The following is a 72,089-nucleotide window of genomic DNA, read 5'->3' as shown; positions in this document are numbered from 1 at the left end:
AATAAATTACATAATTTTAAATAAAGTATATAATTAAATGTGACTGATGGCTACTATTGGACAATTCAGTTCTGGAGTATGAACCTCAAGTCAGAATTGAGAAGAGGGAGTGAGCTTCTTGTGGTCTAATTGACGGTGGGCTGCCCTGGCTTTGGTGGGAGGGCAGGTAGGGCACGATTTTCCAGGCAAAACTGTTAGCAGCGCTTTTCTCTCTATCTTTCTCCTCTTAATCAACAGATGCTCTTCTGTGTCAGTGAATCTATTTATGTTTTTATAAATAAGTTACAGAAAACAAACTTATGGTTACCAAGGGGGAAGAGGAGGAGGGATATATTTGTAGTTTGGGATTAAAATATACACATTACTGTGTATAAGATAGGTAACTAACAAGGACCTGTGGTATAGCATAGGGAACTATACTCAATATCGTGTAATAATCTACAATGGAAGAGAATGTTAATATATATATATATATATATATATGCATGTAAATACTTTGGCTACCTGATGTGAAGTGCCAACTCATTGAAAAAGACCCTGACGCTAGGAAACATTGAGGGCAGGAGGAGGAGAGGGTGACAGAGAATGAGATGGTTGGATTGCATCACTGAATCAATGTACATGAGTTTGAGCAAACTCCAGGAAATAGTGAAGGACAGGGAAGTCTGACGTGCAGTCCATGGGGTGGCAAAGAGTCGGACTTGACTAAGCAACTGAACAACAATAATAGAATCACTTTGCTGTACATGTGAAACTAATACAACATTGTGAATCAACTATATTTGTATAAAAATTTAAAAAAACTTTTAGCAGTGGACATTCAGACAGTTGGGGGCTTCCCTGGTGGCTCAGACGTAAAGCATCTGTCTGCAATGAAGGAGACCCAGGTTTGATCCCTAGGTCGGGAAGATCCCCGGAGAAGGAAATGGCAACCCATTCCAGTATTCTTGCCTGGAAAATTCCATGAATGGAGGAGGCTGGTAGGCTATGGTCCATGGGGTCACAAAGAGTTGGACATGACTGAGTAACTTCACTTTATTCAGACAGTTGAAAGGGTGTGTGAGTGTGGATACTGGCCAAGTAGAGAGGATTAGACACTCTCACGCCCCCTACAGATCACAGAATGATCAGCTGTGTCACCCTGACACCCTATTTTCTTTCCATCTCACAGATTCTTCGAGAACTGAATTATAGCCATAGAATAACCTGAAGACAAACCTGGCCACTGGCTTCGTGGAGCAGAACAAGTTTCCTGGTCCCCAGAGCTGCTGGTTCCTCTCCCACCTCATTCTCAAATTGCCCCTGGCAATTCTACTGGTTTACTGGTCCCAAGAGGAGCGTCATGATGTATTGCACAAGTACACAGAAGGAATTTTTCTGTGGGTTTCTGATTATTAGCTGTTTCAGCCATAGAAAGGAAATATATTTAATTTTACACTGTCTACTGCAACCTTTGAGATGGCTAGCCCAACAGCTCTAAAAAAAGAAAAAAATAATAACTCTGCCCTTTCTACACTGAAGTATCATAGATATGAAGTTATAAATGAGGAAACCTAGGTTCATGTTTTATTTATACCTATTACCTTTGATTTATGGTGTTGAAAAACATATTCAACCTAATTTATGCAGGAATTAACTTTGGTAGAGATTAATTTTGGATCTATGGCCCCTTTCTAAAATATATCATCTCTATTCATAATCTTGGCTTGCAGACAGAGATGGTAGTGAGGAAAAGGAAAAAAAAACCAAAACCTTCCAGAAGGGAAATACTTTTAAGTCCTTAAATGAGGATAACAGAATGTTTTTAAAATTAGGATCCCTTGCAGTTCACAGCCAGAATTTAGAATGAACCAAACAGTGTTTTCCACTGAGTTTGGACATTTGGTAGAGCATTTTACATGAACATACATAAAATAGAAGGAAATAAAAAACAGGACTGTGGCATACATTAATGCTTAATAATAAGTCATTAATAACTCTGAACTATTTAACCGGAATTACTCTTCTATTATCTGTGTCGTATCTTATAGACTCCTGAGCGCATGTGTGTCTGAGTGTGTGTCTTGGAAGAGAAAAAGGATAGGAAGGAGAGGGAAAGAAATCAAAGGGAAAATTTTTAAATCAAAGAGAAGTACAAAATATAGCTCCGAGCCTCGGGACAGTCAAGGGGAAAAGGCTACGATGAATGCCATGCCTGACACTAGAAGCATGTTAGTTTGCCAAGAGGAATTAATTTTCAGCAAGTCGCCTTTGTTTTAGAAAACAAACAACATAGCAGACAGTGTCTCTTTTGCTTTACTTTTCTTAGACCCCAGCTCTCTCTACCGTTTCACACCTCACTGGCTGAGGTGAGTCACTCACCGACATTACCTGCCTGGCCCCAGTCCGCACTTGTGCTTGTGACCCCTCGTCCTGAGGCTGCTGTTCGAAGCTCATCACGCCTCTTCCTGTGGAAGCCGCGGGCCAGAGAGCCACCCGGTGAGTAGAGGGGGAGACAAAGGGAGTCGCCCCCCACCCTTCCTACGCCAGGGGGCACCTTGTCTCCGCAGCTGCTGGTGCTTCTCTCCTGAGTCCCCTGTGCAGTCGTCCCCGCCTCCAGCCAGCACCCACACATCCAGGCCCTCGCCGCTTACGGGATGGTGTCCCACGGGAGAGTGTCCCACGGGAGAGTGTCCCACGGGAGAGTGTCTGGGGAGAGGGCCCCCAGAGAGCCTCCCTCATCGGGGGGGCTGTGTCTATTAGTTTTCACTTATACGGGAATGCAGGGGCATTCCCCTTGACTATGTGTCTTATTGGACCAAAACAGAGAGTATATAATATTAAGCCATTGTCCTGGAGATTATCTGACCGAGGGAGTGATTCCGGTTGGCTTCAAGACTGTGTCCTTGGCAGTGACATGCTTTAGTTCTGAAAGGGAAAACAAATCTCTCTCCTCTACCAGCCTGCCACAAAAAGCACTGTGCAAAGCTTAGTCAAGTGCGCAAATCTCTACTGTGAACTTTCCTACCATATCTGGGGGAATTACTGGGCCTTGAAAGCTCCCACCAACAGATAAGAAGAAAGGTTGTAAGATGATTTGACACACAGTTTTGAAGGCCCCGCTCGGAAAAGTGGAGAGGGCGGCTTTCAAGGCACCATTTCAGGAGATTAAGATTAGAAATTGTGTCGGTTTATCTTACTGTTTTCTTTCACAGGCTTTTCCTTAGGTCTTGCTGGGGAGTCTTTTTTTTTCCTTCATTTTTTCTTTCCCTGGTGTACATATGAGGTTTGTAACGCTTCACGCTTGAAGACTAAAGGAAAACTGAGTAAACTGAATATGACTGACTTCAGAGTCACTGGTTTCACATGCATTTACTTGCTGTGAAGAGAAAAGCATGTGAGGAAAATATATTGCCACTGCAGGAAGGGATCTGTCCCGCGTGTAATAGCTCATTTTTATCCACCCCTCGTGTCTTACCAAATAGGTTACTAAAGAGGCTGGCCCTGCAGCACGGAGGCCTCTCAGCCTCAGTACTGTGGGATGGGCCTCATCCCCAGGCCTCCCTGCCTCCCCTGGGCAGACCTCACTTCCCTGGCATTCTGGAGCTTCTTTCAGATCCCTTTTTGGTTTTGGTTGTGCAGGGTCTTAGCTGCGGCACTCAGCATCTTTGTTGCGACACTCAGGATCTAGTCGTGACCAGGAATCCAGTCCAGGCCTCCTGCATTGGGACTGCAGAGTCTTAACCACTGGGGCATCAGGGAAGTCCCTTCTCATAGGTCTTGAGCCCCCATGCTGTTGGCAGCTGAAACAAAAGCTGAAAGAAACCCACTCAGGTCTGCGATCAGTGTACTGGAGCCCCATCCACAGCAAGGGGCCATATCCTTTCATTTTTTTCATCCTGCAGAGGCTGGAGCTGCTGGGCTCAGATCCCCGGGTTAATGGGCTTGTAGAAGTGGAGACCAAACTCCAGATCCAGAAGGAAAGAGAAGATTCAGCCCCAACACAAATCTGCCTCTATTTCCTGAGAAGAAAGAGGAAGCAACCACTCACCTCAGATTTTCTGGAGCAACCATGTCTTGAGGATCCTTATTTTGTGATCGATAAATTCTGTCTGATGAGAATACATGTTCTACCTGTGGCAGGGGTAAAGGATGGAGAGGTTGGGGAAAATATACGTCTAGGAGCAAACAGAAATTGATGTTGGAAAACTTTGTTAGTGTAGGGACTCTCTGCAACCATTAACGTACTGCGTTACTAAGACAGGCCATGGACCAGTGAGGCAGCGGAGGCTGGTTTATCTTTTCGGCCCATTCTCAGTTTCATCCTAAGCAGAAACTGGGGCTCTGATGAATGGTGGGGGCAGAAGAATGGCAGAGTATGAAGCTGGAAACACAAGCGAGGGCCTGAAGCCCCTTGTTTACCATTTGGTGTCCTGCACAGGTAGAGGCTTCCAGACGGCCCTGGAGACCCTGGTTGCGGGGGAGGGGAGACTCAACAAAATGAAGGGCTGGGAAAAGCTTTGCCTGTTCCCTTGTTTCACTTAAGCCAACATTAATTCCTGGGGGTTGTGGTCGAAAAATGCCACTTGCCATACCAGTAAACAAAGGATGATGTGGCCCTCAAGCCGTCAGCCACTGCAGCTGCCCCTGACTGTGAACCTTGAGGGGATTCAGGATGGAGAAAAAAGGATACTGGCCCCACATAGTGGAGGAGCATATCAAAGGAACGATTTTACTGAGCCCAGACTCTTGCATAGAAAACACTAAGTTCATTACCTTGAAAGGCTGCTTTTTCCTTTAACAGCTATCTGTTGATGTTTTGACTAGCTGGCTTTTTAAAAACCTCCTGTATATGCTCGCTCCTCCCTCCTCCTTGGAACAGCCCCTCTGAGCTATCTATGAGTCTGTATCCCAAGTTTAAGTCCCTGACAAGTTTGCTGAATAAAATAAAATTCTTAACTTTTAGGTTGTGCTTTTTTTTTTTTTCAGTTGACTGATTGAACATCTGAATAATGAATTAAAAATTTTGCCATAGTGACCTATGATAGTAGTATCAGTGATGAGACACATTGCTGGGGCTATTGATCAATTCTTAGCAGTCTTGCTGGCATGTATGTTAGCAGAGGAAGAGACACCAGTCTGGTGTGACCCTAGGATTTTGATCATCCAGCTCCAGTTTCTCTTTCCCAGTTCATCTTCTCCACCTTCCCACCAGTTCCTTGCTGAACTCTTCCCCATTCCCAGGCACAACCTGCACTTACACGGCTGTGCTGAGAGGCTTCTGTCCGGTAGAAGTCCTTCCCTTTCTGTTCTCTGGAAAAGTCTTACCAACTGTTCTTCATGTTCCCAGTCAAGTTGCTCCTATAATGGTTTTTCTAGCTCCTCAGATGAAATTAATTCTATGCACTGAAAATTTTTTTGATGTGGACCATTTTAAAAAGTCTTTATTGAATTTGTTACAATATTGCCTCTATCTTATGTTTTGTGGTTTTTTTTTTTGGCATTGAGTCACGTGGAATCTTATCTCCCTAACCAGGGATTGAACCCGCAGGCCCCTGCATTGCAAGGCGAAGTCTCACACTGGCCTGCCTGAGAAATCCCTGAACTTTCACTATGGTCCTAGAGCATATGTGAATTATAATTATTCCTTCATTGGTGGTGCTCTGCTAGATCATGTATGCTTTCTGGGGAGACCAAAGTTAAACTGAATTGCCTTGTCCTGTATTAAACTAAATGAAAAGTCTGAAATAGGCAAGTATCTGGTGAAGTGAAAGTCGCTCAGTCATGTCCAACTCTTTGTGAACCCATGGACTAGACACTCCATGGAATTCTCCAGGCCAGAATACTGGAGGGGGTAGCCTTTCCCTCCTCCAGGGGCTCTTCCCAACCTAGGGATCGAACCCAGGTCTCCTGCATTGCAGGCGGATTCTTTATCAGCTGAGTCACAAGGGAAGCCCCAAGTATCTGGTAGGGGTTCATAAAAGGGGAAAGGGAATGGAAGTGGAGAAACTCTGTTTCTCTCATCACTGTTGGATGCTGGAACGCACACACACAATGTGTATATATTCACATACACACATATAGATGTATTGAGCTATTTACTATGTACCATATACTGTACTAGGTGATTTTACATGGACATTTTAATTCAATCCTCACAAGGACTTGTTTCGGAAGCAAGGAAAGAGACATGATTAAGGGTTTAAGTCATATGCCCAAGGTCCCATAGCTAGTAATAGAGCATAAATTCAAATTCAGTTTTAGTCTGACTCCAAAGCCCAAGGCTTCATTTATTAGTAACAACCTCCCTTCATCACAGCTCTAATGGACAGCTGTCATTCCCATGGCTGCCTGCCTCCACTTTAGAAGCTGAAAAGCCTAGACATTGTCCCAGCCTCCCTTGCAGCTAAAACACAGGCAGATGACCTGGGGTTGCCTAAATGGATGCCTCTGCTACAGACTTTGAATTGAGAGCTGGTGACATAAGGAAGCAGAGACAGCAGAGAATCCAGAGGCACTGGGGGAGTGGTAGCTGGAGCAGCACTGTCTGCAGTTCAGGTGTCTGTGGTTGCTGGGCAAACCATGGCATCCATTTTTCAGAGATGGTCAGTGCAGTGGTTCCTACTAGGTGGATTAGGTGACGTGTTGTGTCTGGAGTCCACCTGTGGCACAGCTTCTCTCATCTGGTCTCCTTTTCTAGTCTGGTTTCAATTATTTTGGAAAGTCCTGGAACTATTTCACAACTCAGCAACAAATGCTTTTTTTTCTGCTTAGTCAACCAGAATGGGTTTCTGTTGCTTGCAGCCAACACTGACTGATATAACATATACACTCATAATCTTGAATGCAGGTTGACTTTGCCATACATCGTTTCTACCTGGAATTAAAAACACACATGGACACAGAATTTTATGAAAGTTTGACAGAGCGGAGGGTGACTGTGGGAGGTCATTGGGAACAATTTCTAGCTCACTGATCTATTTATGATTCATGTTATAGTTTGCATGGATGATTATGGAACTTTTCAGTGTGGTTTTACAAAACTGGGATGCAGAAGTGGACTTTTACCTTTCAAGTGTAATTTGACTTCCAAGTCTAACTCTGAGCTTTAAAAATTCTGTAATGAATTTGGCCTTTGAATAATAAGAAAGAAAATTACTTAAATACATATTTTTCCTGTTATTATAAGCAAAATGGCTTCCTCAAATTGTACTACTTACAAAACTAAGATCACAGAGGAAGTTGAATTGCTGAATTATTTAAAGTAATCTGATTCACTGGAGGCTTAGCTTCTGAGATGGAAGAAGATACGATAGTTTACAAAAAAGTTACTGATAAATTCCAAGATGGAATTCACTTTGAAGAGAGTGAAATGTGGTTGGTGGGTAATGGATCTCTCTGACCTTGTGCAATGAAAGAGTTGAATTTGCAGTTTGACAAAATGGTTACAATTACAAGGCATCTCTGAACTTCTGGAAGAAGCTACTGCTGCAGATGGCCAAGTGATCTACTGAGATGTCAGATATAAGACAAGAATAAACCGTACAGAGGCCAGGGGTTTGACCTTGGTAAGTCTAGACATGCTAATATGATTATCATCACTCTAATCAAGTTAGAATGTAAACATACATTCTACAAAGCAAAGACTCTCTTGGGGTGATTATTTAGAGGATGATGAAAAGCTGCTTTCTGTCTCTGCTGAGAACAAAATGTGAAGAAATGAGGTGACTTTGATTAGGTCAGTGGCTTTCAACCAGGGATGATTTGGCAATGCTGGTAAGGAGAGGGGAAAGGCAGAGTGTTACTAGCATCTAGCTAGGGGAGGCCTGGGATGCTGCTAAATATCCTACAAGGCACAGGGCAAACTCCCACAAAAATAACTATCTGGGCCAGAAATGTCAATAGTGCTGAGGTTGAGAAACCCTGGGCAAGATGAAAGAAAGAAATTTCTGAACCTGAGCTTGTATAAATCTCAGAATGGGGTTTATAGCTCCAGGACTACTGTGGGGTGAATGAAACACTGGCCTCAGGGTGCATAATTTGAGAATGTCAAAAGCCCCAGTAATCAAGATAAATGCTACTTTAAAAAAATCAGTGCAAAAAAATCCATGATGATCAGGGTATCAAAATTTTAAATAAAGACAGGATCCAACAGAGATGGGATTTGAATAGAGGAAGTTAATATAATATTTATCTTGATTACTGAGGAAGGCAAGGACCTCAGTTTCATTCTAGTCCTGGCCTGTTGATTATCAAGGGTGTGGAATTGTTTCAGCTTAAAGGTGACCTGATTTGATTGTAATTAAGCTGGAGGTAGCTAAACCTGAGTGAAAATGTTAGTCACTCAGTTGCGTTCGACTCTTTGTGACCCTGTGGATTGTAGCCCACCAGCCTTGTCTGTCCAAGGAATTCTCCAGGCAAGAATACTGTGCTGCTTCTGCTAAGTCACTTCAGTCATGTCAGACTCTGTATGACCCCATAGATGGCAGCCCACCAGGCTCCCCTGTCCCTGGGATTCTCCAGGCAAGAACACTGGAGTGGGTTGCCATTTCCTTCTCCAATGTATGAAAGTGAAAAGTGAAAGGGAAGTTGCTCAGCCGTGTCCGACTCTTAGTGACCCCACGGATTGCAGCCTACCAGGCTCCTCCATCCATGGGATTTTCCAGGCAAGAGTACTGGAGTGGGGTGCCATTGCCTTCTCCAAAGAATACTGTAGTGGGTAGCTATTCCCTTCTCCTGGGAATCTTCCCGGCCCAGGGATTTGACAAGGGTTTCTGGCATAGCGGGCTTCCCAGGTGGCTCAGTGGGTAAAGAATCTGCCTGCAATACAGGAGACACGGGAGGCGCAGGTTTGATCCCAGGGTTGGGAAGATCCTCTGGAGGAGGGCATGGCAACCCATGCCAGTATCCTTGCCTGGAGAATACTCTGGACAGGGGAGCCTGGAGGGCTATAGTCCACAGGGTCACAAAGAGTTAGATATGACTGAAGCAGCTGAGCACTCATGCTCACATGCTCCTGCATTGCAGGCAGATTTTTTACTGTTTGAGCCACCAGTTACCTTGAAGGAGGTAAATGAGAAGGTCTTTTCTGGTTCTAGAATTTTAGATTTCGGTAATTAAGTTAAATGAGGAAGCAACCCTCATGTTAAGCTGCATAGAATTTGTAACATGGCTTTTTAATTTCTCTGATTTATAGCATGGCCTCAGTTAGCCAAGATCATCTTTGTTATGAAATGTAATGTGTGATGGCATCTCAAAGAAATCTGTGGCATTAACTGTAGTCTTTAGCAACACCTTTCTATTGCAACTTTTCCTGCCAGGAAAAACTGTTGTGTGACTTTCCCATTTTACTATTTCTCATCCTCTCCTCTTCCCAGTCCCCAAACCTACATACTATTATTTTCTGGGACACACAGATATTGCCATTCTTCTACATTTCTTGCTCCTTTTGTTCCCCCAAATGCCATGGATGGAATCTTTGTGTTTTGTATTTGTGTGTGTTTGTGTGTGGGGGGAGGGCAGATTTTAAATATTTTTCCTTCTAATAGCCTCGGGGGGATAGTCTGTCTATATTTAATGACTAAGTTTATGTATGTGGGCTATAGTGTACTTAAAACATAATGCTGATCTCCCAGAAATGCTAGATGAAAGCTTCAAAAATAATTTACTACCCTCGGCAGGGCAAGATAGGCAGTTATAAAAAATTACAGTAATATTACTAATTAGGAGAAATGTGGTCTTGGAGCCGTATTAGAACAAACACTCTAATCTTTATAGATTGCCTTCCATTAATTTCCCTGGTTTCCTTCTATGAGCAGCTCCCGTTAAGAGTACCTGCATTCAGCAAATGTACTCTTGCATGAAGTAACTGGATATAGGACCTACCACTTTCCCACATCCTGTCACTTAATCTAACTGACATATGTACCATTCCTTTTGATCTATGCTAACCATCATTATCTCAGTGCAGATCTCAACTTCCTATCTGTTATTTTAAAAAATGCTTTAATCAGAGGGTAGCAGCAAGTTGGGTTGAATTATAGGGTTTGTTTTGGGTTTACAATTTTTTTCATTCTATTAGAAACAAAGTAACATCAAACTTGGGCTCCTTCTTCCCAACCCTTTAGTGGTTGCTATTTTGATGAGCTATTTTGTGTTTATTTCTTGAAAAATGAACAAAAGGAAAAGAAAAGAAAAAGGAACTAAGTGGTAGATGGGGAGATGAAGGATAATTCTAATTTAATTGGAATTACCAAAGCTGCTGCTGCTGCTAAGTCACTTCAGTCGTGTCCGATTCTGTGCGACCCCATAGACAGCAGCCTAACAGGGTAGGGATTCTCCAGGCAAGAACACTGGAGTGGGTTGCCATTTCCTTCTCCAATGCATGAAAGTGAAAAGTGAAAGTGAAGAAGCCGCTCAGTCGTGTCCGACTCTTAGCGACCTCATGGACTGCAGCCTACCAAGCTCCTCCATCCATGGGATTTTCCAGGCAAGAGTAGTGGAGTGGGGTGCCATTGCCTTCTCCAATTACCAAAGCTAGACATCTCCAAGTGCTTTCTTCTCTTTCTTCTTTATACTTTTCATTTTCATTTTTCATCCTGGTCCAGGGTGAACAGAAGTTCAAGTAGACTGACCACTACTTAAGCAAAGGATGCATTTCATTGTTTAGGATTTGGGACTATGAGCTGTCTGGGTGTGTACTTTGCTGCAGAAAATCCACCAGGAGATGACAAGATCTAAATGATCCATGTGTGCCTAGGTTCGTCAGTTTTCAAGATGGTGATGAAAATGTTCAAAGTTTCCTTTATAATAAACAGGCTACCTGAACATTAGGTTTGTCGGCTTCCTATGGCAGAAAAGAAATTATGTCCCCTGGATAATTTTAGTTACATCCTCAGAAAGAAGATTAAGTGAGACAAATGGAGTGTTTCTTCTCTTTTCTATATTCCTGTTCTTTAAACAGGTGTTACTCCACCTATTTTATATAACCTTACAAACATACACTGAACAAACGGAGAAATAAGTAAATAAATCAGAGTTCATTGCAAATGGTAAGGATCCTTTTAGAAAACTTTGATCTTGGTCATACATTAAGTATGAGTCACAAGGTAAAATGTATTTCTTTTTACAGTGGTTTGCACTAATGATTGCTTAAAAGAGAGTATTATACAAACAACACCACCGCACCCCGCCCCCACAAAAGAGAGAGAGAGAGAGTACCATACGACTTTTAAACAGAATCTCACAACTGCTAAATAAACTGCTACTTCTTTATTGAAGGCATAAATTTAGGGTTCGAACATTTTCCTTTAATCACCCTGCTCCCTATGTTAACAATATAATTTCACCTATGTTAAAAACAACTCCCTCCATTGTACTATTGTGCTTTTGTGTGCGTTTAAATTTTTTCATAGAAAAAAAAATTAAAAGCTTTCCATCCACTGCACCAATTTATTGTTCATAGTAAATAAATCAGGAGTATCTCTCATGTCTAATACTTTGCAGCAAACCCTTTAAATGCCATCTGGGTCATCCCAGGTTCTGTGCCCTAAGTTGCAGCTTCTGTTCAGGTCTGTTTCAGATTACGTCTGTAGGATGGAAAACAATCTGTTACCATAGTAAGTCAGTTCCTTCTCAATATACAAGTTGAGTTATGATATTCTCACAGAAAGCTTCCATTGAAAGAAACTGACAAAAATAAATACTAGGCTCTTAGGGAATGATCATTTAGAGGTTGTCTCTTCTAGAAGAGTTGTTTGCTTCTCCGTTATAGATTTAATGGAAACTCAAAGGAGGGTGAACCTCACGTTTGTAGGATACTTGTACACCAGGCATGCTGCTAGGTATGTTCATTCAGCACTCCTTACTCTCCACTGCAAACGTAGGGTGACTGGTAGCCTCACCTTCCAAGCGAGAACAGAGGCAGCTTAAGTTCCGACACCATTGCTTCTGGTGGGGAGGACCAATGGTGGACTGAAATGTGGCTAAAAACTTTGTAAGGAAGGAGCTGTGTATCTACAAGGGGTGACAGGATGACAGGAGTCAGTCACCTCCTCTGGAGGACTCCTCCTCAGGTTAGCCCCTCAGGAGGTAGAAGCCACCTTCCTTATTCGAGTGCTCTGGGTTTCACACAAAGGCCATCTCCTTTGGTGGGGTCTCAGAGTGCTGTGGAAGAGGATACTGACCTTCAGAAACGATGCCTCAGCACCCACATGTGCTAAATTTATTAGGATGATCGATTTGTCCCAGTTCACCTGTGACCGTCCATTTTAAAAGTCAAAGTCCTGCATCCAGAGAACCCCATCAGTCTTTAGCAAACTGAGTTGGTTGGGTTCCGACACGGCTTTGTAAAAGTTATTTCCAACAATCACACTGATGTGAGTCTCATGAAACACACCAAGGCATTGTAAAGACATCAAATTCATAAAGGAAGGCTCAGTGGTAAAGAACCCACCTGCCAAAGCAGGAAAAATTTGGTTTTGATCCCTGGGTCAGGAAGATCCCCTGGAGAAGGAAATGGCAACCCACTCCAGTATTCTTGCCTGGGAAATCCCATGGACAGAGGAGACTGGCAGACTGTAGTCCATGGGGTCCCAAAACAGTTGGACACAATTTAGTGATTAAACAACAACATGAAGGAAATAAAGTATTGCATTTTCAATGACTCCTCTGCCACAGGAGAGACTAAGCTTCTGTGAGTTGGCTTTGATAGTGGTAAAATGTAGTCACCAGAGCTCATGCTGGCAAATCAACATAATTTCTGGGTTCCTCTAAGCCTGAGGAATTGATATTTCTTTCACAGGTCAGTCTTGCCCCACTGACTTCACTATTCCTATTTGAATGAGTGGGTAGGCTAAACACATAAAACTTAACTTCGTGTTATACCCACTAATAAATAAGGACAGAGGGTGTAATTTCATAAGACGGAGTGGGGTCCAGGGAGCCATTTCCATTTGACATCATTACAGCATTAGCTTGGAAAATTATCTGGAGCCACACAGAGAATACACTGGGTTTAGTTCAAACCCACCAAGTCCAGCTGTTTATAATAGATTCCTTTATGCAGTCTCTGGACACTTGACATGAACTATGAAGTATACTTAGCAGATCTGCAAAAAGGGGAAAAGTATTTGGTGGTATTTAGTAAAGTGAACTCGTTGAAAAAAGAAAAAACAGAAAGGGTGAAAAATAAATCCATCAGGATGAGAAAGGAAAAAAATAGGAATGGAAAGTATAGGGAAATACAACAAGTTTTAGTTTAGATCTGTTAATCTATCTTTTAAAAACATATTTTGGGTCTGAATTCTGTTGTAGCCTAGAAATATTTAATCCAGACAAGGCTAAATGGTAAAGACAGACTGATTTTTATAGTAATTCATTTAGCATTAGATGTCTGTGTCATTTTCTTCCTGACTGTTTTTTATAACTGTGCTCTGGGAGTCCCTAAACAGCAGTTTGGTCTTCAAGTCTTTCAACTGGTTTCAAATAATTTTTCAGATAGGCAAAAAGATTTGTCTTTCAAAAAACCTCTATTATTTTTGAATAATAATCAATATCAGGGAGAGAAATCATCTATATCCTGAAGACAAAAAGAACTTAGCATTTATTAAAATACGATCAGCATGGGACTTCCCTGGTAGTCTAGTGATTAAGACTTCAAGCTCCCAGTTCAGGGGGCCTGGGTTCAATCCCTGGTCAGGGAATTAGATCCCATACACTGCAACTAGCATAGATGCTGCTGCTGCTGCTGCTGCTAAGTCACATCAGTCGTGTCCGACTCTGTGCAACCCCATAGACGGCAGCCCACCAGGCTCCCCCGTCCCTGGGATTCTCCAGGCAAGAACACTGGAGTGGGTTGTCATTTCCTTCTCCAATGCATGAAAGTAAAAAGTGAAAGTGAAGTCGCTCAGTCATATCCAACTCCTAGCGACCCCATGGACTGCAGCCTACCAGGCCCCTCCATCCACGGGACTTTCCAGGCAAGAGCACTGGATTGTCAGAATTTACTTAAATACTGGGAGTTCTGTGAGTCTCAAACTGTGGTCTGGAACCAGCAGTATGAGTGTCCCCTGGGAACCTGCCAGAAATAAAAATGCTTTGCTCCCCACCCCAGACATACTGAATAATTAACTCCGGGTGGAGGGGGCGGGGGAGCAGAGAAGGGACAGCGATCTGTATCACAGCCAGTCTTCTGGGTGATTCTGATGCACAGGCAACTTTGAAAATCACCAAATTCATATATCGACAGTGGTGGATTTATTTCCTAACTATTCTGTTTTATCACAAGGACAGGCTTTACCAACCAGGCAACTAAACTAAAAACTTCACTCAATCTTCAAAGATTGATCACGTCTTGCCTGATGCTGCCTCTGGTGGCAGCAGAGTCTGCAGTCTACAGAATAGCTCTAGCATATGGGTCTATTGTCAATCATTATTAAAATCCTTACTAAGGATTCCTTTCTAATTTCAAAATTTGTTGAGATATAAATGACATATAACATTGCCTATATCCTGCACACATTTTCTTTCTTGCATTTTAAATCATCTCTGAATTAGTTATAATACATCATACAATGTAAATGCTGCATAAACAGTTATAAATACAATGTAAATGCTATGTAAATGGGCTTCCCAGGTGGTAAAGAACCTGCCTGACAATGCAGGAGACCTAAGAGACACAAGTTTGATCCCTGGTTCTGGTTTGATCCCTGGGTTTGGAAGATCCCTTGGAGGAGGGCATGGCAACCCACTCCAGTATTCTTGCCTGGACAATCCCATGGATAGAGGAGCCTGGTGGGCTACAGTCCATAGAGTTGCAAAGAGTAGGACATGGCTGAAGTGACCTAGCACTCAGCATGCTATGTAAACACGTGCCAGGAGGGAGCGGATTCAACTTTCTGTTTTTGAAACTTTCTGGAATTAAAAAAACTTTTTTTCCCCTTTGATTTGTGGTTGGTTGAATCCTCAGATGTGGAACCTGCAGATTCGAAGGGCTAAATCCTTATCTATGTTTGTATCATGCAGGGCTTCTGCTTTTCTGGTTGAACCTTGACTGATACAAATTGGCAGTAGTGTCAAGTCCAACTCAAGGCATGCTTTTGTATGATTCCTGAGCCAAGAATGTCTTTTATGTTTTTAAGTTCAGTTCAGTTCAGTCGCTCAGTCATGTCTGACTCTTTGCGACCCCATGAATCGCAGCACACCAGGCCTCTCTGTCTATCACCAACTCCCGGAGTTCACTCAGACTCACATCCATTGAGTCAGTGATGCCATCCAGCCATTTCATCCTCTGTCGTCCCTTTCTTCTCCTGCCCCTAATCCCTCCCAGCAGCAAAGTCTTTTCCAATGAGTCAACTCTTTGCATCAGGTGGCCAAAGTACTGGAGTTTCAGCTTTAGCATCATTCCTTCCAAAGAAATCCCAGGGCTGATCTCCTTCAGAATGGACTGGTTGGATCTCCTTGCTAGTCCAAGGGACTCTCAAGAGTCTTCTCCAACACCACAGTTCAAAAGCATCAATTCTTCGGCACTCATCCTTCTTCACAGTCCAACTCTCACATCCATACATGACTGCTGGAAAAACCATAGCCTTGACTAGACGGACCTTGGTTGGCAAAGTAATGTCTCTGCTTTTGAATACGCTATCTAGGTTGGTCATAACTTTTCTTCCAAGGAGTAAGCGTCTTTTAATTTCATGGCTGCAATCAAGGAGGGTGTAAAATAAAAGAATATGTGACAGAGACCATATATGTCCTACAAGGCTGAAAATATCTACTCTCTGGCCCATTACAAAAAGTTTGCTGACCCTTGTAGGAAAAGTAGGAGTGTAAAATGCTATGGCTACTTTTTAAACAGTTAGACAGTCTCTTAAAAACATAAGCACAAATTTGTCATATGGCCCAGAAGTCCTGCTCCTATGTATTTACTGAAAAGAAATGAAAATTTGTGCCTGTACAAAGACTTGTACCTAACTGTTCATAGCTATTTAATTCATAATAACCAAAAAATTAGACATCATAAAGACCCATTAACAACTATATAGATAGACAAACTGTGATTAACCACTGATACCCAACACAGAAAAACATAAAAAAAAATTATGCTAAGTGAAAGAAGGCAGAGACAGAAGAACACATATTGTATGATTTCCACTCCTTTTATATGAAGTCCCTAAATTGACAATATCAATCTCTAGTGACAGAAAAAGTGCTGGTTGCCTGGGAGGCCAGTGGGGTGTTGACTTGAAAAGATCTTGAGTGAACAGCCCAAGGAACAGCTTGATTGAAAAGGTCTCACGTTTGCCAAAAACCCATTAAACTGAACAATTAAAGTGCATAAATTACACATCCATGAAAGCGTTATTCACTCAGTTGTGTCCAACTCTTTGTGACCCCATGGACTATAGCCCTCCTGGCTCTTCTGTCCATAGAATTATCCAAACAAGAATACTGGAGTGGGTAGCCATTCCCATCTCCAAGTGTTCTTTCCAACCCAGGGACTGAACTTGGATCTCCTACTTTGCAGGCAGATAGATTCTTTACCATCTGAGCCACCAGGAAAGCCCTATACCTCCAAGAAACTGACTTAGAAAAAAAAAGTCACAGATACACATTGGTTTAAAACCTAAACTTCCTATTTAGGCCACCAGTGTAACGTACATGGCAATGATTGCTGTATTAGTCTCCTAGAGTTGTTCTAACAAAGTACCACAAACTGGGTAGGGTTAAATGGCAGAAATCTGTCTCATAACTTTGGAGGCCAGAAATCCAAGATCAAGGTCTTGGCAGCATTGGTTCTTTTTGAGAGAACCCGTTCTGCGCCTCCCTCCTAACTTATTGGCTTGCTGTCAATCTCTGGTGTTCTTTGCCTTCAGATATATCACTCTGATTGCTGCTTTCTCCCTATGTATGTTTCTGTCTCAATTTCCCAATTGCCCCCTTTTCACAAGGACCCTGGTCAAACTGGCTTAGGACTCACCCTAATGTCTTAGTTTGATGATCTGCAAAAATCGTATTATCAGATAAGGTCCCACTCACAGGTACTGGGGGTTAGGATTGTAACATCTTTTGGTGGTGGTGGGGAAATAATTCAATCACAAATTGACAGTTGTTTACAAATTAATGTAGAGGTATAGGACTTGCCCTCCTGAATTCGGTCATCTCAACAAATTCCTCTTTTCCTTAAGCCATAAGTCTTCAGAATTTTGCCCGTCTTTCCTGTCTATCATGTTTTCTTGATCTAGGCCAAGTTCTACAGGATAAGCATAATTGAATTCATTTGGGAGGAGGCAAACATTTACACAGAAAAAGACAAACATATGTATTCAATATGCAGCTAACCCATTCATTGATTTACATCAAGGCTTTAAAGTAAATACTACCTATTTAGAAAGGTTGCTTTACCTAAAATAGTATGGTTGCAGCTGCAGCTGCCTTTACAAAGTCTATTTTTGAGACTTCTGAATCTGCCATAGCCACACATGTGACCAATAAACCAATAGTAAAAATAATTTCTATTAATAATATTTTGCTTCCCTTTTCAGAGTGGAAAGTTTCTAAGGCTGACTTCTTCCTTGTCCATTTATTTTTAAATAAAATGCTCTAGAATACTTACTCTAAAATTCTCTAGTGAAAGAGTTAAGATGTTTTTAATGGACAAAGCTATTTCTGCCTTGCTGTTTCTTTGCTTCTCTTAATTTCAACATAATATAAAATTTTCACAGAATAGAATAATTCTATCGGAAAATAGAAGAAAAAGTTCATCCAAATGTAACTGTATTTTTTCTGAAATTCTGTACACACTCCATTTAGATGTACTGTCCTGAGTGAACATTTTTTTTTTCCTTCATAATATAGATGTTCTTCCTGCTAGCTACTTTGATAGTATAACATTTCCACTGCAGTTTTGTTCACTGAGAGGAAACCAGTGTCAGAGCCTTTTCTTTAGATGAACCTGGTTCACACATTTCCTAGCCTTTTCTTTATATAAAAGCTGAAAAGGTGAATCTAATCATCAACTATCCAATCAATGACTAGATGGGATTATAGTAATGTTCCAGGCACTGAAAAGAAATTAGAGAGGAAGAAAAGAGGTCGCTGTCCTTAAGAACGGGAAATCTAGCTGAGGAGTTTACCAAAGAAGGGTCAGATCTGCACACAGCTCAGACTTCCTGCTGTGTTTATCTGCACAGTATACTTCGATGCCGCCTCCTCTGAACTGCTATTAGATGACGGCAGCTAAAGGTCAAAGACACTGATGAAAGTGAGCATGGAAAGGAAGCAACAGAGGTGTCAGCCTGGGGAAGGTCCCCCAGGGCCTCTGTGTGTTGGCTGCCAAGGGAAAAGATTTAGTGTGACTTGATCTCCATAAGGTATTTGCTCATGAAGCTAAACAGGTGCTTGAGGGAATGTCTGTGAAAATAATACTAATAAGCTAGTGAGATGTCATTTATAATTTAATATGAAAGGAAAAATATGTTATTGACATACTATATGAAAACAGAGATTCCTCTCCATCTGAAATGAAAGAAACTCACATTGACAGCTGCTAATGAAATGGAAATTTCTACTACCTTCCCTGTGAGACAAAGCAAAAACAGCAAATAGAATCACATACCATCTACCTTTCTTACACATTAAATACTTAATTTCTGGATGTGGAAAATTAATTATGCTGTTGATGAGATGGAGTCAATATTTTTTTAATTTGGATTTTTAAGCTCATGATCTCTTCTATCCAGATGCTAATATTTCATTGGAGGGACAGAGGTTTTATAGATTTACCCCCAAATGGGGCCCTCTCCATAAAGAATTGTTTTTTTTTTTTTTTTTTTTTTCTGATTAGTGGAAGTCAGGGCATAGAGCAAGTCCAAAATAGTGAAAATTACTAGAAATGCCTCTACTCAAACATTTCCAGTCTAGTTTGAGTCTGGGATAATTGTTTCCACATCCTAGCTTAATTTGTTAGCATAAACAGGTTTTATGCTAATAGAGTTTATCTGAATAATTTTTTTTAACCTTCCAAGTTCCTTTTGCTTACAGGGTCCCAGCCTTTCTTTCTTTTCAATATTATTCATCTGTTTGGTTGCACAGGTCTTAGTTGCGACGTGCAGGATCTGTGATCTTTCTTGTGGCATGCGGGATCTTTAGGTGGGGCATGGGGATCTAGTTTCCCAACCAGGGATCGAACCTGGGCACCCTGCATTGGGAATGAGGAGTCTCTAGACCATCAGGGAAGTCCCCTAGCCTTTCTTTGGGAAAGGGCAGGACTCACACCTTTTCAGATATTCACTGTGATTTATAATCCTATAAAACAATCTGCTTGATTAGGGTGACTGGGACAAAATTCCCCAATAAATGATTAAACACCTTGATGGGACACACTCCCCATCAAGCTATGTTTAATGGAGCTATTAAGTCTTAGTGAGAAGCAGCCGGAAACACTTGCATTTCACTCTCATGATTGGCTCACTCACTGGGCATATGAGGTTATCATAATGGCCTCATAGAACACAACTGATTGTCTCATTCCTCAATTAACATCTTGTAAAGTTGGTAATATGATTATGATAGAATCGAATCATAAGTGCATTTGCATTTTTGTCTGCACACACTATGCTGCTGCTGCTGCTAAGTCGCTTCCTCAAAAGAATTTAAGGAATAGTGTGGGTAGGAAAGGGGCTGTCAAGCTCCTTTAAACCTTTAAGGAAAATAGCAAAGTTTAGTGAGTGCAAACGGGTGCTGTCAATCAGAAGGAATCTTAGCCCTCTGACTCTTCAGTCAGTTTCATTTCTTTAGCATATACTGTTTACAATAGCGAAGACCTGGAAACAACCCAAAGGCCCATTGACGGATGAATGGATAAAGAAGATGCATACAGTGGAATATTACCCAGCCATAAAAAAGAATGAAATGATGCCATTTGCAGCAATGTGATGGACCTGTTACTTACTTCAACTTACTTATCATACTTACTTCAACTAAGTGAAGTGAGACAGAGAAAGACAAAAATCATATGATATTGCTTATACATGGAATCAAAAAAAAAAAAAGACAGAAATGAACTTATTTACAAAATGGAAACAGACTCACGGACATAAAAAACAAACTTAGGGTTACCAAAGAGGAAAGAGTAGGGGAGGAATAAATCGGGAGTTTGGAATTAACAGATACACACTACTATATACAAAAAATAGATAAATAACAAGCACCTACTGTATAGCTTCCCTGCTGGCTCAGATGGTAAAGAATCTGCCTGCAATGCAGCAGACCTGGGTTCAATCCCTAGGTTGGGAAGATCTCCTGGAGAAGGGACAGGCTACCCACAGTATTGTTGCCTGGAGAATTCCATGGACAGGGGATCCTGATGGGCTACAGTCCATGGGGTTGCAAAGAAGTCAGATATGACTGAGCGACCAACACTTTCTTTACTTTTCTTTCACTGTATAGCACTTCAGTATCTTGTAATAATCCATAATGGAAAAGAATATGAAAATGAATATATATATCTGGGGGCTTGGTAGCTCAGTGGTAAAGAATCTGCCTGCCAATGCAGGAGACACAGGTTTGATCCCTAATCTGGGAAGATTTCACATGCTGTGGAGCAACCAAACTCGTGTGCCACAACTATTGAGCCTGTGCTCTAGAGCCTGGGAGTTATAACTACTGAGCCCACGTGTTGAAACTACTGAAGCCCTCACCCCAGAGTCTGCGCTCTGCACCAAAAGAAGCCTCTGGAATGAGAAGCATGGGCACCACAACTGGAGAAAAGCCCAAGCAGCAACAAAGACCCAGAACAGCCAAAAATAAATATATATTAAAATTTAAAAAATTAAAGCCTTTTAAAAAAAGAATATATAAACCTGAATCTTTGATCATAAATCAAGAAAACTCAGGTTATTCTTCACGTGGGAATGGCAGAAGATAGCTTTGAAATCAGAGAACAGAACTACATGCAATTCACAGGGATGCAATTCACAGGAAGGGTTCATTCTGAGTAATAAATATATATATATATATATATTTTCCAGTATGTCTATAAACATTGACTTTTTTTGAAGAATGCCATTAAACAACTAGGTTTAAAGGAATATGATAAGAAAAAATTTTTTAAAATAAGCATTGCCTTAGCACAATTATTTTTTCAAGTGGCTAATTCTAGGAAAGTTTCCAAATCCTGTCTTATCCCATTTTTAGTGTGTAAATCTTTTCGGATAATAAAGCTCAGAGAGATACAGATGAATGCTATGTTCTGGATGTTTACAGATTCCCCAAATTCATACATTGAAAATCTAATGCTCAAGGTGAAGGTATTAGGAGCTGGGTGAGGCCTTTGGGAGATGATTAGGTCCTAAGGGTGGAGCCCTCATGATGAAGTTAGCTCCCTCATAAATAAGGCCTGAGAGAGCTCCTTTCCTCCTTCCCCAAGTGATGATATTAATACAAGGAGTTGGAAGTCCTTGACTGGAAAATGATCCTCATCTGACCATACTGACACCCTGATCTTGGACCTCCAGCCTCCATAACGGTGAGAAACAGATGTCTGTTATTTATAAGCCCTTCAGTCTATAACATTTTGATGCCAGCATAAAGAGGCTAAGACAGTAATGGAACAACTATCATTCTTCTGTTTTTGGAATGCCTTATGAGTGACAACCTATTTAGATATTCCGATCTCACCAGAATGTTTCTGATCAATGAAATACTGTAACACAGGGCATTGGGGTGGGGAGAAGGAAGGAAAGAAGGACCAGGCAATAGAAAGAAAAAGAGGAAGTGGCTTATATACTGAGGTCATTTAGGCAAACAGTAGAGATGGTGAGGCAGCAATTCTTCATCCTCTAAAAACTCCTTTTGTTGGTTTCAAGACAGACAGTCCCACCATCTGGGCGTTCTCTGGTAGCAATACTCAGGCATGACTCTGGAAGTTTTAAATGTTGAAATCAGGAATTATAGGAGAAAAAAAGTGTGGTGAGGAAAAGAAGAGGGAAGAAAAGTGGATGAAAAGGGAGGCAGAGAAGACGGGGAGGTATTCCCAGCTGTAAATTTGAATCTGAGCGCCATACAGAGGAGAGTCTTTTCTTCACTGCTCTACTTATAAGACGTAGAATAGAGTCTGTCATTTAATAGAGATTCAGTAAATATTTGTTGAACAAATCATGGGATTGTGTTGCTACCGTGATGTGGATGGTTGGTGTACAGCAAGCAGTTCAGGAGGTGCACCCCTCGGATCTCCCTTTAAGAAAGAATTTATCATTCAGTTGTACAAGCTCACAACTTGTACAGCTTGATTGAGAGTCACCAATTGGCCGAATCTTTAGGCTTTGCTTCAGCTTCCCTGGTGGTTCAGGTGGTAAAGTGTCTGCCTACAATGCAGGAGACCCAGGTTTGATCCCTGGGTTGGGAAGATCCTCTGGAGAAGGAAATGGCAGCCCACTCCAGTACTCTTGCCTGGAAAATCCCATGGACAGAGGAGCGTGGTAGGCTATAGTCCATGGGGTCACAAAGAGTCAGACACGACTGAGCTATGTCACTTTCAGTTTTTAAGTTGAAGGCACTTAAAAATGACAATGACAGACCAGAGAAGTGGGTGCCAGTTCCTGGTCATCTCTGCCCAATGTGGTCTCCTCTGGGGAGTTCCTTGCTCTGGAACTTATTGTTGTTGGGCTGGTCGAGATCCTATCAGATGTACATCATGGTCTGAGACTGCTCAATCCTGCTTCCTCCCTCTTTATCTTTCAGAGACATCCCTACTTACCCCAATTCCAAACATCTTGTACTAACTGCATTTGAGAGTTTGCTTCCACGACTTAGACCTAAAGGTGTGACATTTTGCCTTGAAGTCTCATTATCACTTTGGTGCAGGATGAACTGTCAGGTTGTGAGTTATTCTGGGTGATGTTTCAATTTTTCCAAATCTCAACAATCTTTCTGGTAAGGTTATGTACCTGACTTTCAAGGATAGCGCTACTGAAAATGTGATTTCTGGACTGGTGCAAATCCCCAAACTATTTGTTATTACCTGTCCACAATAAGATGAGGGCAAAACCCGAGAATAATAGTTTAAATTTTTTTTTGACAATTTGGCATCCCTCCAGCAACCAAGATCAGAGAACTGGTTTTGTTGAGTGCAGTATAGATTAGTCTGGATGTTGTTGAACTCACACTGTGACTTCCATGTTGTGTGAATTGTGTACTAGTCATGTGTTGTAGGACCACACTACAATTTGTGATATTTTAAGGTTAGTTTGTAATTATGACTCTCAGTTCAGTTCAGTCGCTCAGTTGTGTCCAACTCTTTGTGACCCCATGAATCTCAGGATGCCAGGCCTCCTTGTCCATCACCAACTCCCGGAGTTCACTCAGACTCATGTCCATCGAGTCAGTGATACCATCCAGCCATCTCATCCTCTGTCGTCCCCTTCTCCTGATGCCCCCAATCCCTCCCAACATCAGAGTCTTTTCCAATGAGTCAGCTCTTTGCATGAGGTGGCCAAAGTACTGGAGTTTCAGCTTCAGCATCAGTCCTTCCAATGAACACCCAGGACTGATCTCCTTGAGGATGGACTGGTTGGATCTTCTTGCAGTCCAAGGGACTCTCAAGAGTCTTCTCCAACACCACACTTCAAAAGCATCAATTCTTCAGTGCTCAGCTTTCTTCACAGTCCAACTCTCACATCCATACATGACTACTGAAAAAACCATAGCCTTGACTAGACGGACCTTTGTTGACAAAGTAATGTCTCTGTTTTTCAATATCCTGTCTAGGTTGGTCATACTTTCTTTCCAAGGAGTAAGCGTCTTTTAATTTCATGGCTGCAGTCACCATCTGCAGTGATTTTGGAGCCCCCCAAAATAAAGTCTGACACTGTTTCCACTTTCCTCATCTATTTCCCATGAAGTGATGGGACTGGATGCCATGATCTTCGTTTTCTGAACGTTGAGCTTTAAGCCAACTTTTTCACTCTCCTCTTTCACTTTCATCAAGAGGTTTTAGTTCCTTTTCACTTTCTGCCATAAGGGTGGTGTCATCTGCATATCTGAGGTTATTGATATTTCTCCTGGTAATCTTGATTCCAGCTTGTGCTTCTTCCAGCCCAGCATTTCTCATGAGGTACTCTGCATATAAGTTACATAAGCAGGGTGACAATATACAGCCTTGACGTACTCCTTTTCCTATTTGGAACCAGTCTGATGTTCCATGTCCAGGTCTAACTGTTGCTTCCTGACCTGCATATAGGTTTCTCAAGAGGCAGGTCAGGTGGTCTGGTATTCCCACCTTTTTGAGAATTTTCCACAGTTTGTTGTGATCCACACAGTCAAAGACTTTGGCATAGTCAATAAAGCAGAAATAGATGTTTTTCTGGAACTCTCTTGCTTTTTCCATGATCCAGCAGATGTTGGCAATTTGATCTCTGGTTCCTCTGCCTTTTCTAAAACCAGCCTGAACATCAGGAAGTTCACGGTTCACGTATTGCTGAAGCCTGGCTTGGAGAATTTTGAGCATTACTTTACTAGCGTCTGAAATGAGTGCAATTGTGCGGTAGTTTGAGCATTCTTTGGCATTGCCTTTCTTTGGGATTGGAATGAAAACTGACCTTTCCCAGTCCTGTGGCCACTGCTGAGTTCTCCACATTTGCTGGCATATTGACTGCAGCACTTTCACAGCATCATCTTCCAGGATTTGAAATAGCTCAACTGGAATTCCATCACCTCCACTAGCGTTGTTCGTAGTGACGCTTTCTAAGGCCCACTTGACTTCACATTCTAGGATATCTGGCTCTAGGTGAGTGATCACACTATCGTGATTATCTTGGTTGTGAAGATTTTTTTGTACAGTTCTTCTGCGTATTCTTGACACCTCTTCTTAATATCTTCTACTTCTGTTAGGTCCACACCATTTCTGTCCTTTATCGAGCCCATCTTTGCATGAAATGTTCCCTTGATATCTCTACTTTTCTTGAAGAGATCTCTAGTTTTTCCCATTCTGTTGTTTTCCTCTATTTTATCTCTCCTTGCTATTCTCTGGAACTCTGCATTCAGATGCTTCTATCTTTTCTTTTCACCTTTGCTTTTCGCTTCTCTTCTTTTCACAGCTATTTGTAAGGCCTCCTCAGACAACCATTTTGCTTTTTTGCATTTGTTTTCCATGGGGATGGTCTTGATCCCTGTCTCCTGTACAATGTCACAAACCTCCATTCATAGTTCATCAGGCACTCTATCTATCAGATCTAGTCCCGTAAATCTATTTCTCACTTCCACTGTATAATCATAAGGGATTTGATTTTAGGTTATACCTGAATGGCCTACTGGTTTTCCCTACTTTCTTCAATTTCAGTCTGAATTAGGTAATAAGGAGTTCATGATCTGAGCCACAATGTCATGTTATGTTATGAGTTATGTTATGACTCTAACAATATATAAAATCTGTAATCTTTCAAGATAATTCAAAAGATAAATTGTTGAAACTGGCAATAAATGAAGAATTGAAGGATTTTGAAAATGTCTTTTGTTTTAGCTAAAAGTTAAAAATGAATATTCTTAGCTTGCATAAATTGATGTGAAAACTCTTTCTATTCCCACCAACTTATTTGTGTGAAACTAGTTTCCCTACTGGGTGTAAAAACAAAACAGAGGATCAGTTTGGATACTCACCATCCTCAACCAGAAGCCTTTATTTTTTTTAAAATTATTCCCACTAGATTGGAATAACAAATCAGAAGAAAGCTCATTTGCGGCTTAAAAAACTTCAGATACTGATACACACCTCATTTGTTCAAAGTGCTTTTATAGGCGTCTAAAATATGGAATCGCGATTTCATACATAAATTTGTTAATCATGACTGTGGAATAATGAAATCAGGAATGTAAGAATGAGCAATAGGTACCGTCTTCGCAATTCCCACTACGGTCGTTTGATTGTATTTGTTGAAATGTAGTTCTCTATTGAAATAATTTTAAGTCTGGGCTTGTATTTTGCCTATCTTTCCCCCACCCCCCGCAATTTTACAAATAACTTATTTTTACTGTATTTTACAAAAGTATCTCTGGGCGATGGATGGATTGGAAATCCGTCCTCTCACCGCGGATAACTTGGGAAGCTGCCGTTGAAGCTAATAGAGGCGGAAATTAGGAATGTAGTAAGACCCTATGCCCTGAAATGAGTTTCAGCAGGCGTAAAATAAAAACCCGGACAAAGCTTTAGTGACTAACATTTTTTTCTGGTTAAATAAGCTCAGCTTGTAATGTGGTATGCGTTGAAAGTGTTAGTCGCTCAGACCTGTCCGACCCTGACCCCATGGGGTGTAGCCCACAAAGCTCCTCTGTCCATGGAATTCTCAAGGCAAGAATACTGGAATGGGTTGCTATTTCCTTTTCCAGGGGATCTTCCCCATCTAGGGATCCAACCAGGGTGTCCTACGTTGCAGGCAGATTCTCTACCGTCTGAGCCACCAGGGATACAAATCTAGAAAAACGGACCGGCGCCCCGCAATCCCCAGCATAACCATTCCCTCCCACAGCTTCAGTCAGTGGGGCCGGAGAAGAGCGCCTTTGAGTGCGGAAGGGAAAGGGTTAAAGGGGTGTGGTGAGAAGCGTGAGGTCATCGGAGAGCGCCGCTCGCCACGCTCGCAGAGCCGGCGCGCCACTGACGTCACCACTGCTCGCTGCTTTCCGGAAGGCAGACGTGGAAGGCCCGCGAGGTATTATTCTGAAGTGGGGTTGGAATTTTTCTCGTACTTCTAAGTCCGCTTCTCCTGGGAACCCCCTGTCACGCTCCCGCTGACTGTGAGGAGCGGGGCCGTGCTGCGTAGCCATCCGCGAGTGCGAGTGTTGGGGTAACCTGCAATGCATTGCAGGACCCCCATTTCCGCTTTTTTAAGGCCTCTTGCTGGCTTCGGCTTCTCTCGGCCCCTCTCGTTTCTTTGGGTCTGGCCTTTCGCTTTTCTTTGTCTGTTAGCTCCGCCTCTCAAGTATTGGTGGGCGGAGAAATTAAAAGCTCGTGACGTCTCCGTTAATTTTCTGCTGCTTTGAAACCTGATTGAGAGAGGAAGGCCGTAGGCGAGGATGTAGGAGAGTACCTTTCCCCTGTCATCCGCCTTTATCATTTAGGTACCTGATCATGCCGTGCCTGCTGCTGCGATATTAACCCACCTGAGATGGGAAGCTAATTTTGATCCTAAGTTGAAATTTAATGGAATCTTTTAAAAGTGGTTTTTCTTTGTGGTCCAGGAATAGTGTGATTCAAACTTCTGTTTGAATATATCTTTCGTGTCTTGCTGTTTGTTGGCCGCAGTTCATTTTTGGCTTGATAAAGATGTCTCTGTCCCAATGAGGTGTTGGCTGCCCACCTTGGACCATCTGATAGTAGAGTGACCCGAGACTTAGCCGAATGTTCACTTAGGATCCGGAAATAACCAGATAATCCCTATTCAAACTCCGGGAACCGTTTGTGATTGATGAAAATGATATTTTTGAAAGAGAAAATAATGATAGCGTGAACACTGGTTTTTCAAAATAATCGAAACAGTTTATATGTCATATCTCAGTGAGTGACTGTTTTCAAACTGTTGACCTTGCAAATATGGCTGTAAGCAGCCCCCAGTGGGTTGGGTGTTTGAATATTTTCACATTAGTAAAATAATAACTAATATTACTAATTAATATATTGAGTCCTGAGACAGGCATTGTTCTAAAAACTTTACCTGTAGTGTTCATTTAACCTGCACAGTACACCTGAGATGAGAATCTTGTCATAAGCAAACTCCATAGTTTTGGAAGCTAATTTTGCTGCTTCACATGAATAATTTTGAAAACACTTCGAATGAAACTTTGGAATTAACAATAGAATTAATTTCATTGTAATCCGGTTTAACTATTTGTCTCAATCTTAAGCAACATCTTTGTAATTTATATTTTTTTCTATTATGAGACCTCGGGATAATTTTGTTTTTAGAGGTTAGCATCTCTACTTTTTCTCTGGGATTTTACTCTAAATATGAAGGAGAGTTACAAGTGACACTAGCGTGGACTGTCTGCTAAAGAATATTTTTGGAGAGATCATTGTATGGACGTTTCACCATTATTTTCTAAGGTAATGCTGTGCAAAAAAGTCACTACGTTAATAGAATTCTGATGCAACATCTGCAGAGATCTTTCTAGTTTTCCCCCAAATAGTATATTGATTTGTTTCTGATTTAGTTCCTAATTGTATGTAACTCTGCTTGGCATAAGGATGGAAGCAGCCCTGGGATGTATATTATTGTATATCTTCTTTTGAATCGACATGGTGACTATCCTAATCTGGTATTGAGATTCTCCAAAATTTGGTTCCAGTTTACTTTTCATTGTTTTTAGTTAGTGAACAGATAGTTACCAAATACTTAATATGTGGCAAGACTTTATGTTAATCTTGTGGAGATACATTGGGAAGTAACCAGTGGAGAGTTTTGAGCAGAGGAGCGATATGATCTGATTTAGGTATATAACAGGCTTATTCTGCCTGCTGTATTAAGAGCAGCTTGTTGGAGAGAGGGGTACAGCAAAGCCAGGAGACTAATTAGAAAGGTGTGAAAGAAGTCACTGGTGAGGAGCAGTTCAATTTTGGATGTGCTTCCTAGATAAAGCTAACAGATTTGCTTATGGATTGAGGGTGGGTTGTAAAAGAGCTGTCCAGGTTTGGGACTTTGAGCAACCAGAAGGGTTAATTCCCATTAACGGAGAAGTGGAGAACTATGAGCGCAGCAGGTTTGTGAGGTAGAATTGGGAGTTTACTATGCTATGTTAGGTTTGAGACGTCTATTGGTTATCCAAGTGGAGATGCTATAGGCAATTGAGGTCTGGAATTCAGTGGGGAAGTCATTAGTGGAAAAGGTCAGTTGGGAGTAGTGAGATGGTATTTAAAATTGTGAGACTAGAGGCTGTTGCCAAAGGACTGTAAACAGAAAAGCAGTAGACTTGAGTCTTTAGGCATTTTGGCCTTTATAGGTTTGGGGCGATAAGGACCCAACAAAGTAGATAGAACAGCCATCCAGAGACAAGGACAATTTTGAGAGTCAAGTGTTGTGGATTCAGGGTGAAGTAATGTGTTTACTGTTGTCAGATGCAGGTTATGGATCAGATAAGTGAGGATTGATATTTTCAGGTTTATCTTGATAAACATGAGGAGGAGTGTTATTGATGGATAAATGACGACAGAGTGGTAAATGTTAGGACAAAAAGGAAGAAGAGACTACTTTTGCTTGGGAGATATGGAAGAAATGGCAACCCACCCCAGTATTCTTGCCTGGAGAATCCCATGGATAGAGGAGCTTGGTGGGCTAGAGTCCACAGGTTGCAAAGAGTCAGACACAACTGAGCGATTTCACTTTATAGAGAAGAGGGATTTGACATGGGTTTTAAACGATTAGTAGGTTTTATTAGGTCCAGAAGACAGGGGAGGAATCAGGGGAGGAGGTATTCCAAGCAGAGGAATACCTTCTCTCCCGTCAAGGCCACGCCTCCCAGTCAGCTGTTAAGGATACTTTTGCAAGTCCTTTCTCTTGTGTCCATTAGCCAGTGCCTCATTTTGGATTACCATTCTTGCTCCAGGCTCACTGCGCCCTACTAAATAAACTCACAAAAGACCCAAATTAATGCTACCCTACTTCAACTGGGTCCTTTCTTGGTTGCCTAACAGTTGCTTTATTTATCCCTGTTTTTTTCCCAGGTGGCTCAGTAGTAAAGAATCTGCCTGCTGATACAGGGGATTCAAGTTCGATCCCTGGGTCAGGAAGCTCCCCTGGAGGAGGAAATGGCAACTCACTCCAGTATTCTTGCTGGGATAATCCTTTGGACAGAGGAACCTGACTGGTTATAGTTCATGGGCTTGTAAAGAATTGGGCATTACTGAGCACATATGCACAAACATTTGTGCATGAACACACGGACTCTCTTCCCACCACACACTCCTCAATGCCATGTAACTGTCTAACATTCACTTAGCATTGACTATGGGCTTCTCTGGTAGTTCAGGTAGTAAAGAATCCACCTGCAATGCAGGAGACCCTTGTTTGATTCCTGGGTGGGGAAGATCCCCTGGAGCTGGAAATGGCAGCCCACTCCAGTGTTCTTGCCTGGGAAATCCCATGGTCAGAGCCTGGCAGACTATAGTCCATAGGTTCGCAAAGAGTCAGACATGACTAAGCAGCTAAGCACAGCACAGCATTGACTCTAAGCCAGATACTCAGGAGTCATTTATTTAATAGATATTTATTCAGCCTCTGTGACATGCTGCCCTGATACTTAGAATGTATGTGAGCAGACTTGCCTTGCACCAAGGTGCTTACAGTCCAGTGTGGATGGTGGACATTAATCAAATCACAGAAATACAAAATAACAATGATATGGAGTAATATATGGTGCTGTGAGACTGTATCAGCAGTGGGTATTACTTAATCTAAGGCAAGAGGGAATGCTGTCTTGAGAAAGCATTCTTAATGAGGGAGCAGGCCAGACAGGGTGGTGGCCAGGAGTCCCCCAACAACTCAGGGAGGAGTTTCTACAGAGAACGAGGCTAGAAAGGCTCTTGTACCTTGAAAACAGGGAGAAAGTGGTCTTATGGTAGCTAGAAAATTTAGATATAGGGAAGGCAATCCATTCATATGTTTCTTTGAATATAACAGAGCTAAAGAACGTAGGTTTGATTGTAATTGCTAAGCTGGGTGGAAATGACATTTTATCTGGCATATTTGGGACTAAAGTAAAATCAGAATTTCAGATAGTTGAAATTTTTGTTTATATATGTATGTACTATTGCATTACGGATATTATTTAGAAATCTTAATTCTGAAAGTATAACAAAATGTGCTCCTTCACCATACTGCTTTGTTTTCCCAGAAGTAACCCTAGTTAAGGGTCTCTTTTGTATTTTTTAAGAAATTTATGTAAAGAACTATACCTCCACACTCATTTCTTTCTTCTTAAAAACAAGTGGGTTGTACTATAAATGCTGTTCTTCAATTTTTCCTCATTTAATATATTTCAGGAATTGAAGCTCTGCTTCTTATTTTTCTCTACTACACAGTATTTCATTGAAGGAATATTTCATAAGTTATGTAGCCAGTTCTAATGAGCATGGAAGTTGTTTCTTGCTTTAAAGTGTATTTTAAGAAGTGTTGCAGTGGACATCCTTAAACATTATCTTGTGTGAAAATGTACATTTTCAGAAGTAAAATTGCTGGGTCAAAGACTTTGTGCATATACAATTTTAAAGTATAGTGCCAAATTTGCCCCCCAAAATGCTTGGTTTACACTCCAATTAATAGTGAATGAGAGGCTGTTTCTCTTCACCTTTGCCCATATTAAGTACTATCAATCTTTTTGATTTTTGCTTGTTTGACAGGTGAAAAATGGCATCTTGTTCTGGTGATTTATGTTTCTTTAATTATGAGTAAGATTGAGTAGCTTTCTTTATGCCTCTTGGTCATCTGGATTCCTTTATATGTGAACTGCTGATTTTCTTTGTTCATTTTTCTTTTGGGTTGAAGGTTTTTTCCCCCCTGTTTTATTTATTTTTGTTGGAATATAGTTGCTTTAAAATTGCAGATATTCTTGTGTGTTGTCAAGTTGATTTGCAGAGGCTTCTTTTATCTGTCTTTTATCTGTTAAGATGTTTTCCCCTAGTTTTTCATTTGACTGTAGGCTTGGTTTGTTTATTTTTGCATGCATACATTTTTGTAAGGCCCAGGTAAAATGTAAGGCGTCAGGGTTTCTTTAAGAAGGAAATTTGTGACATTATGGAAGTAACAGATAGTGGAACAAAGCCTTTGTTGGAAATGTTAGTAATATAAACCTCATTTGAGACCACTGGCTCCGTTTTTTTTCTAAGTTGTTCAGCAACTATCACAGCTGGTGAACACCCAGTAACCTATGTTCCCCTGACCCCAGATTATATTTGGAGTTGGAATGAGATTGTAGTCGAGTATTCTAGACTATACTTTCTATGTAGGTGTTCCCCAATTTATGGACTAGGTTATATTCAAAAAGTTAATTGATGGGTTGACTAATATTTCTAATATGCCTTATCTTTGTTCTCAAAGCATGATTAATCCGTGAAGACTAGCTTTTTTTTTTAAGGTAAATTCAACATGTTCTGTAAGTTTACCCTATATACGTTAGTGTGTGTGTGTGTGTGTGTGCGCGCTCAGTCGCTCAGTTGTGTGTGACTCTTTGCGACCCCTTGGACTGTAGCCTGCCAGACTCTTCTGTCCATGGGATTTTCCAGGCAAGAATACTAGCGTGAGTTGCCGTTTCCTCCTCCAGGGAATCTTCCTGACCCAAGGATCAAACCTGGATCTTTTGCATTGCAGTCGGATTCTTTACCGCTGCACCACCTGGGAAGCCCACGTGTATCAGTGCTCATTCTTAAATAATAGGAGTATTTTCTTATGTAACTGTGATGCCATTTTTATAGCTGAATTCTAATTTCATAGCAAAATTCTCAATTTCTTAGTGTCATCCAATACTTGATCCAGATTCGGGATTCTTCCTTTCAAAGATATCTTTTTACACTCAGTTTATTTGAATCAAGATCCAAACAAGGTCTGCACATTCCCTTTGATTGTTAAGTCTAAAGGTAGATCTCCTCTTTCTCTCCCTGCTCTCCCTTTTCTTAGCTTTTCTTCATGCCATTTACCTGTTATGGAAATCAGGTCAGTTTTCTTGTACAATATTTCTCATTCCAGATTTGTGTATTTGCTTTCTTGTGAACTTCTCTATCTTCCATATTTCTTATAAATTGGAAGTTAGCTGCACAGGCTCAATTACATTTAGATTCAGCTTTTCTGAGGGGAGTCGGAAATGCTGCACAGATGGTGCTGTGTTTGTCACATTGCTTCACATCAGGAGGTTCATGATATGTTTATGTCCTACTTGGAGTGGTGCAGACTCATCTGTGGGTTCAGGTATTAACAGTCTTACTCTTCTGTTGGAAGCTTCCCCTTTTATCTGTGATCATTTCCTGAATCAGTAATTTCACTAGGGGTTACAAAATGATGATTATTTTTTTTTTAAGTTATCATTTCTTCCACATTTGTTAACTGGAATTTGAACGCTAGTTTTGTTACTTGGGTACCTAATGGTCATACATAACATGGCTCTTGTGGAAGAATGCTGTCAGAGCAGCAGTTTTGTGATGTCAGGAATATACCTTTCCTGGCTGTAGCTCTGGAGGCTTACGGCAGTGTGATGGTCTTTTAGATGGATCAGCTTGGCTAGGCTGCAGCCCCCAGACATTCAGTCTAGCACCACGCTAGGTATTGCTCTGAAGGTATTTGTAGATATAATTGAAATACGCAACAATTGACTTCAGGGAGGTTATTCTAGATAATCTGAGTGGGCTTGATCCAGTTAATTGGAAGGCTTTAGAATCAGAGCTGAGGCTTCCTTGACGAAAAAGTTCCACCTGTGGACAGCAGTTTCGGCTTGCAGCCAAGGGTCCCAGCATGTTCTTTCTTGCTTACCTGCCCTGCAGATTTCAGTGTTACTTAGCCTCCACAATTGCATGAACCAGTTTCTTGCAATACATCTCTTCAAACTACCTCCTACTGGTTCTGCTGCTGTGGTTGAACCCCAGCTGGTATTGGGAGCCACTTCCTCAGCTCTCCTGTTCTCTGACAAAGTCAGGTGAGGAGCAGTGGCAGAGGTCAGAGAATCTCCTTTTGTTTAGGGTGACCCTATAATTTGTTGCTCAAACTGGGGCTTCTGAGAGAGGAACAGAGAGCAGAGCAGGTGGCGAGCTGAAACAGCAGGCATGAATGAGGACTGTCTTGGGCAAGGTGAGGCATAAAGCCATTCTGGTGACTCATCAGTATGACACCGCCTCCTCAGGGAGCTCGTAATCAAAGTGAAGTGAAGTGAATCAACACATGTTACCAGATCCTGTTTTAGGTGACATGAGAACTTGTAGTTGTGCTCACCTAGACAGAAAGGAAGGACGTCACTCAGAGAAGTCTTATCCACTAAAGGAAACCTGATCTTATCTGCAAAGATAAACAGAGTTCAGTTCAGTTCAGTCGCTCAGTCATGTCTGACTCATTGCGACCCCATGAATCGCAGCACGCCAGGCCTCCCTGTCCATCACCAACTCCCGGAGTTCATTCAGACTCGCGTCCATCGAGTCAGTGATGCCATCCAGCCATCTCATCCTCTGTCATCCTCTTCTTCTCCTGCCCCCAATCCCTGCCAGCATCAGTCTTTTCCAATGAGTCAACTCTCGCATGAGGTGGCCAAAGTACTGGAGTTTCAGCTTTAGCATCATTCCTTCCAAAGAAATCCCAGGGCTGATCTCCTTCAGAATGGACTGGTTGGATCTCCTTGCTAGTCCAAGGGACTCTCAACAGTCTTCTCCAACACCACAGTTCAAAAGCATCAATTCTTCGGTGCTCAGCCTTCTTCACAGTCCGATTCTCACATCCATACATGACTACTGAAAAAACCATAGCCTTGACTAGATGGACCTTTGTTGGCAAAGTAATATCTCTGCTTTTCAATATACTATCTAGGTTGGTCATAACTTTTCTTCCAAGGAGTAAGTGTCTTTTAATTTCATGGCTGCAGTCACCATCTGCAGTGATTTTGGAGCCCCCAAAAATAAAGTCTGACACTGTTTCCACTGTGTCCCCATCTATTTCCCATGGAGTGATGGGACCAGATGCCATGATCTTCGTTTTCTGAATGTTGAGCTTTAAGGAAACGTTTTCACTCTCCTCTTTCACTTTCATCAAGAGGCTCTTTAGTTCCTCTTCACTTTCTGCCATAAGGGTGGTATCATCTGCATATCTGAGGTTATTGATATTTCTCCCGGCAATCTTGATTCCAGCTGTGTTTCTTCCAGTCCAGCGTTTCTCATGATGTACTCTGCATAGAAGTTAAATAAGCAGGGTGACAATATACAGCCTTGACATACTCCTTTTCCTATTTGGAACCAGTCTGTTGTTCCATGTCCAGTGCAAAGTGAAGTGGTTAGGGTGGCTCCTGTGTCGAGAACCAGATAGGCAAAGAATATTTGGAAAGCTGCCATGGTGGCTACAGCGTAGGATTGGAAGAGGGGAGAAATGAAAGATGAGACTAGTCAGACAAATAGGGGCCACTGGAAATGAGCTTGACATAAGAGGTTTGGAATTTATCTTCAAGGTAGCTGGGAGCTAATGCAGTATTTGAAGCAGGGTGTACCATGAGCAGACTGTCATTACAGAAAAGTCATGTTTTGTAATATCTCAAAACTGAGAGTGGAGAAAAACTGACAGTAGGGAGACTACTTTAAATGACTTAGTGAAATTTAATGAGAATGGAGGAGAGCTTGTGGCTCAAGGAGGTTAAGAGGCCTTGTGAGCTTGTGGCTCAAGGAGATTGGCAGGACTGGTGGGACTGGGACCTGAGGAAGCGGTGACGGAGGACTCCTGGGTTCCTGGCTGCACTGAGCTCCCTGAAGCAGAGGGTGGAGGAGGGAGGGCAGGGATGGTGTCCTGTCCCCCTCCTTTTCTCTGGTGGGTGTTGAGGCTCTCATCACTGGCAGGGAGCAGAGGGAAGGAATGGCAGTTCCATCCTATAGGGGTTGCTGGTAGGGATTCTCCCCTCTGTCCCTGCGTCTCAGCCAGACATTCCTGAGAGATGGAGAGAGGCAGCTTCTCTCTGGCCCTCTTCCACTTCTCCACTTCTGCGGCTGACACTTTAGAAGGAAGGTGGAGGGGTGATGAATGCCTATGGCACCAGGCAGGGAGTGAGGAGCAGTGGGTGAGGTCTGTTTTTCTTTCTCTTCTTTGGCGTTTTACCATGCACAGTCTTGGGCAAGTTGTGTGTGGTTCCATTTGTAGTCTGTGAGGAGTAAATGAAGAAATGTGGGTGGATGCTTAGAGGAATGCCCGATTCACAGGCCGTGGAGCTCAGATGTTGGCTGTTGCTCCTGACACTGTCCGTTCACAGCTTCATCATGGCATCCGAGTAGCAAAGGGGACAGAGGGCAGTGACTGCAGCCCCTTCCTTGCATGCTTCCTGTGGAAGGAGCAGATACTCAGAACTGTCTGTGTGAAATGTTTGAAGAAGTCATTTGAATTGGAGGTAATTTCTGGTACTAGAACAGTTTTTATTTTCCAGTCTACATTCCGTTTGTTTTTTAGTTAGGAAAAAGGCAAGTGGTTTGGTTCAGATTTAATGAGAGTCATTATTCTTACTTACTGCCTTGCTTTCAGTGTTCACCCTAACCCATTTCAACAATAAATAACTACTTGCTTATTGAGGCTTAGGGACAGGGAATAATTGCAGGAAAAATCTCTGTCATGATTCTTGAGGGGAAATATTTTCTAATAGAAAAATCAGATGAAAAATTTCACATTTAAATAAAGGTCTTGTGTTTTTTATTCTTACAGTATTTGTTAAAAGCCAAAATACATTATTAAAGTTTGCCTTTTTAAATTTAATGATTGTTTATTTTTATTATGATTTTAATTTGTGCCTTTTGAAATAACAAAATGTAAACAATGAAGAATGAAGAGTGAGTAACATGAGTCTGCGCTGACCCCATTCCCTAATTCCTACCCCTTCTGAGAGAGAATGTCTGATTTTGTATGTCTCCTTCCAGAGACATACAAATGTTTTTCAACATTTGTGGTTGTTGTTAAGTCACTAAGTCATGCTCGACTCTTTGCCACTCTGTGGGCTGCAGCACATGAGTCCTTCACTGTCTCTGGAGGTTTGCTCAAATTGACATCCATTTGAGTCAGTAATACTTTCTAACCGTCTCATCCTCTGCCACCCCCTTCTTTTGCCTTCCATCTTTCCCAGCATCAGGGTCTTTTCCAGTGAGTCAGCTCCTCACATCAGGTGGCCAAAGTATTGGAGCTTCAACTTCAGCATCAGTCCTTCCAGTGAATATTTAGGGTTGATTTCCTATAGGATTGACTGACTTGGTCTTCTTGCTGTCCAAAGGACTCTGAAGAGTCTTCTTCAGCACCACATGTCTACATATATATAATGGCATCTGTGTTATGTGTTATATACTATGTTCTATGCCTTTTTTCACCACTTATTGTGTATTACTATATAAAGGTTGGGAGAAAGAAATGGCAACCCACTCCGGTATTTTTGCCTGGAGAATCCCAGGGACAGAGGAGCCTGGTGGGCTGCCATCAATGGGGTTGCACAGAGTTGGACACAACTGAAGCGACTTAGCAGCAGCAGCAGCATATAAAGATTAACTTCTTTATTTTTACTATTATCTTGGATAGATGTGGTGTAATTCACTTAACTGTTCCCCTGTTAATGACTATTTATTCTCAGTTTTTGTTCTATATAGTTTCTTCATTCAACAAATGTGTATTGACTGCCTGGCAGCGGTAGTGAACAGGACACAAAAATTCCTGCTCTCATGTGTCAATGTTTACTGTCTTTTGGAGGTAGACAGACAATAAATGAAATATGTCCGATGCTGTTGAGGACTGTAGGAGGAGAGAGGAAGCTCTGGAATGAGAGGAGGGCTGTGCATTTTAAATAGGGTGGTCAGGAAAGCTTTACGAGTAGACAGCACTTGAGTAGAGATGTAGCAAAGGTGAAGTCGTGAGCTCTGAAGCCACTGGTTCTGCAGAAACGTTTCTAGGAAGGAGAGGAGTCCAAAGGCTCTTAGGTAGGTGTGAACCCGATAAGAAGAGCAGTGAGGCCTTCATGGCTGGAGTAGAGTGAGCTGGGGCAGAGTGAGAGGAGATAAGGTCACAGAAGAAGTAGCAGAGTCAGGACTTTTTCAGTCAACATAAGGACTTCGTCTCTTCCTGAGTGTGAAGCAGCAAGCCTTTAAAGGTTTCCAAGCAGAGGCTTGTGGGAGTCTGACTTAGATTTAGGATGATCATTTGCTTTCTTGATAATAAACTATTGGAATAGACACAAGGAGGCCATTTAGGAGGCTGTTGAAACAATCCCAGCAAGACACAATGATGGCTCAGACTAGTTTGGACCAGGGTGGAAGCAGTGAAGGTGGTAGGACGTGGTCAGATTCTGAATATGTTTTAAAGACAGGGTGGGAGAGAAGAGTCAAGGGTCATTCTGTAGCTGTAGGCCTGAGCATTTGAAAAGGTGGAGTTGCCATAAAACGAAATGGGGAAGACCACAGTAAACAAGATTAGTCTTTTTTTTTAAAATTGAAGTATGGTGCTGCTGCTGCTGCTGCTGCTAAGTCGCTTCAGTCGTGTCCCACTCTGTGCGACCCCATAAACGGCAGCCCACCAGGCTCCCCCATCCCTGGGATTCTCCAGGCAAGAGTACTGGAGTGCGTTGCCATTGCCTTCTCAGTAATTGAAGTATATGTGTGCTCAGTTGCTTTAGTCGTGTCCAACTCTTTTGTGAGCCTGTCCAACTCTTGTGAGCCTATGGACTGTAGCCTGCCAGGCTGGATTCTCCAGCAAGAATACTGGAGTGGCTTGCCATGCCCTCTGCCAAGGGATCTTCCTGACCCCGGGATTGAACCCTTGTCTCCTGTGTCTCCTGCATTGCAGGCGGATTCTTTACCCACTGAGCCACCTGGTATAGTTGATTTATATTGTAGTAGTTTCAGGTATATAGCAAAGTGATTTGATATGAGTTTGTTCTGAAAGGGAGATGGAATATGGACTTTAGCTGGAGGCGGGGATATGAAGTCAGGGTGTTTGTTTCTTTTTTAAGATGGAGGATGAAATGTTTTAAGTTGATGGATAATGGCCCCACCAGGGAGAAAAATGGATGAGAAGCAGAATTCCCACTTGAAAAGTTTGAGGAGTTCATTTTAGTAATTTTTTAATGCATGTATACAAGGATTTCTGTAGGCTGCTTTCTGAAGAGAATTTCCTGAGTCAAAGAGTGTGTGCATTTAGGAAATCTGTGCCAGTTTATATTCTGCCTCTAGTGTAAACCCTTGCTGATGCTGAACTTTGCCAGTCTTTAAGATTATTGCCGGTCTTATGGGTGAGATTTTCAATTATTTTAATCTTTTATGCTTTGTAGGAAGTTTTTATATCATCTAACTAATCTTTTGTTGTGTTTTGGCAACAGTCTCCCAGACTGTTTCTTGCCTTTTAACTTTGCTTAAGGTATACTTTTACAATACAGTTTTTTTTTTTCAGTTTTTATGTAGTTCAGTCTGTCAGCCATTTCCTTTTATAGCATTTGGGTTTCATTTGGATCATGTAAATATTTTATATAATCTTCTAATACATTTATACAGAATTTACCTTTAAATTCATCTGGAATTTATTTTTGTGTATGTCATGAAATAGGTATCTAAGTTTTCCATCTCTTTCTGTGTTCCCAAATAGTTAAATACCATAAGAATTGACTGTTTTTTGAAGATTTGGAAGAAATTACCTGTAATATCTTCTAGACTTGGAACTTTTTAGGAGCATAGATTTTTGACTTCTTAAAACTTTTTTTTGGTCTGTCGTTAATGATCTGTTTGGTTTATATACTTCCTTTTAGGTTAGATTTGATAATTGGGTTTTTCCACCCCCTGGTACCTCATCCTTATTAGTCAGATTTTTCAAATTTGTTGGTTTAAAATCCTACGTAAAGAAAAATACCATATTTGTGTTCTTGTCTTGCACCTTTATCTGGACAGTGGATGCTGGAGCTGCCCTTCGGCAGGTCTGGAGGTTGGCTCAGCTGCTCTCGGCCCTCAGGGCTCAGCCCTTACTGGCCTTCGTCTGGTGTGTGTTCCTGGGCTCTCCTGTTTTGTTTGTAAGGGGTTGAATTCTCATGCTTCTGTTTCCTATCAATCTAATCTCATTTGCTGTTTAGTTTATAAAAATGTCTGCTGTTGAGGTCTGCTGATGGATAGGTGCCCTTCTTTGTTCCAGCATTACTGTGGATTTATTTTTGTATTTCTTCTGTCATTTTGGAGAGATTTTTGGGGGGCGAGATGAGAGGCATATCCATGGTTTTAGTTATTAGCTTTTTGAAACAGCAAGTCACAGCTCTCTCTTGTGTGGTTTTCTTTTCTCATAGTCCTTTGTTTAATTGCTGTTTGCACAGTAGTTGATAGTAATTTTATAGCATGTGTAGTGATAGTCCCCTGGACTTCATCTTTTTTTTTTTTCTTTTAATTTTAAATGAAACCAGATGTCTCTGTGGACTTTACTTGTTGAATTGAAATGTTGATGTATTATGACTAAATAATCAAATAGTACTTTTAAAGCTTAAATGACGTAGTCATAACATTTAGAACTATTAGGGACTCTACAGACCATTAGACCAACTGCCTGTTTTTATGAATGAGGCATTTGGGGCCCAGAGAGATACAGTGATTTATCTAAGGTGACAAAGCCAGTGACCAGGCAAGATGGAAAGCCTGAGTCTGTTTACTTCAGATTGGTTATGCTCTTTGCTCTTTTACACATTCTTGATGCTCTCCTTAGTGATATCATGAAGGAGGAATTTTCAGCTAACAACATTTTTTTTAACCTAAAAATAATGGTACATATGGTACATTTTGGCTTGGAATTGCTTCTGAAATTTGATCTTAGATAACAATACTAACAATGAGATTAACGATTGGAGAAGGAAATGGCAACCCACTCCACTGTTCTTGCCTAGAGATTCCCAGGGACGGGGGAGTCTGGTGGGCTGTGGTCTGTGGGGTCGCATAGAGTCGGACCCGACTGAAGTGACTTAGCAGCAGCAACAGTCACTAAATACAGTGATGTGGAGTTTTCTTTTTCTCATATATATATTAAATATTGTTATAATGTAAGTGTGAATTTTAAAGAATGAGCTGTCAAGGTGTGCTCTGGCCTGAATAAAAACCATATAGTTCATTTCTCCTAAGTTTCTTCTTTTCTGCTTATAGGCTTTATGTGATTTATGGCCTCTTGAATTTCTTATTAATACTTTAAACTTAAGGAATATGTATATATAAATATAGGCTTGAAAAGTGATTTTAGTGATAAATGATTATAAGGTACTTCAGACCCAAGATTTCTAATTTTTTGGTTTAATACTCTGTTAGATCAATGCCTGAATTTAGAAGTGCTAAAATATATGTTTTCCAAAAAAAAGAGCTTTGCTTATCATTGTTTTCAGTAAGCATTAGGAGGTAGGATATATTGACTTATCAGACTTCCATTGCCTTTGGGTTCCCTGGTGGCTCAGATGGTAAAGCGTCTGCCTGCAATGCAGAAGACCTGGGTTCGATCCCTGGGTCAGGAAGATCCCCTAGAGAATGAAATGGCAACCCACTCCAGTACTGTTGCCTGGAAAATTCCATGGACAGAGGAACCTAGTAGGCTACAGCCCATGGGGTCACAGAGTTGGACATGACTGAGTGACTTCACTTTCTTTCTTTAACATCAACAAAATTTTTTAAAATGTATTTATCATTGATATAACATATTTGGTAGTCATGTCTCAGTTATTGAGAAGCATTGAGGGATTGATATGTGTAGCATTAATGAACTTGGGTAGGTCCCCTCCTGGGACTCCCCACCTTCTGCCCCGGCCCCTGACCCCACCAGGCAACTTAAGAAGAGGGTAAGTTTGAACATGGTTGCTCCAGAATTATATTCTGAGAAGATTAGTTAAATTATCTTCAGATTTTAACTTTTAGCAGTTTTGAGGCACATAATATGACCTATTGATTTTTTTAATAACCTAGCGAGCAATCTGTCTCCAATATGAATTTTAAGAATTTAATTTTTTTCCAGTTGATCATAATGGCAGGTGAAGGAATTAATGAAGACTATCCAGTAGAAATTCATGAATATTTATCAACATTTGAGAATTCCATTGGTGCTGTGGATGAAATGCTGAAGACCATGATGTCTGTTTCTAGAAATGAGTTGTTGCAGAAGGTATTTTAAGTAATTTCTAATAATGTAATTCATAATACTGGGTGCTGTGTTGTGAAACATACAGAAGAAACAGATACGTGATTTATGCCCCTTTCTCTCATTTTTCCCCCTCTATGTTTTTAAGTGTTTAGATATCTTTAGGGGGAAAATACAACAAAACTCCAACCTTAGGAAATGCTTCCTAATGATATTTTTATTTTGACTTGGTTTTGAATTAAAAAAAGCACTCCCCACATTCTTTCTGACAGACTCTTATCTTTGACCTTTTAAGTATCGCTATGATGTTATCAGGGTTTCTGGAAACTCTATAGGACAGAAAGAGTAAATTGACTCTGACAGCCTAAAACAAATCTCATTATGCTTCTTCTGTCTTTGGTATTGCCTAAGCATTTTAGCCTGCTTCTTATACATAAATGCATCATGTACAGTGTTTATATTGACAAATTACTTTTGACATACAAAGCCCAGATTGTAACTTCTGAATTAAAGTAATTCAAAAGAACTTTTTTTTTTTGAATTTTACACATTCCTTGTTTAACTAAAGATGATACGCTGAAGTGAAAATTTGTGGGCAAAAATCACCAGTTAACAAAACTTTACTTTCTCAAATTATTTCCAGATTATTTGGTTATTGGATTATAAGAAGTGAAAAAAACATTTCTTTGATACTTTGTGCTTGGTGAAAGTTTAAAATATTTGATGGTACTCAAAGTTGATATTTCTTTTTTCTTTCTCTTTTTTTTTAATAGTTGGACCCACTTGAACAGGCAAAAGTGGATTTAGTTTCTGCTTACACATTAAATTCAATGTTTTGGGGTATGTATATTACTCTGGAATTAATTACAAAGCAGATTATTTATTGTGTTAAAGGTGACATTTTAAAAATGCTAACAATTTATATACAATTATACTTTATGGCAGTTTTAATTGTCAAGTATTTATTTCTTTTAAATCAGAATACCAGATGCCTATGAGCCACACATACATTTAGAATTACAAAGAGGTTGAATAATTTAAGATTTAATTAGTCATTTGTGTGACATTTCTTTTTTGTAACAAGTTTCTTTAATTAATGCCTTTATTAATATATACCCATTTCATTCCATGAAATCTTTCTCTTGTAGTTTACTTGGCAACTCAGGGAGTGAATCCCAAGGAACATCCAGTAAAGCAGGAACTGGTAAGATTGCTATGGATTGATTTCTTTTATTTCATGTGTATTTCTGTTGTAGTGTTCTTGCCGTTAAAATTAGAGTACCTTTATCACACTAATTGTGGAGAACAAAATTATTTAGGGTTGAAATTATGAAAGTGACCCAGATTTCATTGTGTCTTTAGTTTCTCTTTCTCTCACCTTTGTCAGAGAATGGTGTTCCATATATTATATAAATCTCTGGATGGGAAAATGTTACGATTCTAGTAATTATTTATAACTTCTATATTATTTTTCCTATAAATTCTTGAAATCCTGTTCATCTCTACAACTGCCTTAAAAAAAAAACTCTTACACAATTCTTAAAAGTATATTCTAGTTGATTTACTAGCAAAGACGGGAAAGTTTCTCCTCCACCTTTTCAATTCTTCCATTAATTCATTTTCTCAGCAGTAAAGAATCCAGTTCAGCAACAAAGCTAAAAGCTTTTTTGGCACCAGTTGTATGTGTACTGTCCAGTAATTCTGCATTAGTGACATATTTACAACCTGTAATAAATCTTCTAGGTTTGTCTTTGTATTCCATTTAGATGTATAAGTACAGTATATAAGGTCTGGTATCTTGGAGTTTTTGCTGACTTCAAAAATTAAATCAAATCATTCAGTTTGAAAGAAAAAATTTAGAAATCAAACTTAAGGTTACCTTCTTGACTTGGCTTTATGAATAAGAATATTAATAAATTTATTCTTTGTGTTTATAAAATATAAAGTAAATATATATGTGAAATATACTTGACACTGTATTATTGTTCTAAAGTCTTAAGGTGGTTGATATGTATGTATTTTATAACTTAGTAAAGCACTTGGTCATTTATTTTAAAAAAATGAGTAAAGCCAGATATGTTGTCTTCAATTTTTAAATGTATAGACTGAGACCTTTTCTTCTTTTAAGTTTCTTGGAGGAAAAGTAAAAAAGTAAATATTTTTTAAAATACAGAAATTGTGAAATATGCTTAAAATATATAAAGCAATATGGCCCATAGATCTTGATTTGACAAATGAGATTGGCCTTAAATCTTAGGAAGAATGCATTGTATCATCTGTGTTCAGCTTTCTAATGTAGCCTTTAGGTTTATAAAATTGCTCTTTTTTCTCTTAAAGTTATTTGGAGTAGTTTAGTACTTGATTCTGTCATCTGTCTTCTCTTTTCCTCAGAATCCACTTTATGGAGGAGTGCATTCATATTTTGGACAAGGGTTAACAAATGAACAGCATCCATAAACCTATTCCCTTTTTTTGACTTTGTGACAGATGTCACTGATTGACACAGAGTTAGGGTGTGAGAGGAAGCCCATTTGCTGTCTATATCATGAATGGGGAAAGGCATTGAAAATAGTCCTTTCATTCATTCAAGAAATATCTGAGTGCCCACTAGGAGCCAGGCTTTATTTCCAAGCGAGGTAGTTCCTCAGTGTATAAGCCACTGGAATATCCCTGCCTTTGTGGCAGGTGCCACCCTATCTAGTGGTGGGAAACAAGCAATACATATGTATGTATATACAGTATGTTAGAAAGTTATATTGTGGGAATAAAGAAGAAATAGCACAGGGTAAGGGGCATTGGAGTACTTGAGTAGGATTGCCATTTTCAGTCATTACGTTGACCTGTTAGCAAGGTGAACATTTGATGGGATTGGAAGGAAGAGAGGGTGTGGGTTTGTGAGGGATGATCAGTTTGGGGAGGGCTGGGCTGGGTGTGTGTTGTGAGGACTTTAACTCATGAGAGGGTTTTGAGTAGAGTTTTTAGTTTTTTAAACTTAAAAAATCCCAGGGTTCTGCATTTTTATGTGTATGTTTATAAAACTATTCTGATAATTTAATGAAACTTGCTTTTAAGCGGTGATCATTTACTATTTTGTGGCTCTCACACCTTTATTTCTCTAATTGAAGTAGGAAGATAAGCTTTTATTTTGATTAATGGCCTCAGAAGATTCAAAGTGGTACAGAAACATAGTATGTTTCTCACTGTGTAAAGTCTGATAAGAGCTGTAGATTTCTTAGAAAATATCACATTCTTATCAGTCAGAACTATGACATTGGCTAAAAAGATGTTGTATTTTCACTCTACTTAGTTTAATTGCGACACTAGAAGGTAACACAAAAAAATAGTTAAAATGCTGCCATAGCCATTTCCTGTTTCACATAATTTCTGGAGAATTTAGTTTGTATATTGTAAGCCTGTGAAAGTTCTATTTTAGATTACAGACTTCAGATACAAGACAGTTAGTATGTGGATTTAGGTAAATTAACAAATTTAGTGTAACCACATGTAAACAATTCAGTGTTTATCTCTGCAGTGTCTAGGTTTTCCTCTTTTGAAACACTCAGAACACTTTTGAAATGACTTTCTAATGTCTGTGTTTCCCCTAGACTGAGACTTCAGGAGAATGTGGAGTGTGTTTATCCTGTTCACTTTGCACTTAACTAGCACCACTCAATAGGCAATAAATATTGAGCAATAAACATAGCTGTTGAATTTAACTGAGGTGTAGTATAATACAGCTTAGTGGTGTTGAACAGCTTGGTAAATCTATTGCCTTTCTTTTTTTTTCTCTTATCTTTAAGGAGAGAATCAGAGTATACATGAACAGAGTCAAGGAAATAACAGACAAGAAAAAGGCTGGCAAGCTGGACAGGGGTGCAGCTTCAAGATTTGTAAAAAATGCCCTCTGGGAACCAAAACCTAAAAATGCACCCAAAGTTGCCAATAAAGGAAAAAGTAAAAATTAACCTTTCAGTTTTGATGTATACATATTTCAAAAGTACATAATTTTTATTGTTTTCCACAAAACGGATGATGATTATGTGGCACTGTAAGGTTTAAATGTATTCCTTATTGAAATCATGTATAAAACTTGCATTTGAAATTTGTAATGCTAAAAAACTTTTTCCTCCAGAAAGATTGTTATCTTTATTGGTTTTCCTATAGAACACTATGAGGTTTTTAACATTGTAGTGTGTATATAGATATACATATATGTATATATATATAAAAATATTTTATTTTGTGTGGGAGTGTAGCTGATTAATAATGTGATAGTTTCAGGTGAACAGTGAAAGGACTCAGCCCTACATACACATGTATCGATTCTCCTCCAAACTCCTCTCCCATCCAGGCTGCCATGTAACACTGAACGGAGTTCCATTTGCTATACAGTTGGCTATGCATTTTACATTTATGCATACATTTACAGCAGTGTGTACATGTAATCCCAAGCAACATTGTAGTATATTTTATATTTATACTTTACTGTCTCTTGACCAGACTCTTATTTGCTTAGGTCAGTCTTTCAAGTACCATTTTATAAGCAACTATGAAGTTTAAGTTAAATGTTCCTTGTAAACATTCGTCTATTTTAATGAATAATGATTTTATGAAGTATGCCGAAGTTATAAATACATCTGTTCTCACTATATAGTATTAAGAAAGAGTGAAATGACTTAAATGTCCATTTTTTTCTGTGTAGTTATTATGCTTTCATTATTTTGGGAATTAACTGCTTTTTGTGATATTTGAAGTATGAAATTAAGACTTTAAGGTTATTCTTTAATTCTTGGCACTTTGCCACTATGTCCCATTTAAAGTAAAATACATTCTCATTAACTTTAGATGGGAAATGAGGTTGTATATTGATGGCTGAATTTTGGCATAATAGCTCTACCCTATCAAAGCTGTTAATGCATGGCTGACCTGTTTTTTATTTTTCTCTTTTGAGTAAATTTTTTCTTGAAATTAGGAAGGTAGGTTTTAGAAGTCCTTAGAAATGGAGGAATTCATGAGTTTTTGACCCTTGTGCATAGTTTCCTTAGTTCTCTTGGCTTCAGTTTTTTCAGATTTTTTGATATTTATGAAACTATAACAAATTATATACAAGTATTTGGGAACAACTTTGTATGTTACATAATGCCACTTAATCAGAGGAGAAATCTGAAGGAGAGTACATTGTATTTATATTCTGATTTATTTTTCTGTAATATTTGTTACTGAGAATTCTAAATATTAAAACTTTTTAAATATCTAAGCCCATGAATTTTAATTATATACCCTTAATGCTTTCAGTCTTTGAATTCATATCATTATGTATAGGAATGGGAAATACAGTAAAGTACTTGTACTTTAATTTTTGAAAAAGAAGTTGTTAAAATTTTCTGTGTGATTAATTCTCCATAAGTAACCTTGAATAAATGGATTTCTTGATTTATGATAGCAGATATTGGAAATGGTCTTAAAATATAATGGATTTTGTAAAGCATGTTGAACTCTTTCTGTGACACATGAAGAGGAAATCACTGATAGATGCAGAAAGTCTTCTGGCTCAGATGTCAGGCAATTTTTGAAGTAGAAGAACATTTATAGTTATTTCACTCCTTGTTTTACCTTTATCTCTTCTAAATTCCAGTTTTTTTGTTTAAAGTGACTTCAAGAGAGAAATAAATGTTATTAAGATCAAGTGTAGTGGCTTTGTTGTTTATTGCAAAGAAGGTTGTAACTTACATTTCAGTATGTTTTCTCATTTCATCAAGGAAAAAAGGTTAAATGAAAAATGTCATAGAGTTGCAGAAAATCATTGGCCAAGTTATTGGGTTGTGAAAGTCCAGCTCTTCATTCTCTTACTCTTTCTAACTACTTCATTTTGAAGTGTAGTCTATTAACAGTATTGTGATAGTTTCAGGTCTGCTTTTTATTCTCTTAAACTGGAGATTCTTTAGTGAATAATTCTTTTAAGTGTTTGTCAGAAGTAAAAAAAAAAAAAGCAGTTTGATTGTATTCCATTTTATTAGGTGTAATTTAAAATACTGTTGGTTAGCACATAGTAAAGAGCTGAATGATAGTAAGTGCATTGGGTTGCTTATATTCTACTTATTCATTTCACAAATATTATACCTAATGACATTTGCATTGCTAAATACCATGTTAGGTTCCAGATAAGACAACTATAGCCTTTATTCTAAGAAAGTATTACAAAAAAACTAAATCTTTCATTAAATTCAGTTTTTCAGAGTTAGTGGAAAATTTATGAGAAGTTGTGCTCATTAAACTAGTCAGAATCATAAAGGATGATGGGTTGATCTATTTGACCATGAAACAGTTATTGTTAACATAGTTTGTTCCAAATGACAGTTTGCTCTAAGTTTAGATGTTAATTACATCTTATATTAATCTCTTTGGGAATTAACAAGTTGGAGAGGTTATAGCTATAGATATTTTTTAGATTAGAATTATGGACTATTAATCTAATACTAAATAATGAGATTTGGTCTTTTAATATTTTAAGTACAGTTTTCTTCTTGTTCATGATTGCAAGATGGGAAGTCATTTTCGTAAAGTAGAATATGTTAAGAGGAATATTGAAGCTTGAATTATGGTTTACATTCCTGGAATTTAAGGTTATGTCAACTTGATTGGTTTTTAAGATACCCTGCAGATTAAAAAATTGTTCTACTTGGCAATTAGAAATGGATTAGTGCTATTTCTAAATAAAACTTAAAAAAATTGACTAGAAGTGTAGGAAGTACTTAAAAATGGACAGTATATTGAATATAGATGCTTTTTCTCAGATATAGGTTATTGGATAAAAATCTGTTTTAGGAAGCAGTTTATGATATAGTTAGACCATACTTTTGCACGTTTAAATTATCAGAAATTCTGGCTTTAGTGAGTGAGTGACATTAACTGAGAAAGGTTTGAATAGTGATTCTGAGCTAAGTTTGGTAGATAAAGTGGAGAAAAAGAGGCACTGGCATCTCATTTTCTGACTTCATAGCATAGTTGGTTAAACTTGCTCTGATAAAGTCAAAGGTTCTTTAAACTGAATAGTAACGTATTTTATATAAATGTGATCTGAATGTACTTAACTAACATTTCCTTTTCCCTATATCCTGCTCTAAAATGCATCAGTTTTGGAAATACAGACCATAGTTTGTTGATTTTTGTATATTGGCATTTTATAGTTGTCATTAACAATTATGTTGGGGGCAGAGTATACAGGTTTTATTATATTCTGTTGATTTGTTCTATTTGATTAATTTGCAATTATGTTGCTTGTGAGTAGGATTTCAAGAAAATGCTTTGAATGATTTTGGTTTGTAGATTCATTTTCCTTTCAGAGAGCAGCCACCCTCTGACTTGACTTTTCAAGTGTTTATTTTATGGTATAATTTCAGTATAACTAGAAAGATTAGTTAAAGCTGTCCAGGAAAGGGAGTAGCTATAGTGATATCTATTGGCAACTGAGGCTTAATCTTAACTCTGTTAACCTCCTACCGCGCCCCCCTTAGGCCAGAAAGCAAAACCAGCCTAGCTCTTTATTACTCATCTGTTACAAAAGGTTGAGAAAAGATGCCAGTCCTCCCCCTAACCCTCCCACTCCTGATAAACCTTGAAGTCTGGCAAATGTGTCATGGCAGAATAATTGCAGGCAAGATGTCAGTTTTGTAAAGTGATGTATTTCAGATAGTACACAAAATTTGATGGCAGGAAAAATAAGCTTTCATAAATGAAACATTTAAGAGACTCTTTTTATTATTTGCTTTCAGTTTAGTGTTGCCTTTAAGGTGTGCCATTTCAGTTTGGCAGCTACAATAAATGACTGAAGGAAATTGACGATGATAATTCAGCATTTCAAGATGCTCCTGCTGAAGTGAATGTAGACCTATCCAGGGCTTGAATTTAAAGTTTATAGTAATACAATATTTTAAAGCCAAGTACCCAGGAAATTCATGGTGATAGGATTTGAATGAGATGATTAGGAGAAATGGAAAAGAATCCCTTCACTTCCTTGTTAGGTGGATATTAGCTATTGAGAGGCTGTGTTGAAAAATGTTATTGTAAAAAGGATAGAGGCTTTTTATATGCAATTTACTATGGAATGTTATTCATCGTGGACCTTGTCCAAAAATGTTTGGTTATTAAAATAACAAAAGAATGATTATAATAAGGAATCACTTCTGATTTCATGCTATAGAATTTTGTTGCCTGTAGACCATGTTGTGCTGTATTTGGCTGGTACTGTTTCATTTAGTGACTGTTGATTTCTCTATTAACACATTCCTTATTTAAATTGAAATTATTTACCACACCTTTTTTGATCCTTCTTTATTATTCTTCCCTTGGGAAGGTAATCATTATTAAAAGTGTGTAGAAACATTTGGGGTGCATGTTTCTTTTCAGATTAGTGTTTTAGTTTTTTTCGAGTATAAAACCAGGAGTGGAATTGCTGGGTTGTATGGTAGTTCCATTTTTAAGTTTTTCAATGACTACAGCAGCATTGTTTACAATTGCCAAGGTATGGGAGGAACCTAAGTGTCCGTCAACAGATAAGTGGATGAAGATGTGGTGTATATATATACAATGAAATACTACTCAGCCATAAAAAGAATGAAATTTTGCCATTTGCAGCAAATGACGATTTAGGGGGTATTGACGCGACTTAGCAGCAGCAGCATGCTAAGTGAGATAGGGAAAGACAGATACTGTATGATGTTACTTAAATGTGGAATCTAAAAAATACAACAAACTAGTGAATTAAAAAAGCAGACTCACAGATACAGAGAACAGATCAGTGGTTGACAGTGGGTAGAGGGAAGGGGGTAGGGCAGCATAGGATGGGGAAAGGATGTATAGTTGTTCCTGGGTTTTATGGGTTTTGACACGTGTGAGTTTCAGCATTTATGATTTTGACTATCGGTGAGTGACTTTAGATGTCCATGGAGTATATAGTATTTTGCAGTTTTGCCAAGGCATAATCTTAATTCTTGCTAACTGTCATACAGGGAGGCCTTGTTCAGTTAATGATTTAGCTTAGCTAACCTCTCACCATCCAAAGTTGTCTTTCCTCACTTGCAGTCAGATTATTTATTCACTTGTTCCGTCAGCAAGTATACTGCGCTCCTTATGTGTGCCGAGTTCTGTTACAGGCATGGGAAGTTCGGCAGTATCCCAGCAGCATTTTGTGACCCCACAGACTACAGCCTGTAGTCCACTAGACTCCTCAGTCCATGGGATTCTCCAGGCAAGAATACTGAAGTGGGTTGCCATCCCTTCCACGGGATCTTCCCAACCCAGGGATCACACCCAGGTCTCCTGCATTGCAGGCAAATTCTTTACCGTCTGTGCCACCAGGGAAGCCCAAGAATACTGGAGTGGGTAGTCTATCCCTTCTCCAGGGGATCTTCCCAACCCAGGAATCGAACCGGGGTCTCCTACATTGCAGGTGAATTCTATATCAGCTGAGGTACCAGGGAAGGTAGGAGATATCAAACTTTATATGAAAAACGGCCACTCTGGATTGAATTGTGTTCCCACAAAATGAGTATATGGAAGTCCTAACTCTTAATACCTCATAATATAACCCAGAAATAGGGTTGTTGTGGATGTAGTTCGTGAAGAGCAGGTAATAGAGTGAGCCATAATCCAATATGGTGAATGTTGACTCACACCTGGCAAAAACACCATGTGAAGAAGAAGGCAGAGACAAGGGTGTTGCTTCCGTACGCCAAGGAACACCAAAGGTTGCCTGCAGGGCACCAGAAACAAAGCGAGAGGCTTGGAATAGATTCACAGCTCTCAAAGGGAACCCGTCTTACCAACAGTGATGGACTTTTATTAGCTTCCAGAATTGTGAGGCAAATATATTTCTGTTTTGTAAGCTACCCAGTTTGTGGCACTTTGTTATGGCAGCTTTAGCAAACAAATGTCCACTTCAGTTCAGTTCAGTTCAGTTCAGTTGCTCAAACATGTCCGACTCTTCGTGAACCTGTGAACTGCAGCATACCACTAGCTGAAATGAATTTAAAAGGTTAAAGGGGTGGGATGGGGTTGGAGGTGGGAGGAAGGTTCAAGAGGGAAGGGACGTGTACCTATGGCTGATTCATGTTGATGTATGGGTGAAACCAACATAATATTGGAAAGCAATTATCCTCCAATTAAATTTTAAAAAATAACTTGGATGTGAAAGTACGTATAAGAACTTCATGATACAAGATGAAAATGTAATTTTTAAGAAAAACAGGATATGAACAAAGTTCTCAAAATTTAGAACTTGAAATTTCAAGGGTCTGTTATACTCTTTCTAAAGCCAAAAGGCTCAGATCTGTAGCAGACACTGTTTGTTTTGATGGAGTATGCCATCTTTTTTTTTCTAGCCGCACTGCAGGCCATGTGCGATCTTAGTTCCCAGGCCAGGGATCAAGCCCACACCCCCTGCATTGGAACGGTGGAGTCTTCACCACCGGGAACACTAGGGAAGCCCCTTGAGTGTACCATTTTTAAACTTTATCTTGCTTTGAAGAAACTCATTTCCCTGTAGGAAAGAAAACCCTGTCAGGTTTCCATGGAGGAGAGATTTTCACCAAGACTATTATCATGTGCCATGTGGTCTTTCCTAATATAACACAGCAGTCAGGTTCAAATAATGAAAATAAATACGTAAAGCATCGTACACAAGTTGTATATAATTTGTGCTCATCCGAGAGTACAAACCACTTAAAAAATCGCTTATTGAATTCATCTGGATACAGACTTTTTTAAAGCCCTAAAACATTTTTTTTTCCGCCTGCAAATTCTTAACTCTCTAGTGTGCTATTCACTTTTCTGTTGTTGTTTTCTTTAAAGTTAGGTGTTAGAGAACTCAGAAGTGGGTTTTTATTCTGAAAGATTTGGGACCGTTTTAAAAAAATTGTAAATGTTGCTTACTGGTTTTCAGCTTTTATAATCAACCGGTAGATTAAACAGAAGACAAGAACATAAAGGAAGACAACCTTGATTATGTAAAAGTGGAGGCATGGTAGACTAAAGCAAGTTATAAGTGGCCAGAAACCGAGATGCTACACAGCACTGACGGCTGAATGTGCTTTAAAATAAGCTGTAAAGGTAATAACTATATTTTTCCTTCCTTTTTTTAAAGTTGAAGTAAGTTGATTTATAATATTGTGTTAGTTTTTGGTGTACATGCAAAGTGATACACATGTGCATATATATATATGTATGTATTCATTCTCTTAATTCTTCTGTCAAAATTTGGAAGGAGTAAAGTCAGAGGAGTAGTATAAACTAAATTCTCATTTTTAGGATGGGGAGTCAATAGATGAGGGCCAGCAAATTGGTGATGTAGGTGTGTGTTGTGAAGGTAATCAGCAGAATTAAAGACCAGTTATTTAAAAGATACAGTCCCTTGCATGAACAGAAGTAAAGTGAGAGCGAAGATTTTTCTTTTCTGTTCTGTTGTGTACATGATTTATTTGGTAAAAAGAAATGAGAAAAAAAAAAAAAGTGATGCCAATCAACGTTTGCTCAAATAGCACGAGAATCAGATAATCGAGGAAGCGCTAGTTATTCAGCTTGTATAAGTAAATATACAATAAGTAAATAAGCCAATAAGTAAAATCCTTCCATGACAAGGAAGTAACATAAGAAGCTGGAGTGTAATAGCAGATATTTCATTGTCTTAAAAAAAAAAAACACACATTACATATATAAAAATGTCTATCGGCATTTAATAATTTTCCTACACGTGGGCCCATTTATTTTTAATTGTAATGTTAGACAAATTACATTCAGATATAGTCAGAAAAATGAGAATTCTTACTTGAAAGCAGCTCATTTTCTAGCCTGTTTCTATACTCTTTTGGAACTTCAGCGTTTATTTATGATAAGGTTATATGCCACAAAAATAGGGTTATATGTAAGTGATAGTGTGCGATCTTTGCTTGACTGTCTTAATGCTGACTCTGAAAAGGGAGCTTAATGTACCTATTTTTGTAAAGGGAGGTCAGCTTATAGGAAACATGCTTAAGTTTTTAAAGATCTGTTTTCTCACTGCAGTCTTAACTGGATTATCATTGAAATTAATTGTTCAGTATTAGAAGTTATACATGTCAGAAGTGTAGTAAGATATAAGACCTGTTTTAGAATTTGTTCTAAACACAATTTAAAAGAAGCCTTAAGGAGTTGCAGTTGCTAGATTTTTACCTATCACTTTTTAGATTTGTAAAGACAGTAATAAAGACCAGCATAACAGTGTTTCCTTAATTATTGACTACATACATTTTTAGTTTAGTATAAGTTATTTGAGCTACATGACTGTAGCCTCCAGGCTGCTTTGTCCATAGGATTTTACAGGCAATAATTCTGGAGCAGGTTGCCATTTCCTTCTCCAGGGGATCTTCCCAGTCAGGGCATCAAACCCATGTCTCCTGCATCTGGTGCATCAGCAGGTGGATTCTTTACCACTGAGCCAACTGGGAACTGAAATACATAATATTGGAAATATTCATGATTAAATTTCATTCACCTACTTAGCTAGGCATTTAAAGTAACAATTTAAATATATAACATTGAAAAGAAATGTTAAAAGCAGCTTTTGGGAATAGTGTTAATGTGTGTTTTAATCCTTAAAGGGAAGTACAATATACAGCTTAACAGGTATCTTCTTAGACTGTGACTTATTAGGCTTAGTTCTTATGTGCTGCCTTGAAATTTACAGAAACATTTGAAATAATCATTTTGAGGCAAATAGATGGGGAAACAAAACAGTGACAGACTATTTTCTGGGGCTCCAAAATCACTGCAGATGGTGACTGAAGCCATGAAATTAAGAAACACTTGCTCCTTGGAAGAAAAGTTATGACCAACCTAGACAGCATATTAAAAAGCAGAGACATAGAAAAGAAAAAAAAATAAAAAGCAGAGGCATTACTTTGCCAACAAAGGTCCATCTAGTCAAACCTATGGTTTTTCCAGTAGTCATATATGAATGTGAGAGTTGGATTATAAAGAAGGCTGATGCTTTTGAACTGTGGTATTGGAGAAGACTCTTGTGAGTCCCTTGGACTGCAAGGAGATCCAACCAGTCTGTCCTAAAGGAGATCAGTCCTGGGTGTTCATTGAAAGGACTGATGCTGAAGCTGAAACTCCAAAACTTTGGCTACCTGATGGAAGAACTGACTCATTTGAAAAGACCCTGATGCTGGGAAAGATTGAAGGCAGGAGGAGAATGGGATGACAGAGGATGAGGTGGTTGAATGGCATCACCGACTGAATGGACGTGAGATTGAGTAGGCTCCAGGAGTTGGTGATGGACAGGGAAGCCTTGCGTGCTGCAGTCCATGGGGTTGCAAAGAGTCGGACACCGCTGAGCGACTGAACTGACTGACGGACTGAAGCTATAATTATATGAGATGTTCTTGTTGCTTTGTTCTCTCCTTTCCTCTTATTTGTAATTTTAATAGATTAATTAATGTACTTTAATGTTTAGGGTAGTTTTAAGTTCAAAAAGCTTCCTTATACCTCATTTTCCCTCCCCTCCCCCAGCCTCCTGCACTAAGGACATCTACCACCAGAGTGTACCACCGGGAGTGGTACATGTGTTACACTGGATGAACCTACGTCATTATCACCCAGAGTTCATAGTTCATTAGAGTTCAGTCTGAGTGCTCTACATTCTTTGGGTTTGGGTAAATATGTAATGACATGTATCCATCATGATAGTATTGTATAAAATAGTTTTAACTGCCCTGAAAATCCTCTGTGTTCCACCTGTTGATCTGTTCCTCCCCCCAACCTCTGGCCACCACTGATCTTTTTACTGTCTTAAAGAGTTTTGCTTTTTCTGGAATGTCTTATTATTAGAATCATGCAGCATGTAGCCTTTTCAGCTTGGCTTCCTTCACTTAGTAATATGCATTTTAATTCCTCCATGTCTTTTCAAGGCTTGATGCTCACTTCTTTTTTTTGTGCCAAATAATATTCCATTGCCTGAATGTCCTGGTTTATTTGTCTAGTCATCTACTGAAGGACATCTTGGTTGCTTTCAAGTTTTGGCAGTCATGAATGAAGCTGGTGTAGCCATCCATGTGCTGATTTTTGTGTGAACACACAGTTTCAGTTCCTGTCCAGAGTGTATGATTGCAATAAGTAAGTATCTTACTTACTGCAGTAAGATAGTAAAAGTATCTTCAGTTTTGTAAGAAACTGCCAAACTTTTCCAAAGTGGCTGTACTGTTGTATTCTTAGCAGCAATGAATAGAAGAGTTCCTGTTTTGTTTTTTTTTTTTTTTCACATCTTTGGCAGCATCTGGTGATGGTGTAGTTTATTTTTGAAGCTTTTATTTGTAGATTTTGCTGTACATTTTTCTAGAGGTCTGATGTAACAGTATTTAAATGATCAAAGGAAATGTAAAAAAATCTTGAATTTTTTAAATGATAAAATTGAAATGTACCTAGGGTCTGCTTCCTGAGAAGCTGGCAACTAGAACATTTCATTCTGAGTAAGACTTGGGCTTTCATTTCAAGTGCATCTTAAAATTCCTTGAATTTCCTAGCTCATTGGAAGATATCTTCAATATATTCAAAGTTCTATGAGGCAAAGCATTAGAATTCTCTTCCCCAAACATATATTTTTGTCAAAGAGAAATAAGGTACATACGTGTTGATACGTGGGTTGGAAAGCACAATTGAATTTAGTAGGGCTTTGTTTTTAATGCTGTGCTTTCTAATTGTTTTAAATATTTTTGCATTTTATCAAGACAAAGTAGAATAACTGATACCTGAAAGTCCCACTGGATCTACATTTTCACTGCTGGAATCTGTGTCTATGTTTACTCTTTTTATACTCATGTCCTTAGTTAAAGCAGAGTAGTCCACTTAAAAAATGATTTACAAATGAATAGAAAGATTCTCCAATCATGCCTTCCTCTCTGAATATTGATTGTTCTATGTGTGTGTACGTTAAGGTCATGCCTGGTCCTTGTCTGATGGTCTGGGCATTTATGGCAGCTAACCTCAGGTCTTGGCCGCCAGTGGGCCAGACCTGTGTTATGTCATCTGTGATCTATACAAGCCAACTTGAAGTGGGTATTTATGTCTAAGAGCACACAATTAGGCTGGGATGTGAGTTCACTCTGGAGACTACACCTGTAGCATTCTCTCTGCCCTAAGTTTTATAGACGTGCCTATCGGCCCAGGAGCTACACAGATGGAGGGGCTTCGCAGGAGAAGAAGCTGGGTCAGACATGGATGCTGTTCGGTGGTTGGCTAAACCTGCACTCAAGTTTTAAACATTGGAAAGTAGGCTTCAGTTTTGGTGTATGTAGTGTGGATCTTTAATTTGCGCACCAACTTTGGAGCTGTATAACGTCTCTGATCCTGTGCTTTATCGCTTGTGTTGGTGACAGGAAAATCATCCTGAATTTCTGACCAAGTTGTGTCAGACTCTTGTGACCCCATGAACTGTAGCCTGCCAGGCTCCTCTGTCCATTGGATTTCTCAGGCAATAGTGGAGCAGCTGGTGCTGCTGCTAAGTCGCTTCAGTCGTGTCCGACTCTGTGCGACCCCATAGACGGCAGCCCACCAGGCTCCCCCGTCCCTGGGATTCTCCAGGCAAGAACACTGGAGAGGGTTGCCATTGCCTTCTCCAGTGCATGAAAGTGAAAAGTGAAAGTGAAGTCGCTCAGTCGTGTGCGACTCTTAGCGACCCCATGGACTGCAGCCTAACAGGCTCCTCCGTCCATGGGATTTTCCAGGCAAGAGTACTGGAGTAGGGTGCCATCGCCTTCTCCATAGTTAGGAGCAGAGACCATCTTTAAAACGATTCAAGAAACATGTTAGCGATACCCTTGGCATAGTCTTCAGAAACAATTCTTACCTTAAATTAATTGGTTGAATTTATTGATTCCCCAGGTCTCTTGGCCATAAAACATGCTCTTTATAGAAAACAAGCAGAAAGTCCTCCACCCCCACTGAAATAATTGACTTATATTCAGAATATTTTTTAAGCCTATTTTCCATTTACATTCAAATGCAAGCATAGCTTTTTCATTGTGTTTTTATTTTCCCACTTGATTATGATAAACATTGTTTTTCCTGTTTTTGGCCTCTTAGAATCTTAGTCCCCCCACAGCGGGGTGGAACTGTGCCCTCTGCAGTGGAAGTGCTGAGTCTTAACCTCTGGACCGCCAGGGAAATCCCTACAATAAGCATTTTAATGAAACAGATGAAACACGTAGTTGGTTAGGCTAAACAGGTGTTGAAAAAGTTCCTACTGTGCACTCACTCCCAGTCAGCCTTGGAGTCTAGGAAGACTGAAGCACCGAGTTCCCACTCTTGCTTGAATTTATAATCTAGGAGAGGTTTTTTCAGTGCAAAATGAAGGGACCCCTGTTCATGTAACTGCTTGCTTCAACATTTACCCCTTTTCAGAATTTGCATTTTCCTGCTTCGATTTTCCTGAAGATGTGTTTGTCTCTTTAAATTTGTCATCCTTGCACTTGCTGATCAGAGCCACTGGGTGGCAGCAAAAGAACACAGAAGAGCTGATTTGTTTTTACGGTCACAAAAGTGAACAGAAAGCTCTTTGGATTTCACGGGTGATGAGAAAATAGTGATTAAAACTTGACACGTAACTAAAGCAGATGAGACCCTAATGCGTCTCATCACTGAATGTATGTTACTGCAGTAACATAAAAGATTAAATTTATGCTTTATTATTATAATTACCAGATTGTAAAGTTCTTTTCCAGTTTCTTTTAGTCATAAAAATATATTTCAGAATTCCTATGCCGTTACTTTTGTATTTATAAAAGTGAAGAATAAGAGCCAAACTAGATATTAGTAAGAACTTGTTTAGCAAGAAACTTCTGAACAGAGAATGTCAAGGAACAATGGAAAGAGGTCATTTTCTTGATAGCCTGTTTTAAAGATCATTCTTGGAGAAAAATTCATTGAGTTTGGGGATCTCATTCATAGACAAGAATTTATTTTCCTTTTTCTTTAAAAAAATTGCTTACCAAGCATATTTAAAGTAATGAGTCTCTTTGAAGATTTCATTCCATATCTATAAAATTATAGAGGCTTTAGTTCTGAGCTGAATATACCTTATAAATGATAGATAGCTCTAACTGAAAATGTGAAATGAGGTTGAGGCAATGACAAGGTAATAAACGCTTGTTTGTTTTATTTTATTATATGATTTTGTACACATGCATGAAATTTGCTTAGGTAGAAATATAGCTGTCCCTTTTTCCCAAACGTTTTTCAACATACTTTAAAATAATTTTTAAATTTTTAGACAAAAATATATTTTCCACCTGAGAGCTTGAATAAGTTGCATTAAAATATTAAGTGCAGAATGGAAAGATTACTTTTGTCCAGAAAGCTGAGTATGCACTGAAGCCAGGGTATCCTCGGGCTTGTTCTCAGAAGATCATGGAAGATCAGATTATGTGTTTCTTCCCCTGTTGAACTTGGGACCTTCCAGTTGTGCTTGGAACCTGAACCCTTCTTGATTTTATTTCTTATTGGCACATTATCATTGCCTTTTGATGTATGTATGATATGGATCAAGTTGAACCTTATGTTACTTAGCTCTTAGTGGAAATGAAGTTTTAGAAAAATGGGAAAGTTTTCCCTCCATAATGAGTTTTATTGCCACCAGATTCTCAATGCCACCTTCCCTTCACAGTATTCAAATAAGAGGTTCCAGCGGTATTTACAGACACTGAGATCTGAAACCCCAACCTGAAACTATAGCTGAAAATCTAACCGGGTCTAGACTCTGGCTGTCAGTGTCTGCTGTAAACTGAGACCAAGGAGAGAGAGAATTCTTGTTTTCACCATTCCCTCCTTTTGGAGCTATTTGTGTGTGTGGCAGGGGAAGGGGCAGCACTGAAGCATGTGTATTATCTTGATGCAAGACAGGTTTGTGCAAGATATATTTAGTTTCTTTAGAAACTATGTAGACTCACTACACTGAAAGTGTCTTGGTTGCTCTATTTGGGGGCTGAGGGTTTTGTAAATTCTCTTAGAAAATTTCTAGGAAAAAATGTTCTACATACTTCTTCAGTAATAGTCACCTATACATCTCCCCTGTGTCTGTCTTTGGCCATGTGATTTTCATTTATTCGTATTGGCTATCAAGATAGTAAAGGAAATTATAATGACTAGTGGTAAAGAATCCACTTCCCAGTGCAGGAGACACAAGAGATGGGAGTTCAGTTCCTGGGTTGGGAAGATCCCTTGGAGTAGGAAATGGCAACCTACTCCAGTATCCTTGCCTGGAGAATTCCATAGACAGAGGACCCTGGCAGGCTACAGTCCATGGAACTGCAGAGTCAGACATGACTGAGTGACTGAGCAACAACAAATAAATATAATGAAACAAAGTTTGTAAACAAAGGTAAAACTAGAGATCAAACTAAATATGATTTGTAGCTGTCATTAAAACCATAGGAACCTAGTTTTTTCAAATTTGAGCATTTATTTTACTTGACTTACTTTTATGGCTATTTTAAATTTCATGGAATTGCTTACCTGGCCTTAAACTGCTGGTTCTTAAAATGTATCTTGGGGTAAATATCTCAATAGAGTATTTTGGGGTATAAATTATAGAACTTCATAAAAACATTACAACAGCTTTGGTTTTCTTAATTTTGTCCGTGACTGCTAGCTTTGAGATAAGTCACCAAAATTTTGCCTACATTTCTCCATCTATAAGGTGGGCTCAACCATGCCCACTTTTCCCCATCAAGTGTAAAAATTCAAATAAAAAGGAGTAGAGGTTTTGGAATAAAAGGCTATTTAAAATGCTATGTTGATGGTATTAAAATGAATATGACTTACATTAACACTGCACAGATTTAATGAAAAGTTTGTTTGTATTTTATTTTTTTTGTCCCAAATAAAGCTTCTAAGGTAACAGTTGAAGAGTTCCTATTGGGATGTTGGTGTTCTCAGACCTCCATACGTATGAGTCTTTGCCTGAAAATGTGGCCCTGGAGTCTTTGGCACTCTGTATAGCTAAGGTTTGCTTAGATTGTTTAAAATCATAGGTTGATCCTTGAAGGAGTCAAGCAGTGAACAGTTTGTAACAAAGGAAAAGATGCTATATTATATAAGAAAGTGTCAGCCCTTCTCTAATTTATTTGGGGAAAGAAGGCCACACCACGAAGAAAAGATTCTCTTGCATTTGTCGTAAGGGGGAATTGTTCTCTTGACTTCAGAGCAGCGTCTAGACCAGTGTTTCTGAGTTTTGGCTCCACATCACTCAGAGCTTAAAAAAAATCCTCAGGCCCAGGAAGAACAAATCAGACTTCATAGGCACGGGGGCCCAGGCGTTGATATTGTCTGAAGGTACATGGGATATGTGCTGCTGCTGCTGCGTCGCTTCAGTCGTGTCCGACTCTGTGCGACCCCATAGACGGCAGCCCACCAGGCTCCCCCGTCCCTGGGATTCTCCAGGCAAGAACACTGGAGTGGGTTGCCATCTCCTTCTCCAATGCATGAAAATGAAAAGTGAAAGTGAAGTCGCTCAGTCATGTCCGACCCTCAGTGACCCCATGGACTGCAGCCTAACAGTCTCCTCCGTCCATGGGATTTTCCGGGCAAGAGTACTGGAGTGGGGTGCCATTGCCTTCTCCGATGGGGTATGTAATGACTATCCAAAGTTGAGAAGCATTGATCTAGAGACTGCAGTGAAGAATAACAATTTTGTAAAAGGCTTAAAAAAGAGAACAAGGACTCCCCTGGTAGTTCAGAGGCTAAGAATCTGCCTGCCAATGCAGGGGACATGGGTTTGATTCCTGGTCTGGGAATATCCCCTGTGCTGTGGAGCAGCTAAGTCTGTGCATCACAACTACTGAGGCCTCTGCACCTAGAGCCGGTGTTCCACAACAAGACAAGCTGCCGCAATGAGAAGCCCACGCACTGTGAGGAAGAGTAGCTCCTCACTGGCCGCATCTAGAGAAAGCCCCGCGTGCAGCAATGAAGTCTCCTCGCAGCCATAAATAAACAAACAGCCTTCAACATCCATTACTTGTTCTTGCTTTTGTTGTCTTACTTTTCCAAAGAGAACCTGTAACTTGAAGACAAACAAACAACGTATAACAAAGATGTGCTCAAAGTCAGACAGCAAGTCTTGTTAGCTAACCATGGGCCTTCCTGGGACAATTCTTACGCAGCTACACTACTGTGAGGGAAGGCAGTCATTCCTTGCAGCCTATCTACTCATTCTTCTATTAAAACCGACTGAAAAATGAACATGAAATTCATCTAAGCCATCTCAGATACTGCTGAAATTTAGATATTGACACAGAATGAAAGATTTTCCCCAACTTGAACATGAGCCATTTAAAAAGAAAGGAGAAAATAAATGTTACTACTCAAAACATTCAAATAATGATGTCAAATAATTTGTATATACTCATAAATAAAAACACATGCAGGAGATATCTGGTGTGGGAACACAGCCCTTGACTTCATCTTGTGGTATGAAGAAGACCCACCTGGAGGATAGACAGAGATTCCTGACCTGGGTTGGTCCTGGCTAGGACATTAAATGTTTCTTTTATTCTCACTCAACTTTAATTTCCTCACTTAGTAAAGAGGGTTGCATTTGTGATTCTGGCAAGCCAGAGACTTTATCTGCTACTTCTGTGATCCTTATCGACTTCTCAAATTAACCCGGCTTATAGAGATATGAAGTCCCAATTAGCTGGAGACATGGTTTAGAGAAATTCCAACCACAGGTGATAATTTTTGCTGGGTGAGTAGAAAAGAATGTGGATGTCATTTACTATCAATTGCTTTTGTCCCCTTTTATGAGTAAGATAATGCAGATGTCGGATTAAATTTCAAGGCTGTCTTAGAAAGACACATTACGCTAAGAACTGGGAGACAGTCTTTTCACTGATTATGTTACAGACACTAATGTTTCATATGACACGTAAATCAGCAGAGGACATGAACAAGAGTCTGACATATTTTTAAAAGGAGCCTAGCAATATACTTATGTGTTTGATACATAGTTAGTGCTCAACAAATATTTGTTAAATGGTGAATGAAAGATTGAAAGGCAATTTTTCAGTCTCAAATGCTGATCTGAAGAGGTTATAAAAATCAGTGGTTTGGGGTCATAATTTATACTTTTGATTTAAATTGAATTTTCTGAAATGGTTAAAATTTGCATAAAGTTGGAAAACTTGAGGCAAGAATGACGGTCATTAATTTGATAGTGCTTGGGTTAACATACTTTTTCATTTTGAAAAATTCGTGAAAGTTGAAGCAAGCTATGAAATACCTTTAACCGATTTTATCAAAACCGTAGTCTCAATGAACAACTCTCAGGAAGCTTTTCTTGTGGGGCATACTCCTGTTAATAGTTCCTATGGTTACTTCAACTATGATAAACTTTGTGTCTCTGAAGAAGAGTTTTGTTAAGATGTTGAAGAAATTGGAGGTCAAATTAGTATTCTGATATAACCTATATCTTAAACTTGTACAGGTCTGTATGTCAAGTATGTCTCAATAAAATTGAAAGAAAAAGTATTCTGATATAGCCATTTGTTTAAATTAATACTTCTTAAAAGACATTAGTTTGGTCAAATGAGTATTTGGTTGTGTGTGTGTTTGCTCAGTCATTCATGCCCTACTCTCTGTGACTTCTATGGACTGTAGCCCACCAGGCTCCTCTGGGCTCCATGGGATTTTCCAGGCAAGAATACTGGAGTGGGTTGTCATTTCCTTCTCCAGGAGGTCTTCCTGATGCAGGGATCAAACTTGCGTTTCTTGTGCCTTCTACATTGGCAGGCAGATTCTTTACCACTGAGCAGTCAGGGAAGCTCGAATATTTGATTACTTCAGATGAGATAATGATAAATAGATGAAATGCTTGAAAATAGGAAGAATTAGAAGGCTTCTTGTTTTCCTAGCTCCTCTTATTTAAGATTGAAAAGGAAGGATGAAATTAGGTGTGTCTTCTGCTTTTAATAATGGTGGACAGAGTTACTTAGACTCATCCCCTGAGCCAATAATCTAAGCTTGGCCTCAAGATGTTAGAAGAAAATACCAATTTTTATTTAGAGAAGGAGAAAAAAGAAGAAATAATAAAGAGTAGAAATTGATGAAATAAGAAATAAGTGTATAATAAGGAAAATCAATGAAAGAAAAATTAATAAAGTCTTTAGCATTACAGACTAAGAAGAAATTAGATAAGATACAGACCACCAGTGCTAGGGATGGAAAAGGGGGTACTATCATAGATCATCTCAATAGACGCAGATAAGCATTTGATGAAATTCTGTACCCACGCATGACAAAATCTCTGGGTAAACTAAAAGCAGATAGAAACTTTCTCTGTCTGATATAGGGTAACTACAAAAGCCTAAGGCCGACACCAGAATTCCCCTTTGAGTTTCGGAACAAGGTAAGAAAAAAGTGAAAGGTATAAGGACTGAAAAATAAGAAAAGTGCCTTCATTTGAAGATAGGATTATATACACAGAAAATTTAGAAGAATCTACAAATATATTATTATAATTTATAAATCAATTGAGAATATTAATTATCCAGGAATAAAAGCCAAAAACTTGATCCATCACCTCTGTTAATATACTGAATGTGTACCTCCAAAATTTTTATGTGTAAACCTTGACTCCCAGTGTGGCTGTATTTGGAGATGGAGACTCTGAGGAAGTAACTGAGGTTAAATAAAGTCAAGGGTGGGGCCCTGACCTGATAGGATTAGTGTCCTTATAGGAAGAGACATGAAAACTCTCTTGCTGTCTCTGCTCATTCTCAGAAGAAAGGCCATGTGAGGACAAATAGGCCATCCACAACCAAAGAAGTGACGCTCACTAGGAACTGAATCAGTTGACACCTTGATCTTGGATTTTCAGCCTCCAGAACTGTGAGAAAATAAATTTCTATTGTTAAGTCACCCAGCTTGTATTTTGTTACGGCAGCCTACACTGAATAATAAACCTCTCTGCAGAAAACTATAAGAAATTATTGAGAGCCATTAGGATGGACCTAAATAAATTGTATAAGGTAGCTGGGTTGGAAGATAACCATTCTCTTCCAAGCGGTCTACAAAAGGGCTTCTCAAAGTTTACCATGTTCACAAATTACCAAGGGGATCTTGTTCAGTACGGTTTCTGATTCAGGGGATCTGGTGTGTGCCTGAGAGTCCCCATTTCTAACAAGCTGGTAGGTGATGCTGGTCTTTGAGCCACACGTTGGCTACTAAAGGTCTACAGGTTCAGTGAAATCCTACTAGTGCTCTGGCACCTCCTCCCTTCTCTCTTTCTGAAGTATTATTAGTAACTAGTGAGGTAGCTTTCATAATTCTCAACAAAAGTTCAGTCGTATATCCTCAAATTCCCCTCCTTTCCTGCAGTGGATTATTCTGAAGTAAAATTAGACATTGTATCATTTCATCAGTAAATACTTCAGTGGGAATCTTTTGAAAGCACAGTTATTGTGTCTAAAAGAATCGACGCTACTTAAATCATCAAATATATAAAAAGTTTTCAATTTTACCCTCTTAATTTCTTATAATTATTTATTAAGAAAACTAATGTAGTTTCTCTTTTCCTTCATGACATAGTTTATATGTGCCTTCATGTCCTCCCTTGCCCATAAAATGGTAATAAAGCTAGATGAAGCTTGATGAGATTTGACTTTTTTCTTTTCCCAAGAATACTTCAGAGGCGGTAGTGTATACCTCCCAGAACATCTCAGAGAAGGCGCATAACATCTGTTTCTGTTTTTTATAACATTAAGATTGATCAGCTTTTCACTTACTGGTTTTAACAGTCATTGGTGGCATCTGCCCACATCCATTATTTCATAGGGGTTGCAAAGTGGTGATATTCCAGTTCTATCATTTCTTATTTACTAAGTGGAATCTTCAAGAAGTATTTTCCCTCATTGTCTATTGTTACTCTGAGGTATAGTTCATATAGGGCAGGCAGAAGAAATGCTTGATTAATTTCATTTGCCAGTCTTCAGAATAATGAGTCGATTCTCTGGCATTCTTAAAAGGTGACTAATTTTATAAAAAATGTCAATATCAACTCTGGATTTCTCACTTTTACAGTGTTTCAATTTTTTTTGATAGATATCATTCTTTTTGGTATTTCATTTTTCCATCTCAGGTCAATGGGAACCTTTTCAAGCTATCTGCAACATACTTTTGACACAACCCCAGTGAGTCTGCAGTGCTTAGCATCTCCATTCTTTTCTGATCCACAGAGCTTTTTATTTAGTTTTTGAGCTCAAGTTTGTCTCGTTGTCTATGTATCATTGCTTTTTTTTGTTTGTTTTTAATGGAGAAGAGTGGTGAATCACTGTACCAGCTTGAGTGAAAAGCCTAAAAAACTTTTGAAATGATCATCCATTTGTAAGATACCTTAAACCATTTGTAAGATACCTTAAAGAAAGAAGAAGAAATTCAGTGCATGATGACATAGAACAAAAGTTTTATGATTATGAGACATATAGGGAGATGAAAAGTCCAGAAAGGGTCAGGCTGGAGATGTGTGGTCTTGACAACAGGTTGGAAGGAGGAACAGGATGTTAGAACTCCAAGCTTGCTGTGTACATTTTCCACGAGGTCAGCCCTAGCAAAATGTTGATCATTCCTGTTCTAGAATGCAGAGTAGCCACTCTTAGCAAGTTATTTTGCCTCAAGCTTTAGCTCAAACGAATTCTTCCAAGTACTGTTTATCCTTAGATTCTTGGCTACATACCTGGTGTCAAGAATAAGTACAAGCAGGTACAATGCCCTCCCAAAGAGCTGTGCTACGAGGTATATATTTGTTGGACTGGGCTTTTCCTCTACAATGACATATTCAATATTTTAAGTTCTCAAATTGATACTGTAGAAATAATCTGTTCATGTTTTATTTCTGAAGAATCCTTTTATTTAATTGATATTAATTTTTGAGTAGTTCAAAAGGATGTGTGTTTCTAGTTAAAATGATTTATGCTATGCTGAATGAAACTGTCTGAAATATGTTTATTAATTTAAAAGACAAATGTGTATGTGTCTTTAAAGCATTGTTTGGGTTTTAATGCTATTATCCTTATCTGGCATCACAAAAATCTCTGCCGTTTCTCCTTCCCAAAGGTTCATGATTAATCTTTTAAACAAACAAACAAAAATCAAATATAGTAATTATTATTTCTTGGGGTACTCTTGAAATATGAAAAATTTCTTTAAATTTACTCTAAATTATTCTTAAGTTTAGAATAATTGAGCATTTCTTTTGGTAGGAAAGATATTAAAATTAATCCTAGGGTAGTATTTCATTTTTCTGAGTATTATAATTTAAATTAATTCACCTTATATTAATTAGTTAATGTAATTGAAACAAGTCGTTTCTTTTATGTTTATTAATGTGAGTGGAGTTTCAGACTGTGAAAAAAAGTGAAAGTGTGAAAGTGTTAGTCACCCAGTCATGTCTGACCCTTTGCAACCCCATGGACTACTATATCCCAACAGGCTCCTCTGTCCATAGAATTCTCCAGGCAGGAATACTGGAGTGAGTAAACATTCCCTTCTCCAGGGGATCTTCCCGACTCAGGGATCAAATCCGGGTCTCCTGCATTGCAGGCAGATACTTTATCATCTGAGCTATTGGACATTAAACAATAATATGAAAAAAAAGTGCTAACAAAGTATCTGATGGTTGATAAGGCTTAGACTTCCTAGTTTTGTTGTGTATGAATCCACAAACACCAAACTTTGGAAACTGAGGCCTCACTAAACTGGGTGGTTTTAATGTTCCAGTGTCGATTGAAATGAATTTCCTCATAATATTCTTATCTCTGCTGGGTTGCTAGTATACGCATATAAGTTTTTAGTTTAAACTTAGGGTAATACTTATTATAAATCTTTGAATTTTCAAATTTTGAAGGCAGGTGATCCAAAGCCGGGCGTGAAGTTTAGGGAACCAGTATCTGTTTTGGCTTCTCTTCTGTCCCCTCCAGGAGCTTGCTGCATTCGGAATATGACTGATACTCTGATTCAGAGCCTAGTGGCACATGAGATGACAGACCTATAGTGACTGTGATGCCACACCACGCAGTGGGTCACCTCATTCATACTGGGTAAATGTGGTTCTGCATTGTCGTGTTCTCATTTTGAATCAGACAGTTTAGCTGCTTGCAAGAGCTACATCTAATCTCATCTTTTAAGTTTGATTTTTGCATTTTTCCTCTGGTGTATGCACGGGTGCTAAGTCACTTCAGTCATGTCCCATTCTTTGCGACCCTAAGGACTATAGCCTGACAGGCTCCTCAGTCCGTGGGGATTCTCCAGGCAAGACTGCTAGAGTGGGTTGCCATGCCCTCCTCCAGGGGATCTAATGGACCCAGTAATCAAACCCGCGGTTCTTATGTCTCCTGCTTTGGCAGGTGGGTTCTTTACCACAAGTGCCACCTGGAAAACCCTTCTTTCTGGTATTTTTAGCTATATGTGTATTAGTATTCCTGCTACTAATGTAATAAATGTTTACTGAAATATTCAACATGAAAGAAGTACAATGTAAAAATTAATGCGTTCAGCAATCTCATTGTAGTAGATGCTCTTGGTGGCCCCATCCACAACCAGTCACACTCGTCAGTTTCATACACTTGTTGGTTTCATGCGTCACTACCAGCACCAGAGATTCTTTATCTGCAGACTTTGCTTGAGGGCCTGTTCTTCCTGTGTTTGGGATGGTTGGAAGTGCTGGGGAATTAATAGCCTTTGGGATCCCTTAACCAATGAGTGACAGGATGTGTGAGTAAATACCTCAGCCTCCTTGTCTCTTGGTTGGGGTAACTGAAGATAATGAATATTCTGCAGTCTTTTCTGGCATTCCCTGGTGGGATTAAGCTGCAATTGCTCTCAGCAACTTGCTGGAAAACACACCTTCTCTTGGCTTTCTTCCCTTCCTGGTTTCAGATCTGCATTCCCCTACTGAGGTTTCCAGGGATCACCTCCCAGATGAACCACCTGTATTTGTACCTCCTGAGAGGACCAATCTAAGGTATTCAAAGCTCAAGGATGACACCATGGCTTTAAATTCTAGAAACTTTCTTGAATGCTCTTAGTCTGGAAATTAAACAGAGATCCTGTTTATTATTTAGGTACTGAATTGGGTTGCCTGTTCCCCCTTGTTGCTTTTCAGTCACTCAGTCGTGTTAGACTCTTTCTGACCCCATGAACTGCAGCAGCACGCCAGGCTTCCCTGTCCTTCACCATCTCCCAGAGCTTGCTCAAACTCATGTTCATTGAGTTGGTGATGTCACCCAACCATTTCATCTTCTGTCGTCCCCTTCTACTCCTGCCCTCAATCTTTCCCAGCATCAGGGTCTTTTCCAATCAGTCAGTTCTTGGCATCAGGTGGCCAAAGTATTGGAGCTTCAGCTTCAGCATGAGTCCTTCCAATGTTCCCCATAGGCAGTCATTTATCATGGTTTCTCCAGCTTGGCTACACTGACATTTTGAGCTTAGCCACTTTGTTGTGGGGGCTGTCTTGTGCAGATGGTTGGCAGCATCCCTTGTTTCCATCCGCTAGATGTCAGGAACATCCCTCACCCTAGTTATGATAACCCAGAATATCTTCAGACATGGCCAAAAGTCCCAGGGGCCAGAGTTACCCCCAGCTGAGGAAAACTGACTTAAATCAAGTGTACATGGGTTGAATGGGAAGAGCTTGCTTAGGGGAGGGGTCCCCAACCTGTGGGTCACAGGCTGGTACATCCTGTCAGATCAGCATCAGTATTAGGTTAGAAATAAAGTGCACAGTAAATATAATGTGCTTGAATCATCCCCAAACCATCCCTCTCCTGCCCTTGGTCTGTGGAAAAATTGTCTTCCCATGAAACTGGTTTCTGGTGCCAAAAAGGATGGGGATTGCTGGTGTAGGGTACTTGAAGGCTTTCTGATTACCCAACAGAAAGGAAAAGACAGATTGAAGATGATCTGAAAAAACCTTTCAGGTTATCCTCTTGCACTGGAGCTACTCCTCCCAATCAAATAGATATAAAAGGTATATATTAGAAGAGTTCTTGTATGGCAGTAAGGGTTCTTGGGTAGTGTTACTTAATCTGAGAGAAAGTGGCAGCTGGCTGGTGTCCTGAAATAACTTGAGAAGTTGCTGTTAACTTTTATAGAGAGCACAGTGGATGGGATTCTTTAATAAGAGGGAGTACATGAAGACCTGGGTTCTGGATTGAACAATCCAAGCTCTGAGCTGAGAAAAGGGTCTCATGCTGTAGTTATGCCTTTGTATTGAAGGTTATGGGTCAAGCCTCCCTGAGAAGGAAAGGGAACAAACCACTGTCAAGCATGGTGGTGACATGGCCTCATTTTCCGTAAAGAGCAAGCAAAGAGTAAATGCTTGGAAGGTGTCTAGGTGACAACTGCCCTGACCTAGTGTACTTAGAGAAGTGAAATTGATGGTGAGGGGCTCCATAAACCTGCCCCCTAGGATGATCCCTGGGAATGGCAAAATCTGGGGATGCACTGTGCAGCAATGGTATGCAGAAATGGTAGGGACCTAACAGAAGCAGAAGATATTAAGAAGAGGTGGCAAGAATACACAGAAGAACTATACAAAAAAGATCTTCATGACCCAGACAATCACAATGGTGTGATCACTCACCTAGAGCCAGACATCTTGGAATGTGAAGTCAAGTGGGCCTCAGGAAGCATCACGATGAACAAAGCTAGTGGAGGTGATGAGCTATTTCAAATCCTAAAAGATGATGCTGTGAAAGTGCTGCACTCAATATGCCAGCAAATTTGGAAAACTCAGCAGTGGGTATGGAACTGGAAAGGTCAGTTTTCATTCCAATCCCTAAAAAAGGCAACGCCAAAGAATGCTCAAACTACCGCACAATTGCACTCATCTCACATGCTAACAAAGTAATGCTCAAAATTCTCCAAGCCAGGCTTCAATAGAATGTGAACTGTGAACTTCCAGATGCTCATGCTGGATGCAGAAAAGGCAGAGGAACCAGAGATCAAATTGCCAACATCTGCTGGATCATCGAAAAAGCAAGAGAGTTCCAGAAAAACATCTACTTCTGCTTTACTGACTATGCCAAAGCCTTTGACTGTGTGGATCACAACAAACTGTGTGAAAAATTCTGAAAGAGATGGGAATACTAGACCACCTTATCTGCCTTCTGAGAACTCTTTATGCAGGTCAAGAAGCAACAGTTAGAAATGGGCATGAAACAACAGATTGGTCCCAAATCAGGAAAGGAGTATGTCAAAGCTGTATACTGTCACCCTGCTTATTTAACTTCTGTGCAGAGTACATCATGAGAAATGCTTGTCTGGGTGAAGCAAAAGCCAGAGTCAAGATTACCGGGAGAAATATCAATAACCTCAGATACGCAGATGACACCACCCTTATGGCAGAAAGTGAAGAGCTAACGAGCCTCTTGATGAAAGTGAAAGAGGAGAGTGAAAAAAGTTGGCTTGAAACTCAACATTCAGAAAACTAAGATCATGGCATCTGCTTCCATCATTTCATGGCAAATAGATGGGGAAACAGTGGAAACAGTGACAGACTTCATTTTGGTGGGGGCTCCAAAATCACTGCAGATGGTGACTTCAGCCATGAAATTAAAAGATGCTTACTCCTTGGAAGAAAAGTTATGACCAACCTAGACAGCATATTAAAAAGCAGAGACATTATTATGCCAAAAAGGTCCATCTAGTTAAAGCTATGGTTTTTCCAGTGGTCATGTATGGATGTGAGAGTTGGACTGTGAAGAAAGCTGAGGACTGAAGAATTGATGCTTTTGAACTGTAGTGTTGGAGAAGACTCTTGAGAGTCCCTTGGACTGCAAGGAGATCCAACCAGTCCATCCTCAAGGAGATCAGTCCTGAATATTCATTGGAAGAACTGATGCTGAAGCTGAAACTCCGGTACTTTGGCCACCTGATGTGAAGAAGTGACTCGTTTGAAAAGACTCTGATGCTGGGAAAGATTGAAGGTGGGAGGAGAAGGGGACAAAAGAGGATGAGATGACTGGATGGCATCACTGACTCAATAGACATGGCTTTGAGTAAACTCTGAAAGTTGGTGATGGACATGGAGGCTTGGTGTGCTGCAGTCCATGGAGTCACAAAGAGCTGGGCACACTGAGTGACTGAACTGAACTGAGCTGCACTGTGCAGCAGGAATTCCCTGGGGGTTGCTTCAAGGATGCAGGTGGATAAAGAGCACTGGATGTTTCCACCTGCTGCTGTTCCTGTTTGCTGAAGGGGAAACTTTATCCCTGATGAAGA

At 39.7% G+C, this 72,089-nt stretch overlaps 1 protein-coding gene across 2 annotated transcripts; it reads left to right on the top strand.

Moving 5' to 3' along the window:
* Positions 26,571-50,101, top strand: C1D (C1D nuclear receptor corepressor). 2 transcript variants are annotated; one of them, XM_005686811.3, is made up of 5 exons: positions 26,571-26,675; positions 41,667-41,813; positions 42,563-42,629; positions 42,938-42,993; positions 45,590-50,101. In XM_005686811.3, exons 2-5 carry the CDS (start codon positions 41,676-41,678, stop codon positions 45,752-45,754), a joined length of 426 nt encoding a protein of 141 aa, XP_005686868.1. In that variant the 5' UTR covers positions 26,571-26,675; positions 41,667-41,675; the 3' UTR covers positions 45,755-50,101. The 2 variants fall into 2 exon arrangements, with proteins under 2 accessions (XP_005686868.1, XP_017910925.1); XM_018055436.1 differs by lacking the exon at positions 26,571-26,675 and adding an exon at positions 27,954-28,066.

Source organism: Capra hircus, chromosome 11, assembly GCF_001704415.2.
Source record: "Capra hircus breed San Clemente chromosome 11, ASM170441v1, whole genome shotgun sequence".
Classification (NCBI taxonomy): Eukaryota; Metazoa; Chordata; class Mammalia; order Artiodactyla; family Bovidae; genus Capra; species Capra hircus.
The sequence above is the reverse complement of the archived record's forward strand: the minus strand, read 5'-3'. Positions and strand labels throughout refer to the sequence as shown.

What these genes read in the sequence shown, in the direction of transcription:
- C1D (XM_018055436.1), top strand. Translation starts at nt 28,040, where the DNA reads ATGGACGTTTCACCATTATTTTCTAAG. An exon ending in TTTCACCATTATTTTCTAAG is followed by an intron (nt 28,067 to 41,666) that starts GTAATGCTGTGC and finishes ATTTTTTTCCAG; the next exon opens with TTGATCATAATGGCAGGTGA. An exon ending in GAAATGAGTTGTTGCAGAAG is followed by an intron (nt 41,814 to 42,562) that starts GTATTTTAAGTA and finishes TTTTTTTAATAG; the next exon opens with TTGGACCCACTTGAACAGGC.